Here is a 72,089-nt window from a genome sequence, read left to right as displayed (position 1 = left end):
AATAAATAAAGTACTCATATCCAAAAAGAGGGATAGTGGTAATAAGGAATTAGGTGAAAGGAGGGTTAAGGTCTTTTCTTCCTCAACTCACTCTAGACATTATCACTGCTAATTCAACCTCTTATTTACATTTGACTCCCATGCCTGGACTTCTGAATTCTAAGCTCTTACATTCGAATTATCAACAACCCCCGGGACCTTTGCGGTAACTTGTGTGGTGTCCCTCTGCTGCCCTCACTGGGTAAACACTGATTTTTCCTCTGTGTCGGCGAGATTCATTCTTGGGGAATAAAGAAACTAATCCAGTGCTTTTGCAACAGTTCTGTAACTTTATTTATCAGCACATGATGGGTCTTCAAAAATGATATAAGAGGCTAGATTTTTTTCAATAGTCTTTGAAAGGAAGATATTTACAGGAAATGCCCATGGCCAAATGACCAAACACTGCTGTCCTAGTCTTGTGAATCAGTAACACGAAAGCTATGACCGCCATTAGAGTGGTGAAAACAACTTCATTGCAATGGCACTTTATGTTGCGATATGAAAAACAGATAAAATGTAGATGGATTCATATTTCTAGTACATTCTTATTTTTGGATCAAGTCTATATAGACATAAATGTCACAAGTCTTGCGATTCTAGCTCACTTCACTGGGCTATAGTTTCTACTAAATTTTTGACAAGAAATCCAATTTTGAATAAAATGGGTATCAGTTAAAATTCACTGTAGAAACAAATAGGAAAGTATCCTCACTTACCACAGTTTTCCTTACTTGTGTACTTATTAATGTTGAATACGTTGCACTAGAAACACAATCATAGAATATTTTAACCTAATCTCTGTCTTCGTAACAGTTAAAATATGGAACTCAGGTTTCTGTGTCAGAATTACTTTTTCAGCTATTTAATATGATATTTACCAGTATCTCCATAAACCCGCTTATTCTCTTTGAGAAAAAAAAAACCTCAGAGATTAAAATTTATAAATATTTTTTTCAAATATCTCATAGACTTTACTACCTTAGACTTCATTGCAATAAAGTCTGGAATACCACATTAGGCAGTGATTCAATTGTTGGGGAGTCAGCACTGTGTATGGGGCACTGTTCATTCCTATTTCAAAAATATATCTCTTTTGGTTTCTAATCCTAAAGAGCAGCAGACTGGCATCAATTCTTTCTAATCTTCAATTAAACATTTACTAAAGGCTGCAAAAGTTTCAGCCACACTCAACTTTAATAGGTTATCTACAGTAATACTTGACAATGGATTTATTTTTTCAACTCTAGCTTTAATAAAATTGCACTGTTTCCATGAAAGTATTTTGCATAAGATAAAAAAATCACTGAGCTTTTAAAAAGCAATGGAGTTAAATATATTCTTCATAAGTCATCAAAATTTTATTGTAGTGCTCATCTACAGATACTCAGAAACAGTAGGGAAAATAACCTAATCATAGTTGCCATGGTGAAGTATATAAAGTTGTAATGTAAGAGAAATTGGTGGCAATGGAAGCATATGAGAGAAAAGTGCAGCAATTTTTTTCCAGCTATGTAAGAGTGAGGGGGATGTATGTCCAGGATAAGCAAATAGTGAAAATATCTGGGTTGAAAGATGAGCAGAGGAAGAAGATAATTAGGTGATAAAATCTCTACAGAAGACTTGATGATGAAGACCCAGTGTTCAAAAAGTGTGCTAGTGTACTAAGAACTCATACCGAAAGGGAGAGACAGTACCTACAAGGGACAAGGAAGTTACACTGAGATTAAAGCAGGTTAAAAGCAAATGCAGACGCTATGAACCGGAAGAGAATTCAAGAAGACTCTAGCAACTCACGATAAACGTTTTCTTGTGGACTATTGCTCAGATGCTGTAAGCTAAAAGGGAGAGTGAAGATGGGTTTTGGGCATTTCATCGCTGTTAGTTTCAGTCTTAAACTCTGCTTTTGAAACAGCTTTGTCACAGCTTCTCAAGAAAAGTTGCATGTTCTAATAACTTTTGAAAACTATAGCATGCCAATAAATAAATGATTTGTATTTTGTTTTGGTCTTTCCTCTCCTCTCTCTTTTTCCTTACTTCTCCTCTTATATTCTGTCTTCTTTTTTCTCTCCTGCCCTCTCCTCCTCTCCTCTTCTCCTTCTTTCTTTTTCTTTCACATCCCTTCATGTCTCCTTTCTTTCTGCGTTCAACCAGTACAGAACACCTGCATGTACATACTGCTTCAGGTATTAGTATTCCAGCTGGCATCACACCCCTCCCTAACCTGCATTTACAATACATCTTGCATAATTTCACCAGGTTGAATCTCCTAGGACAAAATTCTGACCTCCTAAATTCATTTCCTAAAATGCATGATAAAATAGCTTTTCATTACCTGTTGAAATATTTCCAAGTTTTGGGGCTTGCAGGAGCCTTAATAATTTACACTCAATTGGTATTTCAGACTATCATGCCTACTTTCTTGCATTTACTAAATTTTAATGACATAAATATTTTATTATTCTTCAACCTTGCCTTATGCCGGTGCTCCTAAAATGTTTCTTCAACGTTCTGCTAATGTCAGAATTGAGCAAGTACATATTCCAATTGTCCTGAAGAGAATGAGAAACTTACCTGAAGACTTGTGTTGTTTACATTGTGGTTCCACGTATACCCATTTTGAATGTAAGAAATTGTATTTATTGGTATTGAGGGAAGGCAAATATATCAATGGTTTTCATTGGTAGGAAAAGATGTGAGATTGTGAGAGATTTTCTTTTGTTAAATCTATCAACTTTTGAAGAATTAAACCATTAAACAGAGTTGACTTTCTGTGATCTATACAATATACAGCTTGTTTATGTTTTTTATTTTTTGTCATAATATTTTGAGAATCATAATTCATTTAAATCTGTGATTATTTCTATCTTAGTTTTCACTGTTTCACAAGCTGATTCAGGATTACCACAGGTACACAATGTTCAGAAGGCTGTCAAAAATTTGGTATCATGGAAAATAATCATGCTAATAATGGGAGGAATCTCAGTGTGAACCATCTTAGTGGAAGGTACAAACTCTTTTTACATGGCAGAATGATGAAATTTCTAACCATTTATCTCTCTTATTCTTTTAGGAAAATATCCATCAAATTGTATTTAATTACAAGAATATGACTATTGGATGTCTCTTTTTAAACACCAGTGCTATATAACTTTATAGCTTTCACCCTATGTAATAAAAGCAAGTGTCTTAAATGACCACTAAAATCCATAATCTATTTTTTTCTGGTAACTCTTGATCTTTGTTTTAATAACTTCAATGATGGCCCATATAGTAAAAATATTAAACATTTTGTTGATTCATAATGTCTTATGTAAAATCTAATTAATTAAGTTGAGTTTCTGAGCTGCACAGTCATATCCCATCTGTAAATAAATTCATATTATGTTCTGATTACTCATTTCATTATAACAGCTGCCCAACATTTCACAACTCAAATAAAAATTTCCTATTATCTGTCCTAGTTCTGTGGTTTGACTAGGCTCAGATACGCAGTTTCCATTTAAGATCCTCATGTAGTTTTAATCAGATATTGGCTTTGAACATCTAGATTCTAGACTCTCCACTGAACTTGTATATCCCCGAGATGGCAAACTTGGATGGCTGAGAGTTGACGCTGACTATTGACTGAGACCCAAGTTATGTTTGGCAAATGCAATGCCTAATAATGACATTTCCTTGTGACTTGAGTTTCTCCACATACGATGCCTGAGTTCTGAAAGAGTATCCCCAAATCAGTATTCCAGAACACCCAGGTGAAAACATAGCCTTGAAAGTAAAACAATGTTATTTCTGCTGTATTCTTACGCTAATAATTTGTGGGCTCACTCAGATGCAGTGGTATTCTGGTATTACCAGAATTTTCTTGTTTAAGGAATAACAGAATCATATTGCAGAATAACACGTATAATAGAAGATTTTATTGAAGTCCTCTTTGTGAAATTCAGTTTGAAGCAGTGTTCCCTCTGATTATAACAACTCATGTCTTTCCTACATGCAAAATACTTTCACTCCATACTTTAAAATATACTAGCAGTCATTAGTTCAAATCCAGGCATCAACTAAAAGTCCAGGTGTAAATGAGGCTCTTTAGGATCAAATCTACCAGTATACAACTCCTCTTATCTAAAAACCTTAGAGCTAAGAGACAAATTATCTACTTTTCCTATACTCAACATGCAATGATGAGGCAGGCCTGTATTTTAAATTAGGATATCTGGGCTGTACATTGAAGTCACTGTCCATGACTGTCCCAAAACTCAGCCAGTTACATGCACCAGTTCCTTGATTAGGGCCAAGTTCTTCTCTTTTGCAGTGGTTTTCTATGGTATTGGTTTTACCTTCTTATGGTTGGTTCTGACTCCGTTATTTTTTCTTTTTAATTAGAAATGACCTATAGTATATTTGCCAGCCTTCTTCCTATGTATAGAAGGTTGGAGTCTAGATGCCTCATATTATTTTAGTCACCTTTGTCACTTTGTCATTTTTATTACAAAGTGATGGTGTTCCCCCAATGCAAATCTTTTAAAACAATGCAATTTTTATGTTTGTAGATAATATTGAGAATTACTCCATTGGACAAGAGGCACACTTTCAAACTACTTTGAGACAGGCCCTTTCTAATGTGGACTCAGAGACAAAGTGATATGGGGCAGATTTAGAATTCTTAAAAGATTTTTGGTTTATTAGAGGAAGTCTAAGAGGCATGCTCTTATGAAACTTAGCTACCTTTTTTTTCACTCAAGATCAGCAAACTATGGCTCATGGGTCAAATTTGGCCTATGACCTGTATTTTTTGTTTGTTTTTTTATAAATAAAATCTTATTGGAACACAGCCATATCCATTTATACAGATGTTGTCTACAGTTCCTTTCTCTCTATAAAGTCAGAATAAATGTTGCTGCATAGATTGTATGACCGACAGACTCTAAAATATTTGGTATTTGGTGTTTATTAAAATGTTTGCTGACTAAAGTTGAGATGGCTTACAAAGCACTGCTTAAGTCTTATCGATGTCTTAACAGAAGAGTTCACAGTCACTTCTGTGACCAGAATATTATCCTGATATTATGTTTTGCAGGCAGCAGGATGGATTTTATTTGTGTCTTAATTATTTCACATTTTAAAATATTTTGTTGGATTAAAAGACTTATAGTGAAACATTATTTTCTAGTCTAAAAAATCTTGACTTCTTTATTTTTTGGTTAAATTCAAATTAAAGTCAAATATTTCAAACTTTACCTTGTCTCTGTATAGTCCTTCCTATCATACACAGCTAAAACTCTGCTTGAAAATCTCCTTGGTCAATGTAAAATATCTAACGTAAACTTTCTATTTTCCATGTGCCTACAGGCCATAGTTCTCCTAAACTTCTGCTACACATGTCATGTTTATTCCAGTTCCTTACAAGAATTTCCTCATTGTCTATCCCATTCCCACTAATGATCTTCTTAAGGACTTCTGGACAGTGTCAAAGGCTTTGTCACAAAGATGACGCCCTACCTCATGAATTTATGAATTCATCTAGAACAAGTATCTGTTTTTACAGTAAATTAAAAAAATTCTTTCTGCCGGTATTTTTAAATCTCTTCTTGAGACAATTTCAAAAATCCTTACTTATCAAAAATATTGATTTCACAGAGCTTTTTAAATACATGTTGAAATATATGTGACATTTTGTACCTTTTCTCTCTTGTCATTTTTATTGTTTGTTCTAAAATTATTTCTTAGATACCCATACCAGCATTATATCAACTCTTTAAATTGATTTTTCAAATTTGATTTATGGAAGAGATTTTTCAACTCTTTCAGCTTTCAACTTTATTAATTCCCTTTTCCTATGCATAGTGGCTGACTTATAGGTTTTTTCCTAGTGTCCTAATTTAAATTCTGAATTCATTTATGATTTTGGTTTTTTTTTTTTTACTAAAATGTAACTGTTTTCATTTTATCCTACTACTTCATTTAGCTTCATAAGAGTGCATTTTAAGTGTTGCTCAATAATATTTTTAAGTGAATTATGGCTTATTTTTTTCTAGAAGAATAAATAGCAAGGTTTATGCCAGTGTATCTCTCCATGATAATGAAATACCTGATGTATTTTGATGCATTTTTAAAATCTGTACTTTACTATCTGATTGGAGTTGCTAAGGCAGATTCACTGGGCACAGAGTGGAGAGTGGTTTGACCTTACTGTCATTCCATCAGCGAGAGTCTGCGAGACCATGCTGTTTCTGTCAATTAGCATGATTTAAAGTTATTATAATTTTTCTGTCATTAAAATTATTTTAAAAAAGTAAACAATGAAAATAGCAATTATTAAAATTTAAAGATTGCGTGTTTTCATTACTCATTATAGGAGAACTCCTAGCTAAGAATAAGATATTTGTGAGCTAAGAATAATTTCAAAAGGAATTTTAATGAAGTAACTTTTAAAAAAGTTACCTGTTAGCCTTTTTACCCCATGAGAATTTGTACCTCTAGTTTTACAGTTTGAAAAACCTGTACAAACTCTGCCTCCATTAGAAGTGTCAGTACGGTTTATATTTATGAGAGCACAATTTTCAATAACACACATAATTTGTGTTCATCGTGCTTCTTTGAGGATAAATGTTGTGCTGGTCCCCTGGTTGGGCAGAGTTCTACTGCGCCATGGGTATGTGTGATAAAGCTCTTCAAGAGCACGAAACGTTATTTTCAAAATTGCTATCTTCTATTCTGACCTCTTGCTTGAAATGCACTGTCATGAATATGTATTGCCTATTTCATACGTGACTGCCGCTGTTCTCACACTTGTGCATACAACATGGAGTGGGGAAAAATACACACCAAACCGATAAAGCCCCTCTGCGTTCTGTGAAAGGATCCAGTCAGTAAGTGCGCGCAACTCTTAATATTTTGCCAGGAGCAAGCTATGAAAAAAAATAGAGTACGAAGTTATGCTTCCAGAAATGGCAGAAAATATCTTTATAACTTACTCTCCTTTCGAGATTAACCAGGAAAAACTTATTTTAAATAGGTTTTAAAGTAGCAAAAACTTATTTTAAAAGTATCTGTATGAAATGCCAAGGAAGTAAGTGTTGTGACGCCAGGACCCCAGGGAACAGGAGCCTTGTCAGTGACCCCACATTCAGAACAGCGCTTCTCATCAAGGCATTTATTTGATGAGTCAGATCAGAGAATGGGTGTCTAAATGAGTGCACAGAGCTTTCACCAAAATCATGGGGATGGCAGATAAAAAATGGGTTCATAACCCATTAAAGATAACGGGCCCTCATAGTCACCCCTGGCTCTCAGTTGGGACCACAAAACCCTGCACAAAATGATAAAAGTTACTGAGGAATTGGCCAATCCTGAAAGACACTGATGCCAATTTCACCTTTGTGCAACCTGTATATGGAGTAAGATGGACTGTTCATGGCCATCTGCTTTCTAGAAGAAAAAGTATGCCCTCTTTGGAGAAAATAATACCTTAGGATGATTTTACCTGTGTTATCTGAAAATCAAGCAAACAAACTCACATACACAAAGAGACAAGAATTGACTAAAAAACTTTTTCAATAACAAACAAATAGAGACAAATCCATAATATATCCAGTTATGGCAGGGCATTAAAATAAATATAATTAAATTACCAAGTAATTAAATTACACAGTTAGGAATTTCAGAAAATAATTTAATATAAACAAATAGTATAAACAAATTTAGTGAAGTATGCAGAAATGGAAGTCATGATAATTGAAAATAAAACCTATCTGCAAGATAAGGAAGTAGTCAATTAGAAGATAAGCAATAGAAAATACATACCCTGAAGTGCAGGGAGACAAAATGAGTAAAATACATATAAGAGCATGAAAGGTATTTGGACCAAAGTAGGAAGTTTTGATGTTTGCACTCAGGGCACGCAAGAGAGAATGAGAATGGGTTAAAAACTGCATCTGAAGACATAATGGCTGAGAGTTCTTCTGAGAGTTCTAGATGGAACTACAACCCGAAAAAAAGAGACCCAGAAAAAAAGACAAAAAATCTAGGCATATTTAGCAAATCAACAAACCAAAAGGCATAGAAAATTATGAAAACAGCTAAAGAATACAGACATATTATCTTCAAAAAATTGAAACTAAGGTACATAGCTAATTTGTTAAGAGAAAACATGCAAGCCAGAAACCAGGGAATGATATCATAAAATACTAAAAAAACCTCTACTATATTAAAATTCTACTCTTAAGGAAATATTTTTGGAAGAGGTAAAAAAAAGTCTCAGATTTTATGTTTAGAGATGCAAGAAAAAAAATGATGGAATTAGTAATAAATTACAACTTGCATAAAACAATGGAGTGATGTTTTGTGATATGTTAAATATATAGAATTGAATCAGGTGATAGCATAGATGATAGCATAGAGGATAGTAAAAATGTGAGAAGGAGTTAATTTGGATTTACAGTATACTAAGATCCTTCTTTATCTGAAAAATGAATACATATGTATAATAAAGATTGAACAGCAAAAAATCTAGTAGAGGAAAGAATGAAACTGAAGCAGTGAATCCTGAATAATTTTTTTAAATAGGAATGAAAAGAACAAAAGTATGTGTGAAATAAAACAAATGACAAGATTCAGTCTAAATTTCAACTTAGTATATAACAGAAGGAAAAATACGGTTAAATAATTTTTTTCAGAAAACAAAAAATTAAGTAGTGTACTACTTATAATACTCATATGAGAAATATAAGATAATTAAAGTTTGACAATAAAGAATGAGAGATAAAAATTACCATGCAAACACTAACAAAAAGTAAAATTGAGTTATATTAAATACCAGACAAATTAAACAAGTCAAGAACAATTAAATTAAATAAAAAGGGATATTTTAAAGTAATAAAATGTCAATTCATGAGGAATATGTGAGAATTTCTGTGAATCTGATAGAATAGTTTTAAATGTATACAGCAGACATCTCTAAAACTAAAAAGAGAAATAAATTTGAAATCAGTGGGAGACTTTTAACTACTCTAAGTAATCAATAGAACAGCATAAAATATGTAAATATATTGAGAATTTGTAAAGCATGAAAAACAAAACTGTTTAACTGCCATACATACGACAATTAACTCAGCAATTGCACAGCACACGTTCCCTTTTACGTGCCCGTGCAACAACGATAAAAATTATCCTTATGTCGGGCTATCAAGCAGGATTCAACACACTTCTAAGCACTGATAAAATGTAGAATATGTTCTGTGACCACAGTAAAACTAAACTAAAAAATAATACAGAAAAATAAGCACAAAGTTCCCATGTCCTTGGGAATTAACCAACCCACTTTTAAAATCATGAGTCAAAAAGAAAAATATCTTCACTATGAAAATAATAAATTTTTTTAAGCAAATGAAAAGCAAAACACTACATATCAAAACTGGAAGAATTTTATTGAAACAGTGCTTAGGAGAAACATAGAGCTCAAAAACCATGTTTATATATGAAGTGCTGAAAATTAAAGTTCTACGTAAATGTTTTAATGAGTTAGAAAACAAACTGCAAACTGTACTTAAAAGGTGGGAGTAAATAATAAAGATAACAATTACTATGATGATAAAAAACTGTATAATAGAAAAAGCGAAAACAAAAATTGATTTTGCTTTTGTTTGAAAAAAGTAACACAATTTTAAAATTGAAGGAAGACTGCTTAAAGAAAAACAAAAGAAAAACCTATGCCAGCAATGAACCATTACATTATAAAAGTCTTCTAGTATTTTCAAATATACCTTATTCTTGTGATACTAACTTTTCTAATCCCAATTAGCATTACATTTAGACTATTATGGAAATTTTGAAACAGGGTTACAAAGTCTTTGACACTCATCGCATTAAGAGGTACAGATTTTTGTCCTTTTCCCTAGAAAATGGCTGAACTTGTGAATACTTTGACCTTTAGACAAGGGCAGAAGTAATGCCACCTTATTTCCAAGGCCAGGTCATAAAAGTAGCTTTCTGTAGCTTTCTTGGCTGGGAACAGTCACACTTGGAATCCTAAGCCACCACGTGAGAAGTCCAACTAACATGAGTCTGCCATTATATAAGGAAGTGAAACCAAGGTGAAAAGGTCATTTGTACTTACTCTAGCTACTGTCCCAGCTGTGCCCAGCCTTCAAGTACTAAATTCATGTCAGGTGTTGGTGAAGAATCTTCCAAATGACTTTAACTCTCAACTTAGAGAGTCATCCTCAGCTGTATTCCCTGTCCTCTGTCCAAATTATGACCCACAGAGTTTGCGAGCTTAAAAAAATTGTTCCTTTATCCCTCCAGGTTTATGGATAGACAGAACACCTACCATCTGAAACAGGCCACTTAAATGTGCCTCGGTTTTCATGGTTACCCTCCTTAAATTATTTCTCCAAATGGAAACCAGATTCCAACTTTAAAATGACAAGTCATCACCTTTCCACCTTGATTAAAATCTTCTGTTGACTCTTCAAGGCTCTTAACAAAACAGGGTCCAATCTCCCTTGTGACTTTCCATGTGATGCCACCACTTGCTTAATTCAAATATTAAAACCCATTCAGGTCACCCTGTTACATGCTCTTCTTATACAATGCATATTTTTGTCATTATAAGTCCTATAATTATGATTTTGCATGTATCTGTGAGATTATGTAATTGATGATTTTCTTTCATTAAGCCCTAAAATCCTTGAAGGCAGGGGCTATGTCTAGTTTTGATTATCATTTTATCCCAAGCTGAAAAAAGCAAGGTTTAAGATGCTTGAGAGAGGGGCACTATAGAAACATATATAGATTAAAATTTAAAAATGGGGAGTTCTAAATAAATGTTTGTTTGCTTGATTACAGTACCACCTCTTTTATGAGATAAAAGACTTTATACTGACAATCTTGAGGGAATTTGTGGGAGAAGATTGGGTTAGGGCCAGATAAATCAATCAATGAGGAGTCTATAATGGCAGGATCCATAAATGAAAAGAAAGGGAAAATACAATTTGCCAAAAATTGTGCATGAGAGGTTTTAATATGAAATTCATTACTTCTGAGAAGGGAAGTTTTGACAGCTGTTTCAAATTAACAAAATTGCCAAACAAGAATCATTTCGGTACTGTCATTTATGTGCCTATCACAATTACAGCTACCTATAAAGTAGCATGTGTGGCATAATAAAATAAACTTGCAGAATGGTTGCGGTAGGCATGTCAATGGAAACACTATTTTTTTCTGTATCAATGGCTGTCTTGGTTTTGAAGGCTAGACTATGGAATCTATGAGACTGAAAGACATTTTAACACTAAACTTGATTCACTTTTTGTGAATATAGTATTGATTTTTATCAGGATACAGAAATTATGAATTTTATTTTATTTTTTAAAAAGATGTTATTGATTTATTTTTAGATCAGGGAAGGGAGGGAGAAAGAGAGGGAAACATCAATGTGTGGTTGCCTCTTGAGCACCCCCTACTGGGGACCTGGTCCACAATGCAGGCATGTGCCCTGACTGGGAACTGAACCAGTAACCCTTTGGTTTGCAGTTTGGCACTCAATCCACTGAGCCAAGCCATCCAGGACCTAGGAGGTTATAAATTTTAAACATGAGGGAATTTATTGTTAAGGAATGCCTCCTGATGACATTGAGAACTAATGCCAATATATGAATATTTAAGGTTGGTAGAAATGGCAATGGAACTAATAACATAACTTGACGTCACATAAATAGACATTGTATGTATGTTAGGTGTTTCTTGGGTGCAATCTATTTTGAAACAATAATGAAATAAAAGATAAAGAAAGTATGAAAATAATATAAAGCACTATATTATGAAACAGTATTTTTTTCAATAAAAAATGTTCACAGTGTGATAAAATGTCAGCCAGTCTCTCAAGAGATCAAAGTTCCTGTAGCATTAGTTCAGCCTGTGGTATTTGCCAGCGCTTAGCCGTCTTGGCAAATACACATAGGTAGGGTCTGGACCGTGATCATTTACACAGATGCAGGGGCTTCCCTTGGCATTTATTATGGATGTAGGTATTAAATCCCAGTTTTAAATTATTCTTTACTTTCTTTCTTTATTGTTTAAATTAAATGTATAGGGGTGACATTGATTAATAAGACCAGATAGGTTACAAGTGTACATTTCTATGATTTGTGATCTGTATATTGCATTATTGCAAAATAAGACAGGTTCTGATGAAACCACACTAAATTCATTGGAAAGACTGTGTGACAGCTGTGACAGACATCACCTGCCAATCACACCTGACACGCTTTATTGCCATTGAGCATGTCTGATGTCTTTGTTATTTTCCGGCCTATGATAATTTCCTCACTGCAATTATATCACCTAACTTATTTGACTGGCTTGCCAGATAAATAAAAGCGTGAACCTAATGGGCCAGCTGATTTCTTTTTCCTCATTTGAACAAAATGTAAAAACTCTTCTGTGGAATGAGCTGTTCTTGTGGGGATGGGAGGCTGGAAGGTAGTTCAGACCACATGGTTACTGAAGGTAAAGGAAAATGGGCCTTATTACCATGGCTGTTGAGTGATATAAGAAGACAAAAGAAACTGAGTGGGGCCCTGAATTTGAACACTATAGTGCCGGGGTGCTTTCTTTCATAAAGGGAAATAAGTATAATTTCTACATTTATTACATCTTCATCACAATGACATTAATATTACTGCTGGCATTATAATACTTCCAGTAATGGTAATACAGGCAGTGGCAGCAGTGGTAGTAGTAGTAATAACAGTAATTGAAGTGGTAACAGTACTAGTGCTAACAGTTTTTATAGGATCACTAGTTTCCTAGTAGTAGTGGTGGCGGTGGTGACACGGTGGAGGTGAAGGTTGGTATTATTATGCCAGGATTCCAGTTTCTAGCTGGGGGAAGATAAAACACACAAAAGGCTTCATTAAAGAGAGTTTAGTGAAGGACTATTTATAGATAGATCATAGACAGAATAAATGGAACTAGGAAGAGATAATGAAGAGACTAGTAACACTGGGAACATTCCTGACATTGGATCTGGGAAGGGGTTATGAAAAGTCAATGAGAGTTGTAGCTATAACCAATGAGCTACCTACAGAAACTGTGGCTACAGGTAACTGATAATAACTGATACCAGGCATTTCATGGAGGCAGTTCAGGTGTGGGGGTAACAAATGCATCCAGTGCCCTCTCCTCCTGACCCCTGATGTTCTGCAGTGACTCCTGTGGGCAGCAGCCAATACCAATCTGGAGACACGGGTGCTCTAGGGAGAGATCCCACAGAGAGCAATCTGCCAGGGCATGAGAGAGGGCAGAGACAGGTATAAATGAATGTGGAGGAGCAATACTGAATGACCGGCTTAATAATGAGAGCAACGACACAAACAAGAATGGTTGTATTTACTTTGTATTTACTATGTACCAGACACTGTTCAAAGTCATTCATGTGTGTTATCAGATCCTTAATAAAAATTAATACTCTTGATTTATGGACAGTAGCAATTTAATAACAGTGAGATGATCATACCCTCACTTTATGTACAGGGTGGATAGAGATTTCCTTGCATGGGAATTTAAACAACAATATCATCCTCTATAAGAATTCAAGATTAAAAATATGAAGTTCCTTATTTGAAAAAAACACTTTCTGTTGTATGAGTTAAGGATGATGCAAAAAGGAGACGGAATTGACCAATTTTTTACTTTGATAAGAGGCTGCATAAAAAATCAAGGGAAAAGCTTCTTAGAGACAAGTTTAGTCACAGCAGGTCTTACTGACTCAAGAACTCTTCTGTATGGGAGAAAAGAGCACATACTCCAAATTGTTTCTCCATCTGCCACCAGTGTGATTTAAAACACTGCTAATCTAAAAATAAAACAGACTATCAGAGGAGAAGGGCATAACTAGCAATATTAGATCACTGTACGCCATTTTCGTGGAAAACTAGGAACGCCAGTAGCACAGACTGCTTATTTGTTCAGAGCTGTGTGCATTAATGATAGCCGTAGTCCTGGGAAAGCCATGGCCGTCTGCTCTTTGCATTGAACCCAGGGATTTATTCATTCTCTACTTTCTTTATCCTATTTTTCCCTTTGGTTTGAGACGCTAGGAAAATGAAATCTAGTGATGTGCAAGGGTAAGCCTAAGTGGTACTCTTCAAATATGATTTGGTAGGTGAGAAACCAGGAACAAAAGTAGAACATTTAGCAGAATGAGCAGTGCACCAGAGGGCAGGTGACCCTAGACACCAGACGGAAACCAGTAACTAGCTGTGGGATTTGAGAATTACCTTTTATTCTCACCATGCTATAAGAATTTTACCTCCAGGCAGCCCCCACTCTCCGAATGACTTGTATTCCAAAAGTTCACTTTGTCAGTGTGCTTCCAAAAGCACAATGCATTTTCCCATAGCGACTCTCTTCTCAAGGAAGCTCGCAGTGTCTTACTTATGGGTATTTCTTCTTGGAGCCACCTGATTGTACTGTGTGTGTTTTAGGAGTTTCCTGATGTTCTGTGTTACAGCTGGTGATGGCAAGTAAGTATCAAGCTAGCGAGAATGTAATCGACCTTAGCAATACACACCCATTTACAAGCAACTGTGCACACACAAAGAGTGGTTTATCTTTTACCAATTTGGGATCAACGCAGACTCAGAATTGTCATTAGCAAGTCGATGACACACTTAGGGACATTACCAAGTGCTTTGAATCAGCACAACATATAACCAAAATAACCTCCCTATAACTATGCAAGGTAATGTGAAAAAGAATAAAGATTATGCTTATGAGGATAACAACAGAGACACTTTTTACGAAAACATAATACATAAAAGTGGTCCTTTTTCTCCCTGAGAACTAAATGCAATGAGAGCTGTCTAAAGTATTTTTTCACAGTGATGTCAATAACCAGGTGATTTAGTTGATTTTTATAGACTCTCAGGAAGTCAGAAAATATAAAGCCGGCTTAGTATAAGCCATGGATCCTTTCTACTTCCTTTCCCATGAGACTCTCCGTCTGTGTACCAGCTTTGATCTGGAGTCACAAACAACGACTATCTGTTTATTCAAGAGATCAAATGTTACTTTTGGTGAAGACCCTGGGGAAACTCAGAACAGGGACATAAGCTCTGGGAGCATGTTGATTTTCAGTGTTGATCTGAATAATCCATGACATACTCAGTTTCTTCGAGTGTCAGAAGACACGCGTGAAGGTGATGAACTCGCAGGGCTTTGTTCTCTCAGCATAAATCCCCGGTTTCCCTCTGCAGCAGTCTTTTTATATCAACACCGAAAGTACTATAAATGGAAAAGCCTGAATTATACATCTTTCGCTACTAATCTGGTAAATGTTCCTAGAGTTTCTCTGGTTTCATTGTTTTAGATTTTTAAAAAACTCGATACATACTCCTTAGATAGCTGCTTATTCTTATATATTGTGCTTTGAGGTAATTTTCCTCCAAGAGTTCTTAATAGAATGCATATATTTTTAAATAGGCTTTATTTTTTAAATAGAAGTTTCAGGTTTATAGAACCATTGATCAGAAAGTTCAGAGTTCCCATAATCCTCCTCTCATCCTCACCCAAAGTTTCCCATTGTTAACATTTTGAATTTTATGTGATACCTTTATTGCAATTGATGAAGCAATATTGATACATTATTTTTAACTAAAGTCCATATTTTACATGAAGGTTAATTCTTTGTATTTCTAAGTTTTGACAAATTCATAATGTATGTATCCATTTTTACCCTATTATGGAGACTAGTTTCACTGCAGTAAAAATTCTCTGTACTCCACCTGTTCACCTCCCTCCTTCCTCTCCCTGAAGCTCCTGGCAACCACTGGTCTTTTTACTCTCTCTATAATGTTGCCATTTTCCAGACTGTCATATACCTGAAATCATACAGTACATAGCCTTTCAGACTGGCTCCCTTCACTTAGCCATGTGCATTAAATTTTCTATGGGTAGTTTTGTACTTGATAGCTCATTTCTTAAAAAACAAAGAACAAAAATCATGTTCATTGATTTGAGAGAGAGAGAGAGAGGTAGAGAGAGAAAGAGAGAAACGTGAGAGAGAAACATCTATTGGTTGCCTCCCATACGTGCCACCAATCAACAATGAATCTGCAGCCTAGGTATGTGACCTGACCCAAAATCAAAACTTTACCCTCTTGGTGTAGAGGATGATGCCCAACCAACTAGCCACAATGGTCAGGGCTCCTTCTTTCTTTTTTTACATTAAATGCATTGGGGTGATGTTGGTTAATAAGATTATATTAGGTTTCAAGTGTACCTTTCTATGATATATGATCTGCATATTGTACTGTGTGCCCACCAGACACAGTCGAATCATCTTCCATCATTTCTTTTTATTCTAAATAATACTGAATTGTACGGATACACCATAATTAGCTTAACCATTCATCTACATCTTGGTAGCTTCCAATTTGAGGTAATTATGAATAAATCTGCTACAAACAATCTGTGTGTAGGTTTTTCCATGGACATAAGTTTATATCCCATTTGGGTAAATATCTAGGACCACGGTCACTGGGCTGTATGGTAAGACTGTTTATCTTTATACAAGCTGCCAAACCCTTCTCATAAGTGTCTGTGCCACTTTGCATTCCCCCCAGTAATGCATAAAAGTTCCTATTGTTCTGCATCCTGGCTGACGTGGGGTGTTCCCAAGGTTATGGATTTTATCAAAAATATATTCCTCAAATTTTCCTCCCAGTCTGTAATTAGACTTTTTAATGTCTAAATAGTATCATTTGTAGGACAATTTTTTTTATTTTAGTAAAGTACATTTTAATTGTTTTGTTTCATGAATCACCACTGTGTACCTTAACAATCATAATCCAGCATGAGAGACCTAGATTTTCTCCTATTTTATCTTGTAGAAGTTTTATAGTTTTGTGTCTATATTAGGTCTGCAACTCATTCTGAGTTAAATTTTGTGACAGATGAACTGTCTGAGTCCAGACTGATTTTTTTTGCATGTGGGTGACCAGTTGTTGCGGCACCATTGGTCGAAAAGGTTATCATGCCTCTATCGAGTCGCCTTTTCACCTTTGCCAAAGATCAGTTGAATAAATGTGTATGAATCTATTTCTGGGATTTGTCTTATGACAGTGGAAGATATCACAGGCAGATTCTTTCATAAATTATTTTATTTTAGTGAAGTTGCCAACATTGAACACTTTATGAAAAACTAGTGTTTCCTGAGTGCAGTCTTTGCCATTATTTGAGACAGTAAAACGGGATCTGCATCAAAATCTCTACACTCATAGAGATATGCATAAAGTAAAATTGTGATAGAGGTAGAAAAAACTGAAAAAAAAAGTCATTGATATTTAGGTGGCTACATCTGAGAACCAGAAACGTGGAGGACTTCACAGAATCACATGTGAAAGTATGCTGTGGAACGTCGTAGAAACCAGTTTTCTTTACTTATAAACCCATTCTCTTCTCATGGCACAGCGGCGCCCTCAAATTTGTCTTGCTCTCCTGACCCAGATTCAATGTCATTCCCAGCTGCTGGAAAAGCTGCCTCTTCAAAAATAGATGTCATGCATTCTACAGAACTTCTGGGGTGACTTTGCATATCCCCAGGGACTGTTCAAGAAAGTCTATTATTTACATTTGCATATATAATTTAAAAATACAAGATTGTAAATTTAATATAGAGGAAGTCATAAGTAGACATTATGACTAACTGTACCCTCTTTATTTCTGTATATTCAAAATTATGAACGGTTACTTCTTTTAGTGGACCTGACAACCGTTCATGAGGACGCTGTCATATATTAAACTTGCCTTGCAGAGCTTTCATTTATTCTGTACCATTTGCTTACACTAAATTAATTCATAGGAGGAAGTGATGAGATAAAAAAGACTCAGAACATATACTTAAACCCAAAATATTGAAATCTCAGACTCTTTCAGTGAAAACCCAAGTACCTATTATCATGGTAAAGAAGTCCTGGTTTAATTCTAGAGAAGTCACACACTAGAACAGGCTGTGGATGTCAGTACTATTACTCCAGTAGGTCTGTTGTTAGGGAATTGTCCTTTACATGTCTGGCTGCACACCCATTGCATATACTGCCAGGTTTGGACGTGACTTCTCTATCTGCCTTTGCGGTGTTTTGTAATGCTCTGCTAATGGCATACACCGCTTTGTCTGCTCAGCTCTGTGTTTAAAGTTTTATTTGATCAGATTCTGGTAGAAAGGCTGGTGGGAAATCAAGTGTGTGTTTCCCAAAATAAAGTGTGTACATTTGTACTTGCATACTTAGTCATTTCTTTTTGTATGGCATTGACATAATTCAGAAAAAAAAAAGACAGTTGATAGTGTATTCGATTACACAGTTAGGCATAACAGGTTAGCACAATAAGTTGTAATCAAGACTGCTCAGAAAAGCAGTTTAGGTCTGATCTTGTCAAATTAACTGTGCACTGAATATATAACCCTCACTCAAAAGAGCTATTCTGAGGCAGTATTGAGCAGAAGACAACTTTTATTTGTTGTCATTATTTTCATTTACAGGCTAGATTGGTGGAAACAATTTGAACTGTCATGGAACTAATCTTTCAATAATCTATGTTTGTGAGAATATAAAGAGGGTGACTTTGTGGGTAATACTATCAAATAAGCTTGATTGTACTTGAACGCCAATAAAAATGTGAAAAAATAACTTAAAAAACTAGCAGAAATGTAGAAGCAATGTTTAAAATATAGATGTTTGTGTTTGGAGCAGGGAGGAGTACTAGAGGCATGCACGAAGAAGGGCAGGATGGTCCTTGAGAGGAAGGTGCCCAAGTCCTTTGCTTGTCAGGTGCTGCTGTATAAGTGACGGCTGTTCTAGCATTTGACCTCCTGATAGCTGTGCTCTCAGAAGTGGAGCTTGTCTCCTTTGTGCTTTGTGCGGGATTTTAAGGGCACACCTGATCCATGAACTGCATCTCCCAGTGACATAATCTGGTTACGATCACAGGTGGCTTTTGATATTTTTGCATCAGGTTGCATGTGCTGGTTTCAACTGGGCCCCTTTTTCTTTCTTTTATTTTTTTTTCTATTGCTACTCCTTAATAAAGATAGAAGATAGAAAAGAAAGTTTTTACAGGGTAGCATATTTATGAAATTGTATGAGTAGGTTTTTGGCATAAAGGCAAATAACAACGTGTTCAGAAACTTTTCTTTTCAAACTAAATTATTTTTGGTGATCACCTGTATTACCAAGAGTGTGGGGAACCAGGAATTCTTACACAGTATTAAAAGATGTCTAAAAATATTTCAAGTTTATTCAGGGCAATTTATCAATATTTATTGAAATTGAAAATATACAAATCCTTTGTGAAAACATTAAATTTACTTGCAAAATATATTTATTTGATGAATATATGTATAAGGATACTCATTAATACTGCTTATGATTAATACAAACAATAAGCAATTTGATACAATAAAGTTATCACATATGTATAGTTAAATAAATTATGGTACATTATTATTCTGGTATTTTCAAAAATAAATGAGCTAGATTGTAAGAGCTGTTAGGAATAATGTTTAAAATACATTATTCAGTGAAAAACAATTTAGTGTAAAAGTTTGGTCATTTTCATGTAATTCTGTAGCTTCTACTTAAGGCTGTGTTGATAATACTGGATTTGAGTTTTAATCATGTATTTTGACTTTCTCATATCTTTCCAAAATTATAATTTAATGCACTAAATTTAATCTGTTTAATTTACATAAATATGTAAATGATTGATTGATAGATAGATGATAAATCAATTAGTTGACAGATAGATATACCTTTAAAGACACCAACATAGCTGAAGATAACCTTGAGCAATGTATAATCTGTAAATTGTTCAATTCATCCCTGGATTATAGAGACAAGTTGTAGGAATTAGAAAATATAATTAGTTTGATCTATATCAAACCCTAGTATAAAGTATATGTCTTATTTCAACTGAGCACATTTAATGTCTGTTAATCAATGGCAAAATCTTCTAAAGACTTTTTTTCTTATTTACCTAGAAGGCTTTTGTTATTGTTAGGATTAATATTGTCAATGAATTTTTTGTAATAAATCAATGGTATTTTGAGAGAAGTAGATATAAAAAGAAAGGTAACTCACGTGGGTCCCAAACATATAACATACTTATAGATAATAAAATAATAATCACATTTAGCAATTTTATCTCAAATTATATTTATTAATAAAAGAGCTTCATCTGCCCTTATAAACAGGAAGATTCTTTAGGGCAGAACATATGTCTCTTTCCTTTGCAGATGTTACTTTGATTTGAGCACTACTGAATAATATCAATAAACATTTGGGGAAGAATATTTTGGTGATTGAAAATAATATCCTGTACAATTGAAGGATAAATATCGCTCAAAATAATCAACTATTAATTTGCATTTTAGAAATTCTTCATATATACGCCTGTTCATATATACAAGCCTATTGATTCAAATAATTAAATTGTGTTAATTGTGTTGCTTTCATTGTTGAAAGATTCTCAATTTCCCTTCATCACAGGTGACTTTCCAAATTTGAGTTTTGGGAGTCAGCTCAGACCTGTTGAATTTAAATATATTTCATTTTTATCGCTTTTCTGGAAAACATCTGTTGCCCTGTGTCTAACAGTATGGAAGCCACTGCACAGCCGAGGGGAGTCTCCCTGTGATTTCTGTCTCTATTTCCACGCGCACACCTGCAAACCTTATTCTCCTGGCAGTAAATGGCACTCTGCCCTCTTTGGCAAAGATGTATCTTCACTGTTTACACGGAGACTTTCATGGATTCTACCACAAATTTCCTCGGCTCCCTCCTACCAGAGAGACAGGACTGAATCACTGGCAAGTAGTAATGTAGCACGAATTGTGCTATTCTGTCTCAAAGTCAGCCTCTCAGCAGTAAGCAATTTTTTGAGAGCAATTGGACTATTTTAGAAGCTGCATAAACTATTTCAGGTGACAAGGGGACCATTTGGTGCACGGAAGTAGTAATTTGCTAGTGGCCTAAAAGAATTAATGACGCTTTCAAAGGCACAGGACAGACCTGAAAGGACTACATACCAAAACACTGTTTTGACATAAATAAAAGCATCAACTAGAAAAAAGACATATGGTTGTTCAGAGGATCGAAATAAAAAAATATTTCATTGGGTTAGGAAAGACTTGGGGAGGAGTGGAAACACAAAAAGAAAATTTATAAAAATGAGCTTTATTTACATATAAATTGTATATTCATATAATATAATACAATATAATATAAATAATACCATACATATTAAATTCTCCTAAAGTCATTGACATATGTGAGGAAATAAGAGCGTGACATAAATCATTTAAACTTAATATAAGGTTTTAATTAAATTTACTTTGTAAGTTTCAGAAATTATCATGGCAAACTTATTTTTAGTACTGTGCGCACATTGTAGCTATATGCAATACAGCTAAATCATGACAGATAGAATTATACATGTAACAAGGTGCTTTTCCTAACTAAATAAATTCATTTACCAGTAGTCAAGTTAATGATATTTAAAAGATGTCAAAACACATAAAAAGTGATATGCAGCACAGAAACACTACTTCTAATATCTAAAAAAGATTATGCCTATTTAAGTTAAAAGAGAATTTTTTGACGCAGTGATGCCTTGCAATATAGGTCTGCTCCTTCCTTCTTCTCCCAGATTAGTGTCTGAAAGTGGGATGTGCGTGGATAAAATCCACAGGCTCCTTTACCTTTGCAACCCAGCAGGAGATCGGAGAAAGGGAGAGTGAGGGCAAGGTATTTCACTAGTTTCTCCCTCCCTGGGATGTTGGCTTTTTTCTGAAAGTGCCCCTCTCCATTCAGGGAACACTCTGAACATATTATTTTGCATTTACAATCTTAATATGTAGAAACTTGGCTTCAGTTCTTTCTCTCTCACTTTATCACTTCTCCCACCTTCCATTTCATTATTTTTATAGTTCCTACTTCTTGGTGGAGATTCCCTTGATAGTCATTAACCATGGCAATACTTGGCCTTCTATTTAGTTTAGACGTAGTAGTAGCTACTTTAAAATACCTGTCTGCTAATTCCACATACAAAATTTTCTCACAGTTAATCTTCACTGATTATATTTTCCCTTAGTATGACTAATGTTATTATTTTTAAAAATTTATATGCCTTTTAAATTTGGATTTTATCTTCAATTTTGTAAACAATGTTATGAAGAGACTCTGGATGTTCTGTTGTTCCTCCAAAAAGTATTCATTGTTTCTTTTGTAGAAAATTATCTTGGCTAGACTCAAAGTACAATCTGTGCCCCTGAGACAAGGTGGGGGCTGGGCTGTCTCCTCAGACATTTTGGTCTTAGCCAGGCAGCTTATCATCTGCCCAGTGCTTGTTTGCTTTGGGGTTCCACTGGGATTTTTACTGGATTTATATACAAGGGTTCTCTGGCGCAGCAAAATGACCTTTATGAAATATCTTGTTTTAGTGTTCTGTTGCTGTTGTAACAGATTACCATATATTCCTGTGGCTTGAAAGAATGCCAACTTATTACCTTACAGTTGTGTAGCTCGGAAGTCCAACAAGGGTGTCACTGGGTAAAATTAAGATCTAGCAAGACCTTTCCATTTTCTAGAAGATTTTTCATTTTATTTATACATTTATTTTTACCACTTATAATTCATACTGTTTTAAATTACTTTGGTAAGTTTTGATCAATTTATTTAAACTAAAAATATGAAGTCATTCACCCATTTCTCCCACCCCATACCCTACTGATCTCTTTCACCCCTCTCTTCTTTTTTAGATTGCACATATGAGAGAGATCATAGTATCTGTCTTTCTTTGTCTGACTTATTTCACTTAACATAATGTCCTTTAAGTCCATCCATGTTGTCCCGAATGGCAAGATTTCCTTTTTAAGTGTGAATAATATTCCACAAGGCCTGTCCAGAAAAAGGCCACCCATTGTTAATATAAGGAGAATGGTTTGTGTAACATCGATGTAACCTGGCAGTCAAGGAGAGTGGGCTGGAATGTGCATGGGTGAACAAGGATGGCTTCACTGCACTAGTCAGTGGGGCGGTAGATGCCCTTGAGTGAGCATGTGTACTGTGTGGCTGTTGCATTCAAAATGACTGAGCAAGTAGAGCTACAAATCTGCATCAAATTTTGCATTAAGCTTGAACATGCCTCCTCAGAAACTATTCAGATGATGCAGAAGGCTTTCAGGGATGATGCAATGAGTGCAGCACAAATAAAAGTGTGGCACATATGTTTCAAAGAGGGTCGAGAATTGGCTGAAAGTGATCCATGTTCTGGAAGGCCCGCGACAAGCAGAACACCTGAGAACATGGAATGTGCATGTGCTGCGATCAGCAAATGAATGTGTTCAATTCCCTCTTCATTATCTTCATGTATTTTTTTAAAAATATCGATTTTACTTTAATACCTGCTTAATTGTTTTTGTCTGCTTATTCCACCATTTTGGTGTTTCTTTCTATTCTACAGGGTATTTTCACATTTTCTGTCTCAGAATGATAGGTAACACTGTTGTTCTTGTTGAATGTCCTTGAACTTTTTAGACTTTGTTTCATAGATGGTTGGCTCTTTTTTCCTGGTTGGCTGTTATGTTATTTCAATTCTGTGTGAACATTTTGAAGCTTATTTTAATATTTTATTAAGATTTTCTAAAGTAACATTTACTCTCTGAGTAATTTATTTCCATTTCTTAGACATGACCCTCCTTAGGTTTCTATTAAGCGTTGCATTTGATTACTGCAGACTCCCTGCTCTGGTGGGGACAGAAATAATCACCACTCTTTTTACTTCTGGGAATCATTCAGCTGTCAGCCAGGCAACCGCTGCCTCGCCTTGTAGAGTTAGGTCCTATATATTGATATCTTAGTATTGAACAAAGATTCAAGGGGTTGCAGGTTTTGAAGAGTTTCTCCTCACTACCTTCCTCTCTTCAGAAATCTCTCCCACCCCCTGTGGCTTTAGCTATGAACTCTAAACAGAGTCTCTTCAATTTAGTGAGACTGACACACTCTATTGATCTTCTTTCCTGCCCCTGAGGCAGGTACGAATGTGCCCCCGGCATGTAGCCTGGCCAACCCTTAGGGTTCACCTCGCTTTTCCTTTTCTCAGAGTCACAGCCCTGTGCTCTCTGCTGTCCCTCATCTGCAAACAGTCATTAAATATATTGTGTCCAATTCATCTAGATACGAAGACAAGGGGTCAAATTCAGTCCCTCACACTATCATTGACAAGACTGGAAGAAGAAAAGGTACAGAATATCTTTAGTCTACTAATGTAATGTAGAAATTTTAGTCTTTATCAACTTTATGAACATAATGAATGGTCATGATAAATTTTAGGAAATAAATAACGCTGCATGTTCTTAAGACCAAAAATGCATTTTAAAATTAGGATATCTATGAATCTGAATATTTTTACTACTCGATAAATATAATACCAGTGTAAATGTATGCTTGTGAAATTTATGCTTTATTTCTTGTATTCTAAACATGCAAGTCAGTCTCAGGCTATTTAGAAACATTCAGTGAAATGTACCCAAAAGTTTGATTTCTTCTATCAGGTAGTAATAGAAAATTACATACATTAACTGAAATTTTTCTTATTGTATAAACACAATCTAAATTATTTAAAGAATGCAGCAAAATGAAACAAAATGTATTTCCATAAAAGCTTCACTTGAGAATTCAACAATTACCACATTTCAGCTATTAAATAAAATATAGCACGCCATTCCCTTTAAAAAATTCTTGTGCCTATAAAAGAATTAACTGTGATGTTTAAAACAATATTGACCACATAAAAATTAATTTGCTCATTAACACACAAGTGTAATTACTTTTATCTTGTTCTAACAGAGCACGTTTTCAAATATTTAAGCTGAACTCTTGCCACTAAATGATAAGGATAGGTTAATTTAGATAGGTTAATTTTTTTCATTATTACATAATTGGGATAATTAAAGACCTGTTACTGAGGCTCTTTTAGATATCTATCATGGAGAAAAATGTTAAAACCATACATGTAAATTATGTTTAGATTATACAAAATGAGACTATACAAAAACTGTCAAATGTTTAAAGTGGACTATTTGATATGAATTTAAGTTAATATATAATTCTGATATTCATTTGATGATTAAGAAAGAATATTTTAGCACTTGTTTCATTAAGTTCTCTAGTCATTTTATTGTATTATAAATACAAGATACTACAGGGCCTTTCCCTTTATCTTCCTCTCACTCCTTCAGACTTTTATGGAGGGACTTATCACTTCCCCTCACACCTTGGCTTTCCTTGAACCGTGTCATCTTATGTCTTACACACTCCCCCATTTTCCAAAAAAGTATACCCTACTGCTCAATCGTAATTTCTCCTTATTGTAAAGATCTCCTATAAGAGGCATTTTACTGCAAACAATAACCTTCAACTCTCTTGTTTGAACAATAGATTTTTTAAATTAACATAAGAATCCATGGTCCATTAGTAGGCAGAAGGTAGAGCTGACTGACTCAGCACTTCCTTTTACTTACTACATTACCTGTTTACTTTTTTTCCACATTGATGAAATATGGCTGCAGCATTTACAAATATAAATAGACATGTAATGCCTTTCTCTTTCAGTGATCACTTTGGAGGAGACGGGAAACACCCAGAAACTCCCAACATTTGTGTCAAGAGAGTTTACAAGTCTATTGCTAATTCAGTCGTTGTCATCATGGCTTGAATGGTGGTTGTGCATCCTGTCAGTCAGACGCTATGAAAATATCCGTGGGCGCCACTCTGCCCATCGTTAAGTGAGGGGCATGGGGAATGAAAATGCGCAGAAGCACAAAGCTGAGGAGGATAAAATCCTGCAGGGGAGAACGCTGGAGAGAGAGCAAGAGAGAGCAGGGGAGAGGACGAGGGAGAGAGAGACACAGAGAGAAGGATTTGGAAAGCATTTTGGCTGGGTTGATTGGAGTACTTTTTGTAATTTGGAAGAAGAGAACGTTATTGAGCAGCTATGGTGTAAGAAAGCAGAAAAGTGGTATAGAGAATATATTGTCAGAAGTTTGGCTGTGATTTGTATTTGGCTGTGATTTATACGTAGACTAAATATTTCTTTGGTGCTCTAGAGAGACTTTTAAAATTACATTAAAATTCTGTTGAGCTGTTACATTGTTCAGTTGTGTCTCTACACAAAATGCCTTCAATTTGATTATTCCCCAATATTGTTTTAAAAATTATGATTAATAAAGAGAATAATGATAAATAAGTAATCATACCTACAAAAAATTTATACTTCAAATTAAGAGCCAGTTTTTAAATAGCTATTTTGATAAAATTTATACTCTCGAGCTTGTGAATTAGAATGATATAGAAGGAAGGCCGGAAAAAAACTTGAAGTTTTGTTCTGGATATGTCACTAATGTTTATGACTTAAAGTAAAAATAAAAATAAAATAATCGTATGCCTAGAAGTGGAATTTCTGGACCAGAGAGCATAGGCATGTGTTCGACTTCATCAGAAAGTGTGAAGTTTTTCTAAATAATTAAACAAATTACTTTTTCACCAGCTATATGTTTCAGTTGTTCCACATTCTCGCCAACACTTGGCATGTGAGGAGGTGTCGGGGTGGAGGGATTGAGAAAAGAGGAAAAAGGACAAAAATGATTGCTGAGGGTAGGGGGTATAAGCAAAATAAATGGTAATGGAAAAATAATACAAGAAAGACTAAATTAAAGATAAAATTTAACTATGGTAAATCCCTATAATATTATATTTTTGCATTTTTTCATTGCATTTCAGTGGTTTAAGGAAATGAAAAGCATTTTATGTACTCATAGGTCATTTGGATGCCATCATTTATGAGGGGCTCGTTCACATATTTGTTCACTTTTTAATTAGGTTACTGGGCTTCTCACCGAGTTCGCCTATGTGAAGACTGTGAAGGTGCTTTCCCAGTCTTGCTCCGAGAAGCTTTTTGCAATTTGACATTTACACTTCATCATTTCTGGAATGATTAGTTGATTTTTACATATGTTAATATTTGCAAAATGTTACTATGGACAAATATTTGCTTCTAAAAATTTGAAACACACACACAAACTTTCAGGACAGTATATAACATGACTAGAAAGAGCACATGTACAATTCTTCCTTGCTTGCAATTAATAATTTGATGTAGAATATTGAAAAATATAATGTGACTTCAACATGTTAACAAATTTTGATCATTAATTTTCACATAATCAACTCACTGACCTTCCTAATATTTTTGTAATTACATATGTGGGTGCATGTGTAACATGGTGTAGAATTAAAATCATTGCTCAGTGAATTTTATTTTTGTACCAACCAATAATCAATTAAACATTCTTGATGTTTAAGTTAGTTTTTAGAATATTATGCCATTATATAGAAACAAAGTTATATATAATAAGGTCTTTTATATAAAAATGACCTGAAATATTATCACACTTGTCATAGCCCCTTCTTGGAACCTCATGTTCTGTACCTGTGACTTGAGAATTTGCAGCGCTGGTTTCTGAACATCTGCAAATATGCAAGTTCCAGGACACCACAGGCCCCGAGCGTCCCTCTGGGAGAAGTCAAGAGTGATGAGGCCCTCGTTTGTCCCAAGGTCATATGTGCTCTGTACCATGAACTGCAGAATTAAGACAACTTGTAAAATGCTTATATATAGTTTCTTCTTTACTAGCAGTATTTTTAAAAAGAAAATAAAACAATTTAGGCATAAGGGGAAGTGAAACTTTAAATGTGTCCTATGAAAACATAGTGAGTTATAGTTTATACAGAAAAAAACAAACAATGTTGGTACTAATTTTGCATAATTCATTCATAATGGATTACTAAGGAAAGAATAAAAAAATCCGTAAACATACCTTGTCTTTTATGTTTATAATACTGTTTTATTTTTAGCACCAAGTTTCTGATTTTCATGTAGTCAAATGCTTAATCTTTCCATTTCGGGCTTCATTCTTTAACCGCTGAGGGTTATAAAAAATATTCTTCTATGTTTTTAATGTCAATATAGTTACACAGTAGACTTTATTTTTTGTATACTGATCGATTAATTTAGAAAGCTGTAAGTGTGTACTGAAATGTTCTTCAACTAAACATAAATTTAATAATTCCAAAGTAGTAAATATGGAGAAGCCACAAAACCTATTTCTAACAGTATTCAAAATTTATTCACACCCTTGCAATGAGAGTGCTGATGAAATATAAATGTTTTCTTCATTTCTAAGACAACCTTGTTGATGGATTGCAGAACACCTTGTATATTTTGCAGAAAGAATTTTTTCTAACAGTGCTGGAATGGATTTGATGAGTGTACAGGCTCTTGAATAAAGAAGCCATCGCTGATTACATTAATGTGTGCTGTTTGGTTAAAAGACCGCTACAGTCAAGAGGATATAAACTGTACCAAACAGAATAATTCAGTGTCACATGGGGGAACAGAAAACAGCTCCACCAATTTTTAATCCATATAACTAAAAATTCACAAAAATATTGATAGTGAGCTGGAATAATATTGTTTGTATACAGTTAACATCGACAATTAAAAATTTCAGTTCCAAGTTCATCATAGTGATTACTTTTTTTGGTAAGCACCCATACAGTATGCATTTACTGTACCTTCTGGGTAGGGACCAGTGTTTGAAGATCTTAATGTGAGCAAGAAGATAGCCTATCATTTCTACACATTCAGTGAAAACAAGATGCCAAGAAAAGAACTCTTGCATATGTAGTTCCACTCAGATTCAAAGGATTCAAGTCTATTTATTTTTTTATCTGTGATATAAATGATAAATTCCACGAGAATCTATCAACTGTGACTTAACTGAATGATGAAAACTTTTGGGGGGATGGATTCCTGAATTACAGAGCTGAGTACCAAATAAATTTATTGGAAATTTGAGAATTGTTTCTGGTAGGGTGTTTCTGGATCTAAAATATGCTCACCTTTTCTCCGACACTCCCCCAGGTGGCCCCTCACTGCCATCCGTGACTCACTGCTGTGTCCGTGTGCTCCAGCCTCAGCTCCTCTCGTAGCACTGGTCATAGAAATGGTAAAAGCACTCAGTGACTGTTCATGGACTGTGACTGGGAAAGGCCGGCAGGAGTTAATGGAGTGGGGGAGAAGGCAGGATGTTTATTTTTTATTTTTTCTGATCACTGAAGTATATCATTTTTAACCACTTTCTATTCCAAGGGAAATTTTTTTTTTCCTGTGGTGGGAGAGGCTTTTGCATATGTTTTAAGGCTAAAGGGAAGAAAATAGGACACATGAGACCTCTTCCAACTTCTAGTAAGTGTGGCGAGTCAAATAACTGCAGTGGTAGATTGGGTAGATGTTTTCCTTGTATGTAGTTTGGTATTTTCAGCAGATGTTGTCTTTAATGTTGAGTGGATAACAGATTCCTTTAGGTAACCAGGGTATGTGGCTTATTAAATGAGATGAGTTGTGGGTGTCAGGAAAGGCCCACAGTCAGAATATCTATGCTTTCACACTTCTTATTATGCCTGTGGTCTTCAGGATGAATGATGCACCTCAAGGCTGTGTAGACAGACACTAATTGCTCTGATGCTGCCACCACAGATTAAGAAATTGTACAGATTAAGAAAATTTAAAGAGAATAAGTATAGAAACTAGCAGAATTTGGGCTAGCCAAATTCATCCAGTTTGCCTCAGGCCTCTTTAGAACATTTTTTGACAATTTAAAAAATTTGGTTTAGGCCAATTGACTGTTTTTGTATATGCGTTGCATTTGTTTTAAAAAGTATACAGCAGCATTTCATTTTATAATCAAATGTCATTGAGAGCTTTAAATGCTGCAATAGTAATGTAATGATCTGTGATGTCTTAGTTTAGCAGGTAGTTTCCTGGAATACAACTTCCTGACAGCAAGTGCTTCCAGGGATGAGCTTGATGTTGGCAAGTGTTAGTATGAGCGAGAGCTCTGATCTGACAGGTCCTGTCTTTGAGGAGCCAGGCCTGATAATAAACTATATCCCAAAAGAATGTGGGGCCTCAGCCAGTGTTAAGGAAGAAGAAGAACTCTGAGAGAGAAAAAAAGACCACCAAGGGAAGCCCTGCAAATTGGAATCAGCGTGGCCAGTATTTTCAGACTTTCTGTGCAAAGCCCTTGTGTGGGAACTCTTACAATAAAACAGAATGAGTTAATGGCAATGTCATTCAAGACATACTCTGCTTTATTTGAAGTCAGACGTATGTATTAGATAAAATAAAACATATTCCCGAAGCACAGAAAAGGAATGGCATGGTTAAATTCCAAAAGCAAAAGAGACAATATTTTAAAGAACTAGTCCATTGTAAGAGGATGGGGAAGAGAAGTGTCATGATGGGAGGATTAAGAGATTTGTAGGAGCAAGATCACAAGGAACCCTATAAACTATTTTAAGGTGGTTTTATTTTTTTCCTGAGGACCCTGGGGAGGAATGTAATATACTTGCTATGTAATATGCTCAGAGGAATGATATCCAATTATTTTACAGGTCTGGCCCCCAGTCGAAGGGAAGGAATTACATAGGGTAAACATGGAGTTCAGGGAGCCTACCGCAGGAAGAGTGTGGGCAAGTTTCCTGAGGGGCAGAGAGCAGAGTCAGAACGAAGGGAGCTAGGAAGAAGCCTGAGAACAACAATGAAGGGGCTTGACAGGAAAAGAAGTCTGCAAAATAGACTGTAGACTGAGAGCACAATGTAACACAGGTAGACGTGTGATTAGAACCTTTGGCCCTGCATTCTTAAAGCTATTAATCACTGTCCTCGCCATGACTTCCCGCTTCATTTCCTGCACGTTGCTTAGAATACTCATGCCTCGTCACTGAATCGCAGCCAAGGCATGCTGTGTTTACAAAGTGATAATTTCACTGGGTATAAATGATAACTTTTAGAATCTGAAACAGAGTTGTCATACCAAAGAGTTAACTTCTGCCTCTTTAGACCGTGAAAAGCTTGTGTTTTTTAGCAATTTATGTGAAAGGAGTTCCCCAAAGGAAGAGATGGTTGATTGCCTGCTAAAGGTATACATTGGAACAGGAGCAATACTCAAAAACCGAAATGTGTAAGAAAGGTATTGATCCCTGCCACCTGTGGGCCAGTTCCCACAGGTCGTATACATTGTTCTCTTACGTCGTGTGACCTTCTATTTTGTATGCTTGCGGGTGTATTTAATCTCAGCTCTTACACCAAGATCTGGGTGAGGGCCTTTCACTTTTTCATCTTTTTGTCTGTACCTAACACAATGTCGTAAAAATATTAAGTATTTATATACTTGTTGGACAAACAAATGAAGGGGAATGAGAGTCGTTTTACCTGATGATAATTTCACTAATATATTTTTTGTTTTAGATATTTCCTTTATAAATTAACATGATATTTATTTTTAATTTTGGATAAAATAACACAGACACAAAAGTGAAGTATTTTTTCTAGAATGTTGCCAATGACAGTATGTGGACTCTCTGAAGCGTAAGATGAATTTTGAGGGCATTTAGCAGGATGGGTTTCGGAGAAAAGACTGACCTGAAAATTGTTCATGTAAGCCAGAGTCTCCTCGGTGCCACTTCACCTGGGAAAAAAAGGTCCATTTAAACTGACAGAAATGGATGCATTGACCCAAATTAGTAAAATAAGGCCAACTTTAAACCAGGTTAAAAAAGGTATTTTTTTTAAATATAGAAAGGGCATTTTACAAATGACAAGGAAGAACAAAAAGAAGTGTAAGCGACAGGAACCCAAATACAGACAGAAATATATCTAAGGGTTCACAAGAAGTCAGGAACAAAAATTTTATTATATATTTCTAGAAAATACTAAATATCAAGCACAATACAGTGGAACAGTACAAGCAGACATTTTGTAAAAGATCTATATATATATCTCAAATTCACAGAAACTATTATATTTGTAACTAAATAACCAAATGGGTATACAAACCTAAGAAAAATAAAATATATTTACTGTTTAAGAAATCCTAAAAAGTTAACTGAATTCATTCAAGCATAATGTCAAAATATATATCATTACTGATTATGTGATAATATTTTAAAATTGTATAATATTCTATTTAAAATAATAATATAACAGATAAAAATGATTAGTGTTACCCATCCTGCTTCATAGGTACTTGCCTTACATGTATTCAAATTTGTGAAGATTTTAAAAATATTAAATATAACTAGGTTATGACTCAAATAGCACATTGAACAGATTCTGAAATTATTAGTCAATTTTTTTCTGGGTAAGATCTCTGAATCTTTTGAGATTGTACATGTAAACTAATTTGACAGTTTACATTTTCCTATATCAATATGAAAATACATCTAAAATTATTAAATCTCATGTAACTATTGCCTTGAAATTATCTATTTATTCTGTTTAGCACCAGATTTCTTTCTTTTTGTTTCTTCCTATTATTACCACCCTGATGTTGCAAAAGTATACATTAAAATGCCTACTTTAGTTTCATCGGTTGTCTTGTCTTTGAATGATTACATACTGGTTAAAGTCAGTTGTTCTCCACGTTTAGAATTGTGTGGGAACCAAAGAAAGGTCATAGTTTGTAATTTTTCCTTAAAATGTAATTTTTTAAATTTCTGAACAGTAGTATTTAAAATAAAAGCCACAAATTATGTTGTAGGTATGTGTTTGAATCCCTGTGGGTAAAGGTGTATAATCTTTTTTCATTGAAAAAGCAACTATGGTGATATTCATTCAATTTTTAAAAGAGTTGGCATTCTTGCCCTGGCTGGGTGTCTCGGTCGGTGGGAGCGTCATCTGGTACACCAAAAAGGGCTGGGTTCGTCTTTCGGTCAGGCGCATACTAGGCTGTGCCCGCTTGGAGCCCACCTGGGTGTCAGCCGATCGACGTTTCTCTCTCGCAGCCATGTCTCCTCTCCCTAAAGTCAGTAAGCACATCCTCAGGGGTTAAAAACATTTTTTAGTTATTTATCAGTGAGTGCACATATATACTTGAAGGAAGGATGTTTTTCAACTTTATTCACTGAATACAGGTTTGGGCAAAAATAGATATAGAGTTGTGAATATGCAAAATACAGATTTTATTCTTGTATTATTATTAATTATTCTATTATTTTCCATATGAACAACTGTAAACATACTTTTGTCTTACCCTGTATAGTTATCTATTGTCCTGTATTAGTGACAGTTACATAAACTTTTAGCTAAGTTACAAATGCTATAAATTTTCTTGAAGATTTGTGAAAATAGTAATTTGTTGCTCGTGATTCTGAGGGTCTGTAGCTTCCTCAGTAGTTGAACAAATTCTTTGACTTCAAAGATGAGTCCTAACTGCAAGTCATGTCCTGCTTCAATTGTGTTGCTGTAATAGATTCTATAATGTAACATCATCTACATAACCGAGGGGTTTGCATTTCATAATCGAACAAGTCCTACATAATGTATGCTGCATGTAGACACACAGTGAATGCATATATAATGTGTCTACGGACACTAATTATGTTTCTTCAGCAATGCCTCAGATTTAGTCAACTTTTAAAAACAGCTTGGAATATGCTTAGAAAATCCATAGCAAAATTTTCGTTTTAAGTCTATGAGTTATGTCATTTTGTTATGTACCACTATGTTATACTGCTGAGTATTGCCTTATAATTTAATTTCATTTATATATCCCTAAACCAATACAAATTTTCACTGAGTTTTAAGTAATTTAAAAAATGATTACATTTTATGTGTTCCAAAAATGTTTTTAAAAATAATCTTTTTTTTGTACATAACACATCAGAAATTCTAGTGATTACAAATGTATTTAGTTATTTAAAACATTAACGACACTTTATCTTTGATGTTTACTTTTGCATAATTATATAGATATATAATATAAATATATATCATGAATTTTATCTACAAAGACATTGGCAAGTCATAAAGTTTTATATCACTTTACTCATGCTTTCTGCACTGTTTATTATAAAACATAACACTTATTAATTCTATAGTTAACTTTTATTGGTAATATCTTACAAAATATGTTCTCAAATAGATATTTCTAAGTTATAAGGTTATAATTTGATGAAAAAATCCCTTGGATAAGAACTGCTCTTACATTATTTATTCTGTTTACATTGAAATGGCTGTGTATTAATAAAATTTTATGAATAGTAGAAAAAAACCTATAAATTCAGTGTAAAAATGATCCTGTCATATAACCTAAAATGTAATCATATAAAATGTAAATGTAAAAATTGTTTTGAAAAACTAATGCATTAGAATTTAAAAACATGTGAACTCTGAAGATAGGAGTTCCATGCATTTATCTGGGATCATAATTTAAATATCATTCAAAATTTGTTGTATAGTTTTATATGTAGTTTTATAGGCTATGTAGTTTTTTAACATTTGTTTACAAAGACTTTAGAAGGAAATCAGATGTGTAGTGCAGATTCTTTGACACAATATTCATAATTCCTCCATTCTGCCCTCTGTGACATTAACTTTTACAAGTTCTATAAACAATGAACATTGTTACTATTATTGCTTTGGGCCACATTATATTTTATGTCAATTAAAAATAAGAAATACAAGAACGTTTTACCTCATTTATTCCTTTTCCAACACTCACCCTTTCTTTATGTAATACAGTGTAATCTTTCAGCATTCTACCAGGTAATTCCATGTAAGATGTCAATTGTCCCAGAACATTCATACGGTCAGGACTTTAAAATAAGGAAGTTGCTCAGAGTAGAGAAGTTAGGTCCTCTGCACTCTGCACTTCATTATATGATTATTTGGATCTCCTTATTAAAGAGTTATTGCATTCATTATGCAAAGTGATTTTTTATGGCAAAGGTGCTACACAATTTGCATGTAGATATTGTTCAATTAATCCAACATTTAAAAGGTAAGTATATGACATGTTTTGTCCAATCTGCTACCAGCAACTTTAGTCTAATTATTCTGTAAGTGGACTTTGCTCACTTTCTCTCAATTAATTCCTTATTTTGCTCAGGAAGCCTCTTTATTTTTGAAGTTTTTATTGTATTATCCTCTACTGTTTCTCTTAAACTTTCCTACAAAATGTTTGCCATAAACAAGCCACTGCCTTCCCATCCAAACACTCTACGATTAGAAAAGCCTTCGTGGTCTCCAACCACTAAAGGCTGACAGCAACACTTTACTAGTTGCTTCGCCATTTAATTTTATCACGCAGATTATACAGTTCATGCAGCAGAAGTCATCATTAAGTATGATATTTTTCTCCTGCTCCATTCACTATTTCTTAAGGTGAAAGATAGAATTTGACAAATTCTAAGCTCTCCATTGATTTTGCAAAATTATCATTAGCCCTTTCAATATTTCAACACCTTTTCCTGTGATGTTCACACCAACTACTTCTATAGCAATGCTTAAAACTGTATGATATTTAACACATGGAAATAAAGAACAAACTAACGGTAACCAGAGGGGAGGAGAGAGAGGGATAACAGGAGGGAAGAAGGGGAAGAGTCATCAAGGAACATGTATAAATGACCCAGGGACAAAGACAATGGGGGGAGGATTGAATGTGGGAGGTGGGGGTGGGTAGTGCAGGGGAGAGTAATGAGGAAAAATGGAGACAACTGTAACTGAACAACAATAAAAATTTTTTTTAAAGGAAGTAAAAATATTGTACATTATCTAGCCAGCTCTTCCAGTTATACTCAATTATTAACATGCTTGGTTATAATTTTCCACTCTATTCTGAAAATATTTCTGAGACTTCAAAGAAGATGTTGTAGTTTTCAATTCCTTGACCTTGCAGGTCCTTGTAAACCTCAATTAGCTTTGGTCTCTTTGGACTTTGCAATATTGATAAACCTACCCCTACACCTCACCTTCATTTAAAAACACTCACTTCCATGATCATTAACCTTTAAATTATAACTACAATCCCGTAGTATATAATTCCCTCTCTCAACTTCTCTTTCTTTACCCTTCCCAACTTTCATATATTCTTAGCATCTATCTGATCTTAATTGCCTTTTTGAAGGTATTCACATTTGAGAAGGGCTTGTTTCAATCTTATCTTAGGTGACTGTGCACTAAAGGGAGTGCATTTAAAGCCTCTTTCACAGATCCGAAGGTAAATGTATTCTGTCACGGTATTGTCTCTTGTTGCCTTTCAGAAATCTGTTTATTAACACCAAAATGATGGCCAACATTCCAAATGTATTTACTTCTAATTTTTGTACTCTCTTAAATCCCACAAGTGCATCTGCCTTCCTAACCCTCTATCCATTTTTTTTGAATTTTGCTTTACAGAGAATGATAAGTTCATTTGGTAAAGTACTGTCAGACTACCTTGTCTTCCCCTTACCGATAGCTAGAACTTTCACCTCTTGTCTGTCCCATTGGCTTTTTCCTTGGGAAAGTAGTGGTTAAATTGTCTACCACAAAAACCATAGTCTTAATTCCTTGTTACTCCACCAATCAAATTGTTATTTTTGGATTATGATTTATTTCTTGCTTTTTTATTAGATCACCCATGTTTTCCTCTTCAAACAGAATACTCTTTTCTATGCCTAATTATGCAAATCACACTATCAAAATTCCTCACTAATGCCATTTCTTTCATGAACACTTCTGTGATCCTTACAACGGGAAAATTCCTCTTTATTCTCTGAACACAGCTTCTTTTTTTTTAGGTCATTATATTTTACATTTAAAAATTCATGTAATGCTTATAGATATAATTAGATTTCAAAGCCCAACTCTATGCCTATCACGCATCTTTTGTTAGCTGTTGCTGCCATTTCCCTTTGGCATGCTAAATATTCTTGTGAACACAGTGTGAATGAATGTTACTGCAGAACATTGTTTCTAGATTTCTTTTCACACATAGAAAAATCTGAAATATTTGCAGCTACATAGATAAAGTCATAGTTTGCAAATGCCACATGCAGTAAACACGGCTTCAAATTCCAAATGTGCAAGGAAATTAGTCAAGTAAAATTAAAAGTTTGGATGTTAATTGGTCTGAGATTAATCATTCATCTTGCAATTCTTAATAACTGCTCTTTTCATGAGTAACAGGGATCATCTGCTGATTGTGTTTCAATTAGTAAAAAAAAAGATACATGACTATAATTCTTTTTTTCAATGAAAATTTTTTAGTTTTAGTTCCAGGGATTTAGACAATAGACAAAAATTATTATTTTGTGTCAAAAATGGGCTTGACCACAATCTTTTTGTATGTAGAGGGAAGCCCCCTAAGGCTGTGGCACTTCCTCTGTTCTACTATTAACCGAAATGGCAGCCAGTGAAGGTGTCTATTACGTGTGAGATTTAGAGATAAGGGGTGTTCATTTTGTGTTGCGTGGAATTCTAAGATGCTGCCTCCCCAAGGACTCACGTGTTTATACAAATGTCTCCCTTTGAGTGTGGCATCTGTAAATAGATGGGGTTTTATTTCTTTGATTACATTAACTTGGCAAAGGTAAGGGGATTTTACAGATACAATTAAGGTAAACAGTTCTATGTCTGGGACCTGAGTATACTCCTGCCTGGCTGTTAATATGTGGGGTGGGGGAGTTTATCTAATGAACAGTTGGGGTATTTTTGAGATTTGCAGTTGATACGGTTACTCTAAGTTCATCTGTAGTCTTCAAATTCCCTAGTGAAACTGTATTTAACGTGTGGGGATGGATGATTCACCAAGGTTACTACATTTTTAATTTAATTCCTACCCTTCTCTCTTAGCTTTGAGCTTTCCTTTATATTGTACCTCTGATTAAGGCAGCATCTTAGACATTGGGTGTGGCCCTGGTCTGGGGTGGTGGTCTGTTTGGCCCTCACACCCTTCCCTGAATGTGTCAGAGTCCAGCACACACACCTGCTCTGTCCCCAGAGGCAGAATGTTTGTTTCCTGTGCCTTTTCTTCAGGTAAAATTGGTTTTCATCAGTGCCTTAAGGATGACAATGTCCTTACCCTCCCCCCCACCAAGAGTCTGAGGCTTTCAATTTGCCCATGTTTTAATAAGCTGTTAGTGTAAATTTTGTGAGCAATTGAAAAGGGTAACAAACCTACCACTCAGTAGGTGATCAAAGGGCTCCTAGTGATGAGGGTCACTGGGATTTCTCTGTCCTACTGTGATTCAGTTGTGATTTCAGCTTTTATGCTAAAGGGAACACTTTACATGTGCTTCACCCAATATTCTGGTTTTCCTCTTTCGCAGAATTCTAAGAAATGTCATCTCTTAAAATGCCTTCCTCCCTAATAGAGCTTATCGTTATTCTTAATCCAGATACGCCTTGGAAATCAGCAATGAGCTGTCCACAATTACCTGATTTTGATGAACTTTCTTTATAGAATTACCAGCCTTTATCCAAGCAACCCCTCAGGTTTAAAGGAAAGAACTGATACAATTTTCTTTGAAAATCTTTCGATCCTTACTTCAATCTTGAATGCATTCTCCTGAGGTTTTTGTTCTGTGGATTCTAGGACAATGGCAATGCTCTCAGGGGCATGCAGCCACTGCAAGGAGTCAAGTCCGATGCCACTGCTGTAGGATCTGTGCGGGGGCACAGTCCGCCACACATCGGGGATGAGTGGAATACCGCCTGAGAACTAGAACAGTAAAGGATTGAAAATAAAGGCATACTATTAATTGATTTTTCCCTTTGCCACAAATAAATAAAAGTAAAGAACAGACCTCCATTCTAATCCTGCATTAGCTCATCTCAGAAACATTTTTTTTGGAAACCGTCTAGTTGGCTGAGAAACATATTGTTGCCATATTTCACTAGTTGTTGGTAGTAAGATAGGCACTGGGTATTGTTTAGGATATGACAGTATCTGGGTTCAAGAGCACGGCTCCGGTGGTGGGCTTCCCTAATACTGGAGAAGCTCCTTGCACTCCTATTCAGTGGCCTTAGAGGCAGGCAGTCACGTGCGACAGCTACCTTGTCACTATGCACAGGGAAGACGAGGAAACTTTGGGCAAACCTGTCACACATCACAATATAGCTTCTGTTCTTGTCAGCCTTAAAAAAATGACTCATTTAAAAAACATTTGTATTTTCTCTGACTTTATTTCCACTTAAATAATAGTGTAATTCCACTTGTAACTTTCCTATAATGCATGCTTCTCAGACTTGGAGAGGTAGGGGAGCAATGAGGAATTTGGGGGTCAAGGTTGAGGCATAAATAATGATGTTTACATTTCCTTCATTTAAAATAATTTACTTTTTTGAATTGTTTTCTACATAGTAAATATGAGCTATTCTTTTATATTATCCTTTACCTATTTATAAAGAGTTCAAGAAGAACATTTTGAGAGAATAGTTTGTCTTACATGTCTGTAAATTGAATCCAAATGTTCCTTGATTCTTATTTATCTAGGGAATAAATTGGTTCAACAAAGTTATGCAGATGGCTTTATTTATATTATCATGTCTCCCAATACCTTATTATTTTTTTATGTCCAAGGTTATTGCCACCTTTATGGTTCAGTAAGTGACTGCAGCCTTATTGGGAATTTCAATAAGAACATCAAGGGAACATAGACTCACTTGAAACTATAGTTGCGTTCGTCTCAGAGTAATAGCCAATCCATCACAGAGGTTTGTCCTACCTGACCTAATATATGTCTTGTCTTGGGAATTCCAGATTGGCCTGGTAGTTTGTCTGAGTCACTTGCCATTCTAGGCAAAATGATGAGGACCATTAGAGTTATCTTCAAATCAGGATTTTTCCCATGACATAAAATTAATCTTTACTTAATTTTATAACCTTTCCCATGTTGTGATTTTAGAAATGAAAACTGTGACAGACAATATAAACATCTATCAAGAAAGGAAAATAAGTAAAATAAAGATTAAATGACTTAGTTGAATCCAAACTATATTTTAGTTATGGGTTATTGTTATATTACTGAATTTAATCAAATTATTATTACTTTTCAAGTGGACTTATGTGTATAGCTGGCTTCCGTAGAAAGTTTGAATAATTATCAAGGTTAAATAAATACATAAGTACTTTGAGATAAAAAAGAGTTTGAGTATAAATTATTTTGGGTGATCATACCCTCTGAAAACACAGTGTTTTGTTTTTTTTTTTTTCATGAACGAGTAGGCAGAATGCTATTAAAACTGCACAGTGTAAGTGAAGTGAACTTTGTTTTTCTTTCTGGTAACTGTTTTTAGTCAGATGATTTACTAATGAAAAAAAGATAAAAATAATAATAGATGTTTCAGTGACTACATCTTTGTGGTAGTTCCACTTACTATAATGTGGTTAAAATGATCAGAATATCACTTCATTTTGTGCCGTGCCAATTGAGTGTAATTTCCTTTAGACAAAACAACTACTATTAGAGAAGAACGCCCTGCTAGTTTCTGCTTCAGGACAACTGGGAGAGACTTCGACGCTATAGAAAGAAACTGCACTAGACGGGTATTTGTTGGCAGACAGGCAATTCAATGGATTTACTCAATGTGGTGAACAAATTGAGTTCAGTGAAAGCATGAGGGGACTCTGTTTCTTCTAACACAAGCACAGTCTAAGACTGACTCTAATGCCACGGACAGGAGCGTGTCAACCCACCCTAGCGGAGCAGGCACAGTCGAATGTGTGTGAGTTTGGGGACTGCGGGGGAGAAACTCAGATGCATCAGTCAATATTCTGGATAACTTTATTAAAATTCAACTATATTTGCTAAAACACTGTCTAAACAAATTTGAATGTTGTTATCTTGCCCATGCAGAAAACACTACTCCGATGAATGAAAAAATGCTTTAACCAAACACATTTGAGGACATTTAATAAATTCACAAGCACTATGAGATTAAAGAGTTAAAAGTAAATATATATAGTGTATATATATAGTGTATATATATAGTGTATATATATTTATATATATAGTATATATATGTATGTATATGTTTTCTTTTCTGAAGTGATGTTTCTCAGTGGTCAGGAGGTTTGTGATATTTTGGAACATTTTATAAATGACTAGAAATCATTAGTTCTAAAACTGGGGTCAAGGTGGTATTTAAATTATATGAGCTTTTATAAACTCATTGAAATATATTTTAACCAAAATTCCAAAGTTGTGCATTGATACTTTAATTTCCTTAACTTTAGAATATAATTTCACTAGAAATGTCCTTGTTGGTATAAACTTACAAGAGATATGCTTAATATTTCATTTTGACATATGAACAGCTCTCAATGTATGTGGAATATAGTTTATATCTTTGAGATTTCTTTTGAAAATTTAGGTTTTGTAAGTCAAAAGATGTTAAAAATAACTATAGAAATAGGATGCAGCTGAATGTTATATGTTCTCTCTTCATCATTCTCAAGGGTCACGTATATGACTGAGCACTGAATTTATGTTAAAATATTGGTCTAAGAAGAGTGTTGACATGAGATAATGTGATTTATGCTTCCCATCCATCACACCGACAGATTTTAGACAGATGTCATTGTTTGTCAAACAGGGTATAAAACAAGGCAAAACCCCATAATATTATAAAAACTATTTGCCTTTATCACCATCTCATCCATCTTTCATTCTTAAGAAAATTTTAGTGTTAGAAATAGTGACTGACTCAATATGAAATTTCAAAATATGTTTTTGTTAAAAAATTTTCCCCTGAAAACACAACACTTTTCATTCAGTTGGCATTCTAATTTCAGCCCACTAACTATATAAAATGCATTACATTTGAACAGAATGAACATAGTTTAATGAAATTTGCTTTAAATAAATAAAACAAAATAAATATCAAGGAAATGTCAATCACATAATTTTTTTTTCTTGACAAGTCTTAAAAAATACTGGTGGTGAAATAGTAACCCTTTGAATTTGCTGAAATACTCTATAATATGTTCAGCATGCATTTTTTGTGTGAGTTGAATGTGCAGTTTTGTCATACATACTAGTGTGCATTAATAAATCATTAAATGTACAGTGTCAGACCACTGGGGCCGGTGGAAGAACACTTGAAACCACCTTCTATGAACAGCAAATATACTCATATGTGCAAGATAGTGTAATGAAGATCATCCACGGGACACTTATTATAAGCCATTTTCTTTGTTTCAACATACTGGACTTTCCCCTTACGTTTGTCTGCTTTTCTACACTGTTTGTTACCCTCACATGTGTGGGCACATACACAAACCTTTGTCAATCTCCTGCTGAAGGTTTCAGATCGAATATTTAAAGTGGATAAACTTCATTATGCCAACTGGGTGTTCAGAAATTTAAATGATAAAACTCACAGGGGCAGAATATTCTCCTACTTTCTAGGAGGGCTGGCAGTCTTACGAAACTATCATTTACGACTTTTATGTAATGCTTACTATAAATAGTGCTTTATTGGTCTCTATGAATCTTAGAGAAAGTTTTAAGACTTGGACCCAGCATTCTATTACATTTGTTGAAAAAATATGTGAAAAGTATAATTAAATGAAGCTTTTAAATAATAATTCAAGCTACTGCATTATTAGATGGTTAATTTATAAGCTAATATTAAAATGTTACTTCCCAGTGCAGTCCATAGAAGGCTCAATCAGTTTTACCTAAGGCGATTATCAAAATGTAGATTTCTTAGAAACTGAATGAAATAACCCCAATTGGCTGTTTGAAAATCACTGATTCAAAGTGGAAGAAAAGAAAAATACTGCCCCCTGAAATAACTTAGTAGTGAGTGTTCTGTCAATGGGAAGATAGAGATCAGGTTCTAAAGTTTAATTCTAGAAGTTTTCATTTGCATGCTGAAGGGTTTCCTCAGGAATTTTAATTTTAAACTAACATTCCAGGTACTTTGCTGCAGAAGGGGATGGAACAATTCTTTGAGAAGTATTGAAAGAAAATATGGAAAAGAATGTTCAATAGGAAATGGTATGTGAATGACTAGCAGAAGGGAAAGCAGGCTATGTTTGGAGGGCAGAGGTGTGAGTAAACGCTTAATCAATGGGGACTTATTGTATGAATAAACTTAAAGTACTGGGAAAATAGAACTGTATTGAAAGATCAGACAGCAAATTATGGATACAGAATGTAGATCAGGACAGAATGGACATCGGCCAACATGGTGAGGTTGTCTTTCAGTTTTGCAAAAGATAAGCTGATCCTGACTCTGTAAGTTCACAGTTATGGGCCCATCAAAATGGTTTCTTCCGCAGATAATTTCCTCGAATCCAACTGGTGGCTTACCCATGGCTCCTGCTGCCTCAAAATATTGCTCCTTGGTGTTTGCTTTCTTTTTTAGTAATATTGTGTTTATTAAGAAAATATATAGCATATATTGAAAGCTTATTTTAGACCAAACACATCTACCAGCATGGTCTCATTTACTTACTACAGGAACCTTTTGACATTAATGTTACCATCATTCACATTTTGGAATTAGAAAACCGAAGCTTAATAAAGTTAACTAATGCACCAGAAATCACAACAGCGGTATTGCTAAAGTTAGGCTGTTGATTCCAAACTTAGTTCTTAATTTCAACCAGCTATTTCCCAACACAATGCATTATTTCTTTGTGTGACACACGAAGGATAGAATCTGTTTGGACACTCCTCAGAACAGAGTTGGGTGTGACAGAGATTTTTTCCACTGGACTATTTTTATTGGCCAGCGATGATCTATAGATGGTTTTCTCCAGTCCATTCAGTTGTAACCTGGGGAGTAAGTTCACGTGTTCAAGGCTTGGGATTGCATTTGTAAGGCTGACCTTCATAAAGCTGTTGATGTGACACATACTCAGAAGAAAATATCTGAGACTTTGATTAGAACTTTAGTGATTTAGATATTCGAGAAGACTATCTGTTACAAATAACACAACCAAACAGATAATTATCATGTACATTTTCACTGATTTCTTCTAACATTTTGACATTTGTTTAATACATTTTATATTACATGGTTGGAATTTACTGGACATACAATATTGTAGTATAATTTTAGTAAAGATCCAAGAGTGATCTTAAGTAAATCTTCCCAATACTTCTCGAAAAATATAAACATACTGTGTAAAATATTTTAAATAAGACAGCTCTACTGAGAACAGGAGGGCAAGATTTGTTATGTTTATAGGAACCCAATTTTGACTAGGTTTGCTTCATATCGATCCATTGTTCTTATATCTTCTGTCTATTCTGTGAGTATTTTTATCAGGTCCAGCTAGCACTTACTTATATTTTCAGATTATTCATTTTATGTTTGTTATTTTAAATATTAATTTATCTTTTTATTTATTATAGTTTGTTTTCTTTCCTAATTACTCCCTAAATTCAATGAGCTCATTTATTTTTTATCACCTTTGTCTTATAATCTTCCTGTTCTGTTTTGAATCTTCCGATCACTATTTTCAGGTGTTTCTCTTAAGTGTTCACTTTGCCTGTAATCTATTTTAGAACATAAAAAACTGCAAGTCTTTTGTGTTTCTTAATTTGATTTTCAAATTACACTCTTTGATTCCTTTTCAGTAGAGATATTTTTAAATTTTTAGTTGATTTTCTCAAAAGAAATGCAGTTGAATTTTTTCTGATCATTTCTTTGAAAGTGGCTTTTCAAATTACCTTCTAAATAATTGTGGTGTGTGTGTGTTCCTGTCTCTCTCTCTTTTTTCTACTCAGCTTCATTTGCAGAGTTCTTCCTGTGTTAGTACTTTTGGTTACAGGGGTTTGTATCTCTTTAACTGTGATCCCTGAATCAGCCATTTCTTCGTTATTAGACACTTGTGAGAAATGCCCATTCTTGGGCTGCACACTTTAACTATTTAATCAGAAACATTAAATAGTTAAATTTAACTATTTAATGTGTTGGGGATGTATAAATCTGTGTTTCAATAAGCAGTACAAGTGATTTTAATGCAGAGTAAAATTTGAGAACCATTGATAATGAACACTAAAATTGCATTGCAAATCTACTTCTCTCTTCTCTAATGCTGCCTGTGTTCTAAAGTGTTCAACATCTTTCCCGTTCTTTAACTTTTTATGCACCCAATCAATACCCCTATATTATATTCCATTCAAAATTGATAGCTATGTCTTTCAAGTCAACAAAACTTACTTTGGAGAAAATATATAGCTTGCTCCTTGTCTAAGGAGGAATGTGGCAACCTCCAAATAGCAATATTATCCAGGTTTAGATTCTCCCACAGAGTTTGTGTTGGGGGATTATAGCATTTATCTGGTTTTACATATGACTTTTTTTTCCCTTCTATTTCCTATTTCCTTCTAACTCCTAAAAGTCCTTAGAGAGAAAACACAATGAAAACAAAAGAAAACTAAAACCTAAACTTTAAATTCTTCCATTCACATCCGAAGGTACAAAGGAAAGAAAAACATCAAGCAATTTTTTTTTCCTAAATGTAAGGCATTCACAAACTTTTGTATGAACAAAACATTTGTAATAGATTGACTTATTGATAATATTTATTTGAGTAAAGAATAATAATTTAAAAGTATACTTAAAGTTAAAATTTGACTCTAATATGTAAGTATATATTTTGTGAACTAGATCATACTAACAGAACTTCTCCAATGAAACCATAAATAAAGTCATAGATGAACTTTGTTCACTAAAATTAAGTTGTAATGGGTCACTTTCTGTATGTGTACAGAAACAAGAATTGTTAAAAAGGTGTCATTCCAGGACTAAAATTTTAACTAAGACAAGAAATGAGTTTAATATCTAGCAGTACCATTCATGCAAAGACTGGTGAAGACTGTACAACTGGGTATTATTTTCAATATTTGTGTAATCAGCATTTGCCCACCCCAGTACATATAACAACCAGTTAATAGGGTCTAAAAAATTGATCAGAGGACTAATTTTCATGGTGATGTAGTAATTTGTATGTTAAAATACTCTGCATTATTTTGAATCAGATAAAGTAAAAATAAAACTTTCACAATACTATAAATACTCTTTACTAAATAATTATTGTCATAAACTTCTTAGCAGTTTATTCTTTTGAAGCTAACTTTTTTGTAACAGAAATTTTCAGTCTTTTAGCCATTGATTAATTTCAATAATTAGTAGCAACTTTGATAGTTAATCCTCAAAGCATCCATTTCATATTAATACTCTAATTCTTTTAAGCAGAAAATTAACAAATTTCATAATCCAAGGGAAGAATGATTCATAATTATTTGGTTAAAATATCTTTCCAGTGAAAAAATACCAATACTTTGCTCTTAAAAAAATGTTTTATTGGCCATTCTTTATTACTAGGTTACTGAATTTTATTTTGGTCTCTACATCCATAATCTCTCTCTTTCTCTCTCCCCCCACTCTCCCCTCTCCTTCCCTCCTCCCTTTCCTCTTGTATTTACTTTCATTAATATCGTTTGGCAAGTTACCTTTCACATATGACACTGCTCAAATCATAGGAAAAAAAAGCAACTACATTTGTGTAGAAAAAGTTCAGTTCTGCCAAAATGCCTTCTTCCCCCCAAATCTTTTATAGGCCCTCAGAATAATAAGCTGACTCATTGACGGTGGTATGTGCCATCCTTGTGCTGAGTACTTAACTATCCCACTTAATCCTAAATTTCTTTTTTAAATAATGCATTATTTTATCCATTTTATGGTGAAGAAATTCACAGTGATTAAGTCACATAACTCAATGTCTTAGAAATAGGAAACATATTTGGAATTTGTGAGGTTCTACGTAAAAAGCCTTCACAAAAATAAAGAGATAATTTTCAGAGAGAAAGTTGTGTACACTTCTCTAAAAACATGGAGAAACACCTCCAAGCCAGCCACTGTCCCCACTCTGGCCAAGAAGTTTTGGCCTGCATGGTTTGCCTTTGAAATGGTTTCTTAACGCACCCTCTAGTCGCTGAAAGAAGACGGATTCTTCCTTAAAGCTCTGTGACTTTCACAGTACACCTATCAGGGATCTACACTGTGAGACTGCCTTTGATAAAAATGAATTATACTGTAGTAGAAAGTCTGCATTAAATTATGAATGTCCTACACCATGCTAGTGATTTTGAATTTTTCTGAATACAACTTTTTTACACAATAGAATATACTCTCCACTTAAAATGCTAAACTTTTATTCATTTAAAATGTCTAGGGCTATGGTTGATTGAAATGACACTTAATTGAATATCAGCTAAAATAAGGCTTTTTTCTCTTTTTTACTTTACTAGTTAAAAGTTAAATTCAGCAGTAGAAAAGCCAGAGTAACAATAGCTCCATTTAAACCAGACAAATAATTATCTCTGCTCTGTGATCTGGACAAATAATTATCTCTGCTCTGTGAATATCATCAAATCTGAGTATTTCATGACATCATTATTGCTATTTTGCATTCCACTTAGGTCCATTCATTGAGTTACACTGTATTTTTAGCTCCTCTTATAGCTACGTGGGTTCACATCGCTTCAGTATTTAAATCACTGTGGAGCTATTAACCAAGGAAGTGGAAGTACAAAAGGCAAGAATACGGAATAGAAGAGGAAAAGGTTAATGCGATACAACGTAGGTACCGGAGTGTTGATGCACAGGCTATTTGGAAAAGATACAGAATATGCGGAAGATAGGCCATATTCAGACAATAGTGTCTGACATTGTTATGGAAAGTTTTGAATAGCTTAGTTCTAAATTGGGGGCAAAGATCTTTCTCATCTTCAGCAGATGATTCAGGAAGTAAAACAAGCTAATCTTTTGACTGGTTCTCTATATTAACTTCCTCTATGCTCCACTTGTCAGCTGGATACAGCGTATTTGTCACCGCATCAACTTATGATTAGACAGGGCCCCTGCTATTAACCTTATATATTTGGACACTGAAATGATAGATAGACAGACAGACATATAGGTGATAGAATAAATGTCTAATTGCTGGTTCATTTTTTGATATTAAAGTATTTAAGAAATAAAACTTTCACAGAAAGCAAAATAAGGCATCTCTATGTTTAAAAGGTAGTTTTAATGCAAATATAAAATAATTATCTTTGTTGATGTAAGTAGATATTTTGGGGTACACATCAGGGCCTGATGAGCCCCTCAGAATAAGGCTTTTGTCAACTCCCCTGAGTATACAAACATGCATATTTCATTTGAGGAACTAATTGAAGCTGCTCAGCAGAGTTAGAAGTTTGAGAGGCAAGTTCCACATGAAAACCAAACTGAAGTTTCAGGGACCGCAGTTGTTGCTAACATTTTCTGTCATCAATTTTGCAAAAACAATGTGACCGAAATCTTCCAGAAATCCACTGAGAATGATTCTTTGTTTTCAGTAAGTGTCAATATACATGAGTGTAATAAAGGGAGCATTTCCAGCATTTCTCCAGTCTTTGTAATTTATGCTAGCATTCTCTTTCATTCCCTTCAGACCTCCCAAAGGGGAGTTAGTGTAAGTGAGCTTTTGTAACTCTACAAGGTTCCACCTTTAATAGTTAATGGACGAGAAACTATAAAATTATACATTGTTACAATGATTATACTGTAGAGTTTGTTTACTTCAGAAAGCAGTACATTATCCATGCATGTGTAAAAGGGGTATTAAATGTAAATAAAGGAACCTAGTAAGAAGAGTGTTTAATATTAAAGGAATCTGGCATTTCTCAGTGAGAACGATTCATAACTATGGATCCGGTGAGGAAGGCATGGCTGAAGCTAGATAGATGTCTTGCTCTATTCAGAATGCTTTGACAAAAATACTATAGAATGGGTGGCCTAACAACAAACGTTTATTTCTCATAGTTCTGGAGACTGGGAAGTCCAAGATCAAGGTGCAGACAGTATCTGTGTCTGGTGAGAACCCACTCCTGGTTCACAGTTCACACTGTGTCCTCACATGGTAGATGGCAAGAGAGCTCTCCGGGGTCTCTTACAGGCTCGCGGATCCCATCGGCCAGGGTTTCACCCTTCTTACCTAATCAGCACCCAAAGGTCCCATCTCTAAATATGACCATACTGGAAGTTAAGACTTCAGAATATGAGGTTTGGGAAGATGTAGACATCAGTCCGTAACATTGGCTGCAGGCCATGCTTAGTGTACAAAGGTTTGGCGTAGTTGAAGAACGGTTGCAGCATTTTCAATACCAGGGCATTGTGAAAAATAGTATGTCAGGCAACTTAAAAAAGCTGTAAAGACAATTATTAGTATTTCCTGAATGTCTACTGTGTTAAACAATTTGCCAGTGCTATTTATTGTAATACTATTTGTAATCCTTGGGACTAGATATTATTTTCTTCATTTTTTAGGTGATAACTTGAAGCGTAGGGAGTTCTATTAACCAGTTCAGTTCAGGAAGCACATTGCTGGGAAGTGGGATCAGTATGCTCCCACCCGTTGTGGGGACTGCCTTCTTTTTACTCACTCTGAGGCCTCTTTAAATAATACATATATTGCATCTGGAAAAGGGGACTTGGGAGGAGGAATGCACACTGAGAGAAAATCAAAATGAATAATGGGGATTCGTTAATTTACTAAACAGTTACCGAGCATACGATGGCCACGAACACGGTGCCTGGCTGCAAGGGGCTTGCAGTCTCATCGGGAGACACAGACACATGCATTCAGTAGGAAAGCGTATCAGGTGCTCTCGTGACCAGGTCCCATTTTCATTTGTTTAAAAACTCATGCGAATGACCACTCGTTACACTTAGTTTTGCTGGAGACACGTTATTTTATTAAACATGAGGTCTATGACGTAAACACATCGGTGATCATTACTGACAGTGGAAACACTCCTCAGTTAACGTTGTTTACTGGACGGACCTCCGTGACTGTAACCTCATTGTTTCCCACAAGAGAGAAGCAAAGAATGAAAATGGAGGATGTGACATTTGTAAAAAAAAATGGGTAGCTCTTTGCATCCAATCTGCTCTTCAGAGGAAGAGACATTATTTCCTACTATTGATATAATGGGTATTGTTTGAAATTTCTTGAAATCTTAATGGTTTTTTGACTTTCAGGCATATGTTACATTTTCTTCTCCTCTGTTTGGAAATTGAAACACTTATGTTATTATATTATTTAATTATGGTGTATTATTTGCCTGATTGAATAAGAAAAGAATAGTCTTGATCAACTGAAAACCAATGTACCAAACTCATAATTCTTTTAATTTAAAGTAATTATACTACACAAAGTGTGAAGCCATTTATTATATTTGATTCATCACATCAATTTTCCTTGAAGTGGTTTCAGATATATTATTCCTTGCAAGAATCATTTTTTGTAGCATGTGACAAGATATAAAGAAAATAAACAATAATGCATGCACATTATTTACTCTGAGAAAATATCCTAAGTCATTTAAATAGAGGGAATTCTGATATACTTATACATGGAAAATAAAATATGAGATAAAGGGAAAATTGGAGAAGGAAGAAATATGAGTCCACTAGGAGCATGGCATATGGAGAAATTGGTAAATATCTTAATTTCTATCTTTCCAGCTAGTTCTATATACCTTGCAAATGCTAGTCCCAAAAAGTCACACTTAGAATGACTAACTTGTTTTTTTTAGTTATTACAATATTGTTTATTTAAGTGGCTTTAAAACACAATATTTTGACCCAGTATTTTAGGTATATACCTTAGTAGCATATATTCAAAGAACAAAAAGAACAAGAAATAACTTTGTTTTTGTTCAAGTACAGTTGTCTGCACGAACTTGGTTTTAAGAACTCTACTCTTTTTTAAAAATTAATTAATTAATTAATTTTTATTCAGTTAGCATAAAATAAGCCAGGCGGTGAGGGACAAATACCATATGATCTCACCTTTAACTGGAACATAATCAACAAAAGAACTCTACTCTTAAATGGGCTTAGTTGCAGCTCAGGAGGTAATTACTGAGTTGGAGAATTACAAAGCTTTTCTTATCTCAGGGAATATGCATTGTCTCATTCTGAAAGGAACATGTGAATAAAGCAATGAAAATGTTTCTCTGGTAAGAACTTACATTTAAAAGGCATTTGTCTAGATTCATTAAACATTTTAATAGATATCTTAATGTGTGACATGAACTAAGTAATGTAAATAACACAACTGTACAACAGGTCCTTGCATAGCCTCATTTTGTTATAATGCAGATGAAATGCCCTAAGAATACGATTCTTCTTTATATCAATCAGCCTATGGTAAAACTGGTTTTGTTATATGCTATTTAGCCATGTTGCTAAAAGCCTATTGATTACATGAAGTAAGGCTTACTGTGTTAACAAATACTAGCTAATACTAAATACTTTGTATCATTAAAGTTAAAGGGGAAAAGTATAGAGCCAAATTTTCCTGGCCCTCCTGTGAGTGATTTCACTGTCATCCCTGGAAAATCAGCTCTACATAACACACTGCCTAGGAGCATGGTGTCTGCGGTACTGTCACCTGCTTTTGTCCTAATAGTCATCTGCTGTGCTCCCTTAGACAAATTCTTGGTTTCTGCCATATAAAATGGCATAATAATGGTATTTGCCTCCTTGAGTTTGGGGGAGGGCATTTATGAGTTTGAACAGCATCACTGACATCGTAAGCACCCAAGAAGCAATAGCTATCAGCCATTTGCTTATAACACTAAAAATAGAAATCTGAGCCATCTAACTCTATAGGCAAAGAACAAAATAACCTGCATTTTCATAGCCCACTGTAAGACAGTGAAGTTTGAGTAAAGCTTGAAACCTATTCTGACATTATGTGCATTAGGTAAAGTGCGTTCGCTTCATTTACTGTTTAGAGATTCAGGACACATGAGCTCAGGTCCAGTCTCTCTTGGTGTAGAGTTGAGACAGTAATGTTTCCCTAGCCTCACACCAAAAAATCTCCAAGAAATCTTACACATGTACAAAATCAGGTGATCCGACCAGAGGTACCATATATATATATATATATATATATATATATATATATAATGATATAAAATGGTTTTGGCAGCAAGGCAAGTGGGTTTTCCTAAGTTCAGAGAAGATTTATCCCCATAAGTAAGACTTTTCTTGTCCTTTCTAGAGTCAAGATAAAATGAAACTTCACAAGGTAACCCATCTCAGGACAAATATACAAGAGAACGAAATGTAAAAAATATGTATTATTTTGAATATATTCTTCTGCTTATTAAGAGTATTTTATATTTGATTTAAATTGAAAATGTATTAGTGGAACAATTATACTTTTACTATAAAAATAGGGATGGTTCAAGCATTGGAATGACCACAGTATATAATCGGACAAATACATTTTAGGAAAAATAAGTAGCAAACATCTTAAGACCCTGACCAGTCTAGGAAGTGAGTGACTGTCATCCACTCACATGTTGGCCCATTCATGTGAGTCATTCTTCACATTTTTTCAAATAGTAATATTTCTTTTTTAAGTTAGAAACTGTTGTGAAAGAACAATGAAAGATTTCCTTCAACTGTGTAATTGATTGAAATGCAAAGTATGTTTTGAATAGTCTTCAGTAGAGAACTATATAATTGTATTATTCTCAGCTTTAAAAACTTCAGTCTGATGATTTTTGATTATATGAAATAATCAGTATGATCTTCTCCATCTGACAGATCATTCAACACTCATTAAATTTTGCTTTGGAATTCACTCAGAGACACATATGCAGTGAATAAATACTATGAAGCATTTTCTTTTAAAAATAGTTAGTAAGTCAAAAGATTTTTTATATAATCTTACATTTTTCTGTTTCCTTCATTTGATTAAATAAAATAATCATTTTATACAGGGTCTAAAAATCTCTGTAGGATGACTAGTGTTGCTACCCTTCTTCAAACATTTGTTTTATCTAACACAGAATGGAAAGAACTATAAAACACATGCACACACACAGTAAAATGAATTAGCAGTGTATCTTATCCCAGAAGAGATTATAAGAAATAGTCTTATGTATTTTGTTCTATTACTTTGTTTCTTATTTGGATTAATAGTAAATGCCCAATTAATTTATACATATGATGAGCTACTGTTTTTCTCCAAATATTTGCAATTGAATCAATATTATTTATTGAATCATGGATCCTTTCTTAAATAATTTGAATTGTTATGCTTTTGATATATAACTCAGTTGTTATTTATGTAGGAATCCATTTCTGGTTGTTTCATGAAAGTCCATTCTCAAACCTGTATTTCAGTCTGTGGGTTACTTGAGTTTTCCATGGTAGATACCCATGAATTCAGTTCTTTACTCATCATTCTTCTGTGCCAAGTTTTTAAAAAATTTTTTATTGTTGTTCAATTACAGTTTTTCCTATTTTCCCCCATTGCTCTCCTCTGCCCTGCCCACACTCCTTCTCCCACATTCAGTCGTCTCCCCTGTTGTCCTTGCACATGGGTCCTTTATATACATGTTCCTTGACCTGACCCTTCCCCTTCTTTCCCTTGTTACCCACCCTCCCCTCTGGTTACTGTCAGATTGTTCTCTGTTTCCATGTCTCTGGTTCTATTTTGTTTGCTTGTTTGTTTGATTGATTAGGTTCCACTTATAGGTGAGATCATATGTTATTTGTCTCTCACCACCTTGCTTATTTCAGTTAGCATAATGCTCTCCAGAGCCATCCATGATACCCCAAAAGGTAGGACTTCCTTCTTTCTTTCTGCTGTGTAATACTCCATTGTGTGAAGGTACTACAGTTTTTTAATCCACTCATTTACTAATGGGCATTTAGGCCATTTCCAGCACTTGACTATTATAAATAATATTGCCAAGAACATTGGGGTGCATAGGTTCTTTTCAATTGGTGTTTCAGGATTCTTAGGGTACAATCCTAGTAGTGGAATCATCAGGTCAAAAGGCAGTTCCATTTTTAGTTTTTTGAGGAAATTCCATACTGTTTTCCACAGTGACTACAGCAGTCTGCATTCCAGAGGGGAGTGGAGAGGGGGATAAAGGGGGAAAGAAGGGGGCAGGTTGTCAAGGAACATGTATAAAGGACCCATGGACAAAGCCAAATGGGGGTAGGATTAAGGGTGGGAGGTGGGGGTGGGTAGGACAGGGGAAAGTGGTGGCAGGAAAATGGAGACAACTGTATTTGAAAAGCAATAAAAAAAAAAAAACAGCCAGCATATAAATGTTACTTACTATCTTTGGATGAATGTTAGAACTTTGAATCTCTAGGGTTAAGAGCATAAGTGAACAAAAGCAGAATCATCGAACTCTGTCAAATAATAATTATTCATTATTTGTTATCTTATTGCATTAGCTTCTTGAAAAGCTCCAGGAAGTGACTATATGTTTCTTACATATCAAAAATCATTCTTTGTTTCACTTGATTATTTGCACATAAAATAATCAGTAGAAATACCCAAATTGGGCAATACATCAATGTATATTAACATCTCTAGACACTTGCTACTTGGATTTCTTGGAGAAATGTAGTCACTGCTTGCAAAGAGTGCCCAACTGGACTATTCTAACAGAATCCTTCAGAAAAGCTGGATTTCTGTTGCCTGCTGAAGTGGGTCCCTTTCTTCAGGACATTCAGGAATCTCTTTTGTCAAATATGGGAACAGAAACCAAACAGTATATATACTTTAACTTCATTCTTCAGGCTTCGGATATACAGAAGGCACATGCTACATACAAGTTTTAATTGTATATGATATCCATCTGCAAATTTCCAGCAAGCCTGGTTCTGGCTTCCAGTTCATTGCCTTTAAGATGCACATTGCTTTTGCTTGTCTTACCTTGGAAATCTCCTTGTATTTTATAATCCATAACATGTTGGATTTAAAAAATACTATATATCTTGAACTTTTTCTCCTTTGTTTTTATTTTATTACAAACTCCAATACTGTAATTTTATTTCATTTGATATTTCCTAAAGAAGATCACATGTGACAAAATAGGTTTTATGTCCTAGACAGCAGACCTGATATTAAAATTCTTTTCAGTTTAGTTAGGACACCTCATCCCTTTGGTTCTACAGAGTTCTTAAATGGGAGAAAAATGATCTGGTCACCCCAGAGGTCACCGAGTAGCTGTTACCATCTCTCCACTTTGGTGTAATGGTTCTCGTTCTCTACTACAGGGTAGCTTGGTAATTCCCTGGTGAGTATATGACAAGGTATGGTTAACTGTACTAAGAATATTTTCCTAGATGGCAAGAACTTTTGTCTTATAGTTTCCAGTCGCAGACATTCTGATTTTGAGCATCTTATAATGCAAATTTCATTTTTCTTTCAGAATGTCTACTCGAATATCTAACTTTTAGAAGAAAATTTGATGCTACTTCTAACTAAAAATAAAAATTATGTTAAAATATATCAACTTCTAGATATTCAAATATGGGAGATCTTGCGTGTGAGGAGAGGGTCTGGCAGGACATCAGGCAGGATGTGTCTTCTCCCCTTTTGTCAATTATTTCCTCAGGATTATTGCTTTTAATGATTTTTTTCCCCTAACTTGCATTTGTTGTAAACAGCAGTCAATTGTTATGTGCTATGAGTGGCTGGTAAGAATGTATTTATTTTCTACTAGGTGTGAGGGGCCACTGGCTCCATGAATTTGTGGTATTAATTGGGAAAATGAGTAATGCAATTACAACCTAACCCCTTATTGATCTATATCTTCCAGAAACCTTTGGCTCCTGGTCAGGTGACTTTTTACAACTTTCTATATATATGGAGCATGGTCCTATTATGTATTTACAGGAGAAAGACTAATCGAGAGAAGTTGATCATTGCACACCATTGTGGTGGACAGGGGGCGTCACATAATCATTTGCTTTGCTTCCGTATGCCCTATCTTACAACTTTGGTAGTAGCTGTTATTCAAGTTTGCTCCAATGTTGGCCGTACTTTGGGTTCCAAAGACAAGATTATTGTAATTGTTGCAGTTGTAGAGATGTCACTATTTGATTAGGTTATTCTTGACCAGTCAAAGATGACTCATTGCTCCGACTCTCTCTTTGGAATGGCCTATTTAATACATGTGCGTGGCTGGTGGTTGTGAGACACCTAGATCTCCATCCACTTGTCCTATGAGGCCCAGACTTCTTTTGTATTATGAAGACATCTCCAGACCAAACTTAGCCTCTGCCATGTCACAGCCATTATCCCATGATACACCTGGTTCAGTGAGCCTTGGGCCAGGTGTTAGCTAAAATGGTATTGATTTTTTGCCCATTATCTCTACTAGAATGAAAATTATGTCCAGGTGATGTGGCCTAGAGAGATTATTACCTTAATTGAAAGTGTCCTTCAAGAAAAAATTGCTTATGATTGCGACACCAAGAATTGACGTTTCACTCAGGTTTTTCATCGTAGAGTTTCCCCCAAATGCTTCAGGGTTCAAGAACCCTATTGCCTAAATGTGATTTTACTTCTAGATACCTACAAATTGTTCCAGACTCCAAACACAGATTGATTCAGGAGGAGGTGCTAAACATGAGGAAGGAATGTTGCCTGTACAACAAAGTGTCTGTTTTTGCAAAGAACACGAATAGTTTTGAAGAGAATAATTCCCATGTCCTTTATAACAAGCAGCTGGCTTTAGCCCGAGGTATTCGATTTCCATTTCATACTTCATTCTGGGCCCATTTGGTGGCAGTCTCTTGGGATAAGTGAATCTCCTGATCAATGTCATGGCATCTCTATGAATAAATTATTGTGTTAAAGCCTATTGAAGAATTCTGGAAACTACAGTTTACCAAAGAGGCAGCACTCTCAGCACTATATCCTATAGACAGATGACCTATAGATAGATAGATAGATAGATAGATAGATAGATAGATAGATATAGATCTTCCACTCATTCTTCATTTTGAAAAATTAAAACAGTATGATAATATTACAGTACGATGCCATTGGAATTGGTTCTCTGTTCTCCCAAGAATGTTGCCAATATCAGAGAGGATACATAACCATTTTCCTTGGGAATCTCACTGTAATATTGGCAGACTTTTATATACTATCCTGTATTTCCTGTGGACAGTTTATGTATGTTGATATAATGATAAAGAATATTTCAACTAAATATTATTTACTGTTCATAGTCATTTTAAAACTTGCTCCTCCACCTCAAGCAGTGAGATATTCACAGGGATAGTTCAAAGAACACTTCTACAGATGATCTCAGTCACTTACGTAATGAACCAGCTATGCCAGCCCCTGTTAACTGCTCATTCACCCTTAATAACTTCGTAAAGGTCACACATGGATCAAAACCACATTTGGGCAGCTGGCGAAAGCACAAGACACTACTGTGTCTGTGTTCACAGGTCAAAGCGAAGTGGCCAGATGAGATGCCCCGAGGCGTGGAGTGCCTTCTGTTGTCCTTGCTGATGCTAGAATCTAACTCAGTCAAGAAACTAATTTACCAGATGTAGGACCTCAGGATAGATTGTGGGTCTAATTACCGCCACAATCAAAGATGATGCTAATGGTTCTTCAAGTGGGACCGGCTCCAGCACTCCATTCTACTGAAAGGTGAATTGTGTTTGCTGACCCATTTTGAAAAGTAAATTCTTAGGTTTTTCAACGTTACTTTTAGTGTTTAATAGTATCTTTCTATCACTTTGGCCTCCATTTGACTTCTGTGGAAGTAGCCAATATAATCTAAAAGAGTGAATAAAAAGTATCCCTTATAGGGTGGGGTATTAAGATAGGGTCCCATGAGGCAACCACAAAAATGCCAAGCGCAATGATGCTTGATATTAAGGAATATTCAGTGGTTCATAATTTTTTTGGCAATTCATGTGGCAGGTAAAGTGTGTAAATTGGTTTGCTCTTTGGCTTCTTGACTCTGATTCTGGTGAGAACACTGAAGCAAATCAACTTTCATTACTTTATGAATAAATTGATGTTGACAAATATTATGTTGTTGTTTTAGGAATATAATTTTATATTTTTTGTAGCAATCTTGGTCCTCTGGTTGGCTGTAAAGGAATAAATAGTAATCCATATCCCTGCCATATAATATATATAAATATATGTTATATGTAATATAGCATGTAAATATAATGTAAATATAAATGACATATATAATATATTTCTATATAAACTAGTCCACTCAGTGAGTGATATATAGGAATAGAAAGCATTGTCTGCTCCATGTTTGTGTATGGGGAAATAGACACTCACCCTAACCCAAAACATACCATATCCTAAACTCAATGACGTGTTAAGCCTGACTGCTACAACATCCTGCAGCTTCTCCAACAGCAACCAAAGGCATGAGTGCTAAATTGAGAGGTCAACATAGAAAAACCTATAGAGTTGATCTATTGTAAATAAAATCACTTGCATTTGAAGATTTTTCAAAACTAGGTGGACATGTGTATACATTGGAAGCGCCCTTTCAAGACCCTGGGAATGTGAGGATCGCACAAGCTGATGCTTTTTCAGGCTCACGGTAAATCCTCTGTTAGCTAATCCTGCATCAGCACGGACCTGAATTACAGAAGACTGTAAAAGGTTGCAATGAAAAACGTCTCTCTTTGTTCTGTTGTGTTTTTCAATATAAATTGGTCAGAATGTCCTTTTAGAACAAAGCAGTAAATGATCCATGATCTGGATTTTGGGATACTAGCCCAAATATATTGACAGTAAAAGAAAAGAACACTTCTAATTTTCAATGAAAGATACTAGTGGCTGACCTCCAGAGAATAGATTTTCTGCGATTGATTAATGGATTAACTGTCTGTGATCCTCTTGGTGGTTTAGATGATATCATTTCATTTCCAAGTTTTTGTTCTGTAACTTTGTTTTTATGTGTATTTTAATTGTACTGACCAAGATAATTCAGAGATATGAAACATCAAAAATTTTAATAAGCACGGACTTCCCACTTGGACAGAGTAGGTGTACCAAGGACAGACTTTTGTGTAAAAGCGAATGTTTCATTTTTCAGAGGGAATATTTGACCCTATACTGTTATATTCCAACTGTTAATAAAACTTCTTATTATACTTTTAAAAGATTATTCATCTAAATTATATATTTCATTGCATCATGAAGGAAATAGCCCACCCTCATACTTAAGACAGGAGAAGGTGAGCATACAGAAACTAAATTCATTCAAGCTAAAATTTTTTGATTAAACCTTAAAATTTGCACATTTCTGTGAGTGTCATGAAATAAATTATTTTATCATTTTGAAATATAACCCTGCATTGATAAAAACAAATCGAGCATTCTAAATCGCTAACCAGCATTGTAATTTCGTACTAGTATATGCCATATACATAATTTAGATTTTAAAAACAGTCTTGCTATGATTTTAAAAAAATGTCTTCACTGTTGGTTTGAGGGCAATGTCTTGGATTTTTCTTACCTAAGAAGATGTCATTGAGGCTCCATGAGCGAGGTTTTGGGATTTGGTCACCAAAACAAATATTGCTTCAGACCTGCTAGTTGCTTCGACAAAACACTGTCATTTCTCAGTCATCTATCGAGAGCACCACTCAATGTCAGTTTGCTGGGATTTACAATGCATTTCACATCCTTGCGATATTTAATTTATATGATTTTATTGATAGGCTTTTTCCTCAGTTATATCAACATTTCTATACGGGTACTATACACTCACTAAATAGGGGACCCGGAAATATTCAAACACACACATTTTAGAGGATTCTGTTTAACCTAGGCCATTCAAGAAGTGATATAAAGAAAAAAACCTGTTAAAACTGAGAAGGTGAAACTATCTTCAAGGAGGTTTAAATATATTTTGTATTGCATAATTTTGAAGGTTATACTTGTTTGAAATTTTTAATCCATCATTATTTTAGCTAGGAGGAAGATATTTTCATTGTGGAAGTTCTGATTTCAGTAAAAGCAAAAGAGCTTTTATCACACTAATCTTACCTCAAGTAACCATTATAAACTCCTGACAAGTTACTACGAACATATTGAAAGCTTTATGGAGGCTTTCATTAGAATGAACAGGAGATTACGAGCAGGCAGAATGGAATTAGACCCTTGAAAGAAGGCTTCACACTGGGGGAGATTTATGTTTATAAAGCTTTTGCTCTGAGAAGAGCTCCTTACTGTTTCTATAGTACAAGATGGCTAGAAATCAAGCAGCAATTTGCAGGTTTTTGGCATAAACAGTTAGAAGATGGTGTTTGGGGCACTGATATAAAAATACAAATGAGGAGAGATAATCCAGAAATGAGGGAACTGCAAAGGAACAACTTCCACAACCTCATGTAAACTCTCAAAACTGTGGATGATCCAAGATTTGTACACAGGGGAGCAATTCTTCAAAGAATGAAGGGGGCAAAGAGCCACTACAAAGTTGACAGAACTGACCAGAAACTTCAGGTCCTGCTCATGTCAGTGGATTGTGGGGTTCATGTTCCTCCAAGTTAGAAAATGTGTCAAACCCTTACTATAAATATTAACATATGCTGGGCCATAAAACACTCTCAATACATTAAAAAAGATTGGAGTAAGGAACACATTTTCTGTGTAAAATATAATTAAAATAGAAATAGATTAGTTTTGTCAAAATAACCAAATACTTGGAAAATAAGGAAAAGCACAGGCATAAAAACACAAAGACAAAACAAAAATATATTAACACATGAAAATAAACAATCTTTACAGTTTCAAAGCAGTCCATAAAGAGTATGTTTTTAAATATAAGTATTAGAAAAGGGCATTTAAAAACTAATATTCTGACATTATACCTAAAGAAATTAGAAATGAAAAACAAGTAAACACAAATAAAATAAAAGACTATTTTTAAAAGACAAGAAAACAACTAAAGAAATATATAAATAATAAAGCCAAATGGGTATCTTTAAAATGATTTGAGAAGTAACAACTCTTATGTTAACAAATAAAATAGGTAACACAAGTGATCAAAAGCGGGAATTGGAGACGGGATGCCATCACGGAGTCTTCAGATATTGGCATTATAGTAAAAGAATATTATGTGTAGCTTAATGACAATAAATTCAACGACTTAGAAAATAGACTTATTTCTTGAAAGGTACAGCTTACCAAACTTGATGAAACAATTAGAATTTTGAACTGCTATACTATGCTGAAAGAAATTGAATGTACCATCAAAAACATTCCCACAAAAATATTTCAGGCAAAATTTATTTCCCTAGATGATTTTATCAAACATTTAGTGGAAATCATGCCAACCTAGCATAAACATTTTCAGAAAATAGAAAATAAAAAAAGTTCAAATTGTTTATGAGGCTAACATATATTTGAGACTTTGGGGTAGGCAACAAAAAAACAAAACAATATAAATTCGACATTATTCAAAAAAGACATTATCCCTTAAAGACAAGCAACATTAGAAATATGAAAACGTAATTCGTGGACTGAGAGGAAATCCCACAATGCATATGTCTGACCAAGGCTGCAGTCCAGAATCTGTCATGAATTCATATAACTTAGTTATAAGAAGGCAGAAAAAAATAAAACAAGGGCAAAATATTTGAATGGATAATTTAAAAAAGAGCTTTAAATGGACCACAAGAACTTGAAATGATGCTTAATAGCAAGTTGTTAAAAGTATCAAGTAAAACAGTCATTCTGGAACACAGTTTGGGAGCTTTTGCCACACATTTGCCATTTGATTCAGCAATTTTCATATCTATTTACCCAAGAGAAAGCAAATCATCTCCGCACAAAGGATTCCAGGTGAATGTAATAGTGGCTGAATCTATAATAGCTAAAATTGGGGGAAAACAAAATATATGTCCATCAATACACAAGTGGATAAATATTGTGGTATACCATTTAGCAATAAAAAGGAATAAACTACTGTTATATGCAAACTATGACTTGATTTCATAACATACTGACAAAAGAATAAGGCATAGAAACAGTACCCTCTGTGATTCTATTTCTATGAATTTTCTTGACAGTTGAATCTAGTTATGGAAGTAGCAATCAGAATAGTAAATAACTCTGTTGGGGTGTGGCTGGTTGAAAACAGAAAGAGTCTGAGAGAACTTTTCAGGATAAAGAACATGTAATATTTCTTAATTGGTATGACAACCCAAAACTCATCAAACTATACTGTATTAAGAATGTGCATTTTAATTTATGTGAAATTTTATATGATTATTTACAAGATGAAGTTCAACATAAAAGGAGAGAAAAACAAGAAGGGGGAATTCTAGATGAACATAAAGAGATGAAGTTAATTTATAACTGTAATGCTGATACTAAGAAAGAGGGACTAGTTACAGACCAATGTTACTTACTGTGAAGGTATGTAACATTTAATCATACTTTCTCACGCAAACATTCCACAGACATGAAGGCCAGTGTTTATACTGATAAACAATATTTGTATATATAGTTTTCTGCTCTCGAACTAAGAAAAGCTACTGCTATTAAGAGATGATTGTTAGTTTATCTGTGTTTTGAAATTTCCTCGTATGTGCAATGTGAGAGTAAATTTTTTGGGTTTAACATACTCATGTTGTAGTAGTTTGAAATTTTTGGAGCTATTAAGTGGTTAGCACATTTTTTAACAGTTTGCCCAAGTTTTTAAGGTGGAGTGTCCAGAAAAGTATTACATTTTGTCCAGTAGCTGCACTGTCAAAGGAAAAGTAACCCATTTGTCATAAAATGTAGCCACCTGTTCTTGAAAATAGAATCACTCCCCACAAAATCCAATGTCTGAGTTTCTGTGGGGCCTCCGTGAACGTGTTCTGAAAGCTCTCTAACAGTACGGTTATATGAATATGCGAAAAGGTATGTTTGATTGGAGGATAACATTGAACTTGGGGTACAAATAGTCAATAAATATTAGAGTGTATTTTTTTTATTTTTCCAGAGTTTTATGGGCAGTACTGTGTCCTAGGGTGGTTGAAATGCTGTGAGAAATTAAGACCCAAAATAACTTTTGAGATGAAACCCTGTAATACATCTTACCCATCTCTTCCTCTCACAGAGCCGAAGACAAGAGCCAGAGTATTTATTTTTGTTCACCAGAGTGGAAGCCATAAGCAGTGACAGCCCACACTCCGGCAGGTACTCACAACTGCAGAAAGGGGCTCTCAGTCAATAACAACCGAATCGCTGAGTGTGTGCCAGGACCATTGGAGGCAACCAACTGTTAGGTCCAAGGAAAATAGACATTGGAAATAAGGTCAACATATTTATTCAGAGATTTAAATTAGAGTGTCACTTCTACAAAGAAAAGAATTGTAATTAAGTAGAGAATTTATTGAAGATCTTGGAAATGAAAAACATAATTACTAAAATTAAAAAAAATTAATAGGTGGGTTAAGTAGTGGAATGCATATAGCTGAACAAAAATTAATGATGTGGAAAATTAGAGGGAGGAGTTTCCCGAGCATACTAGGATAAAATGGCAAGTAAAAAGGAAAGTGGAAGAAAAGTGAAGGATAGATACAGAGGTGCCAATCTCTCTCTGGCAGAGTTTCAGAGCAGAGAATAAAGATAAAAATAGTAATGCAATTATTGCAGTCGTGAAAGCTGCTAGTTTCCCAGTATGAAAAGGAGATAGAATGCTCTGATATCAAAACTTCATTGAGCAGCAATCAGGTTAATAAACAAACAATGAAAGAAACCAAAAAAAATTTACACATTGGAAAACATTGTGATAATTGTTTTTAAGGCCAAGAGAATATCCTAAAAGCTCGGAGAGTGCAGACATTAATTACCTACAGAGCCATAAGAATTAGATTGACTTCAGCATTACTTTCACCAGTATTCGGATTAAAAAAATGCACAGGTTATAAAAACTATGAAAGAAAAAGACATTTGTTTTTATAAATTCTATCCTCAGATAAAATGTTTTGTATCTCATAACTTGAATGATTAGTAAGATGCTAAATAAATACTTAGCAAATTTATCTCTACTTGACTATCTGTGACTGTGGAAAAATGTACTCCGTGGAAGATGAGTAGATGAATACAGAAGCAAGAAAATAAATACAAAGGCAATATTAAGCAGATAAATTAATGAAGTCAGCTTTATACAAACAGCATTTAGGAGAATACACATTTTTATACTAGTCTAGAAACAAAATGCAGAAAGGGTGAGTTAAGGAGCAGAAGGGGGTAAAGTTGTGATGAAGGGCTCGCCTTGTGAGGATGATGATGGAACGAAGAGTGTTTGGGGGTAAGAGAAACAACAAGGGGCAAAGGCTTAGACAAGGAAGCCGTTTCTTTTCCTCATGTGAAGGTCTGTGGTTAGACAGCTCGGCACCGCTGGGATGCTCTGAGCTACTGCTTTCCCACGAGGCCGACTTCCTCATCCCTTCCGCTCACTCCGTCTCCCAGCATTCACAATGTACCTCATGGCTTGAGGTATTGGTTCCAGTTCGAAAGTCCACCTATAGACCATGCAGCAAAACTTCTGAAAGGACAAAAAGGGGTGGAAACTTCCAGTCTCTTTGGCAAGACTAGGCAGAAGGCTCAGCAACACGGACTCGCATTGTAGGGTGTTTGCACAGCTCTTTGCCTGCCTGAAGGATTGAAAGGGCTTGTCACCATGGAAGAGAAGAATAGTTATTGCAGAATCAGAAGCGCTCTCTCTTGCCAAACAACATGAGGAAAAAGTAGGATGGAAAAAAAAAACTTGATTAATCCAATGGGAGAATGGAAGGCAGGGTCCAAAAGCAAGGAGAAACCGTAAGCAGAAAAGACGGACTATGAAAATAGTACCCACGGACACATCTAAGCTTTTAACTTACTCATTTTTCTTGCAGCACTTAGCATTCTTTATTTCCCCCTATTTATCCCATTTCATGAATGCTGGATTATTATTTTCAATCCTCCCCACTAAACTTGATCAATTTGAGATCAGTACTAATATTTTATTCTTCTTGCCCTCATTCCCTTATCATTACAGACAACCACTACGCATTTGTTTAATGATCATTAGACAAGGTAATTGTCCAAGAACGTAGGTTTGAGGACTGTGCTCCCTGATTACGGGAAAGTCTACAGAGGACTGGCTATGTCATCTAAGATTGCTTAGCATCCAAAGTGATTTTCTTAGAAGGACAAACACAAAAGAATTCATAGTCCAGTGGGTACACACGTTCTTTGATCTGGTTTTTAAAGTAGACACTCGCCAGTAGATAGGAACAAAAGCTCTTGCATTTTGTGTATTTTTTGTAACATACCCAAACCTTGGGAGTCTATGATTTTTCTCATTAGACATTGCTGATATAATTTAATTTTTTGAAAGGGAATTGCAGAGGCCAAATGTGAAATAAGTTTTGAATAAACACAATGAGTAGTGAATGAAATAGAAGTAATGAATGCTTAAATGGCTCCAAATAATTTTACACCTCTGTAATGCATGTAGGTGTGTGAATGTGTGTACATGTATGTGAATGTGTGTGTGCATGCTCCCATACACACACAATCCCAGCTCTGAAGAAAAAAAATACCTTCTAGATTTTTGTGAAGATACAAAGGCTTATCCATTTTTATTCTTGGCAGTGTAGTAATAGCGCATCCCTAATAAACATAGGTATATTCTTCAGTAATGCTGCTGAGGGTGTTGCAGGTGCTGTTTTGAACTAGAAAAGATTCCGAAGAGCTTTCAGGAACCCGTATGCGATCAGGGATATATAGAAACCCTGAGAGTACAGAGGCCAGGGTGGCCTAGGCGTAGTCATATGAGCAGAAAGTCCAAATAGTGATAGCACACAGGAACTAGAAGGAAAAGACAAGACTTACAGTTTGTTATGGAGCTTGTGAGTTTTTCACAATTGTGGCAGTTATTTAAAGAGTGAACATACCTGTTAAATGGGTGCATTTTGTGGTAAATTATTTCTCAGTAAAGTTTTAAAAAGCGAAATAAACATTTTACTGTGCCACCAGAGGGCCTTTCTTGGATTGCATAATAGATTCACAGAAAAACCAGAGATTCCTCACTAACTATACTCTTAAGGTGGTGATAAGGTGTTAATTAAGGATTGGGGCAGGGTACTGAGGTCGATGGCAGAAGGAGGAGTGAGCCAGCCCTTCCCCTACATGGTAATACAGGGAATTAAATATACCATTATCCAGGCCACTTTTCCTGTTTTGTGTAACAAAAATAGAAAATACTCTACTTAAACATGTACTTGTCATCTCAGTGAGGCTTATTTCTCTTTAAAAATAAATTGTTTTTAAATGCAGACAGTTGCTTCTTTATAACCATTTTTTCTTCTTTCTTCCTGGTCCTTTCCTACCATCCATTCCTGCGTGTCCCAATCTTCCGTTCCATTCCATACAAATTTACTTTTTAACATGTACACAAATATATTTAAAAATATTTATTATTATAATAATGATTATGATGAGTGCATAATATGCTCATATTTTCCTGGCTGTGCTTGCAGAAGTCCTAGAACCAAAGGTCATACTTAACATACAGATCTCAATGTCTGCTTATTGTCCTCCACTAACATCAATCACTATTCCTTGCAGAAATATCTAACTCCAGGACTGAAGGAGAAATAATATTGTGCCAGAAAGCAAGGAAATGTTCAAAGAAAAATTGAGACCTGCCAAAGCTTAGAAGAGTCCTTTTGAAAGGGGACACTTACCACGCTAACTAAATCTGGTACATTTTAAGCATCAAAATAAATAATGACAACAGTGGATTAAGTCCCATAAACTAAACTAGAAACCAATGATTCCATACTGAAATAAATAAATATTAATTGTCTAGGGCTACCATAACAAAGAACTATAGAACGTGTGGCTTAAATAACAGAAGTTTATTTTCTCATAATTCTGGAGGTTAGAAATTCAAGATCCAAGTTTCATAAGGGTTGTTTTCTTATAGAGCCTCTCTCCTCAGTTTGTAGATGGCAGTCTTCTCCCTGTGTCTTCACAGGTCTTCCCTCTGTGGAACGTCCCTGTACTAATCTCCTCCTTAAAGACACCAGCAACATTGGATTAGGACCCACCTATATGACCTCATTTTAACTGAATTATCTCTTTAAATACTCTATCTACAAATATCATCCCATTTGGAGATTTTGAGGCTTAAACTTCAGCATATGAATTCAACATATGGCCACACTTCAGGCCATAACAAATAAGAGGAAAGGCTGTTTAGCAGAATACCGATTTAAAACAGTGTATAAACAATGATAGATATAGAAATTTTAGTTGGCTCCTATCAAAGCACTTAATGATTTAGATGGTAGCTACTGATAGAGATTAAGGTTGTCCAGTGGAGGTTTGATAAGGAACAGGATATTGGTTTAATCTCAGAGTATTTCCCCACAATAATAACATTCAATTTCAAACAGAGAAACAGTGACATTTTAATGGAAAAACCTAGAGAACACCAACATGCCCAGGTGGTCAAGGTTAACAAAGCTATTGTTGGTATTTAGCCAGGAAGAAGGGAGCAAAGGGAATAAGATATTGATCTTAGTAAAATAGTGGAACATAAACCTGCTTGCTAGCCAGGAAGCTACAGCTTCATACCAGGGATTACAGCACTGCCCAGCCAAGGGGATTAACATTTCTCTCTTCTCCCTTTCAGTTCCTGGGTTGTTGGGGGAGCAGGGGTAGGTGCTAGATCATAGAGACCTGTCTAAGCAGGAGGTGGACCTATCCAAAACCCATGAAATTTTTGGAAGTTGACTGGTTCTTTCGAAAAAGCACCTGGCCCATCCTAAACCTAAATTTGTATAATCCCAGGGGAACTAAGAAGCTCTCTCTCTTGCCCACCTGCTGATGCACTTGCTTCATTTGTGTGCTCCTTCTCCCGGGAGCTCACGGACATGTGGCTCACAGCTGATGGTGTGAGCACCAAAAATACTAAGCCCCCTCTCTCTTGTCCTCCCAGTAACATGCTTGTCCCATGCACTAATGCATTCTCTCTTCATGGCCATGTGGCCTTAGCAGTCACATGGTTAGCGGCCACATGAACTCCACCATGGGAGCAGCCAGGAACATACTAAGTTACCTGGATGGGGACTGAGACTGCTGAGCAGCCATCTGTGGGCTCCAAAGGACCAAGGTTCAACATGAAGCAGAAACCCTGGACACTAAATTTGTGTTGGCCTGGCCTTATGGAGGACATTGTTGGGTTTTTCCATGGTGGGGTAGAGGGAGATGGGACATTAAAAACCCACAGGGCAGCTTATGTTTCCACATGAATAAACCAGGCCACACCACAGCCTCCCATGAATGGGTCCTGGAGTGTTTTCCTTTTGACCCCGTGGAAGAGCTTAACTCCCACAAAAAAACACCACCACCTCTGATGGCATAGGTCAGCTGTGCCCACTAAGAAGAACACAGCACCATTTTGGTTGCATCCTTGCAAATATAGACTCTGTTTGCTGAAGACTCTGGTCATGAGGAAACATTGGGTAGGTACGGTTTGAGAGACTTGGTACAGAAGGTAGGCATGCATTCCTTACAATAATGAGACATTAAAATGGGGAAAAACTGAGGAACATATTCATTTTAGAGGAAGATGAGAGACCAGACAATGAAATGCAACCTGTACTTCTGGAAGGAATTCTAAATCAGGGAAGAAAATACCTTGTTAGGATCAGTGGCAAAATATTAATGGGTTCTGTGAATTGGATATGAGAGTGCATCACCGTCGATTTGCTCAATCAGAAGGCTATTTTGGTGTTAAGAGAGTGCTTTTGCTGTGGGAGGACACTGAAGTATCAATAGTCTTCTCTCAGATGATTCAGAAAAATACCAACAGATGACATTGAACATGTGTGTATTGTGTGTGTGTATATGAAATGTTATAAAATGTTAAAAGTTGGGGTAGATCAGTAAACAAAGATATGGGAAATTTATTGTATTATATTTACAAATTTTTGTATAGTTTTATAGATTTAACAACAAAACTTCTAGTTAGTGTACATTTCTTACTAATTTTTCCCACAAATTGATGAATTAATTAAAGGAACTTTTGTTTTCATGTGTAGTTTTCTTAACTTAGAGCAATTCAGTAACTTCAATATTCTGTCCAGCTTCCTCTTAAACTAATTGGACCAAAGTTAAACACACTTTGTAAATTATTAAAATTTAGTAATAATTACATCATCCAAGATGATGAGTTGTCAGTAGATCTTGGATATTGTATAAGGTTAATACATTTTGAATTTTGTCTTATATATGGTATAAGAAAGTGGTCTAGTTTCATTGTTTTTTGCATGTATTCCAGTTTTCTCAACACCATTTATTGTATAAGGCTGTCTTTACCCCATTGGGTATTCTTGCCCACTTTGTCAAGTATTAATTGACCATAGAAGTATGGGTTTTTTTCTGGGCTATTTTGTTCCATATATATATATATATATATATATATATATATATATATATATATATATTTACACCAGTGTCATGCTGTTTTGATTACTATAGCTGTATAGTCTAGTTTGAGATCAGGTAGCATGGTATTTTCAACTTTGTTCTTCTTTCTCAAGGTTGCTTTTGTACTGCTTTTATGTTTTAAATTCCCCAATGAAGAGTAAGCCTCCAAAAAGCAGAACCCCAGGCCTGTGTGTGCTCTCCCTCCCACTCCCCTCTTGACCTTGTGTGTTCTTTGGTGTGTTTTGTGTGCTCCAGAGCCTATGAATAGTAAACTCTTTTTTTTTCTTCAAAGTAGTCAGTTAAAATGCTCATATGTTCACAATTTTTACAGTAAATCTTTATTTTCAAAACCAATATCACATGTAGTATTGTTAAGTAAGTTACTAAGTTGAATCAATACCATCACTGTTATGCTATATTGATACATTTTTAAATTAGTAAAGTTGATATATTTTGTTTTAATAAAATTTATTTCAGAAACAATTGATAATTTCTTCATTTTTTGGTTTTCTTTTTAAAAATTTTATTGTATTTTTCCATTACCATTTAGTCCCCTTATACCCCCTTCCCCCTGCAATCACCACACTGTTGTCCGTGTCCAAGAGCCATTTTTCTTTTTTTCATAATTTCTTAATATTGTTTGAAGACTATTAGTCTCCTAGGTCTTCCATAACAAATTACCATAAAATCTGTGGTTTATATCAAAATATATTATCTTACAGTTCTGGAGGTTACAAGGCTGAAACCAAGATGTTGGAATGGCCACGCTCACTCTTCAAGTTCTAGGGGAGAATCCTTTCTTATTACTCCCTGGCTTCCTGTGGTTTCTGACAGTTCCAGGCATCTCTTGGTGTGTAGACACATCACTCCAGTTTGTGGCTCTGCTCTCACATAGCCTTATACCTGTGCGCCTCTCTTTGTCTTCACATGGTTTTCGTATGAGGGCACCAGTGATGTCCTAATCTGGTATGAGCTCATACAAACTAATTATATCTGTCAGATTCTGTTTGCAAATGAAGGTCACATTTGAGGTTCCAAGTGAGCAGGGATTTTTGGAGGACACTTCACCCCAGTAAAGGGACTTTCCGTTGAAATTCAGGACTATGTTTATTCTTTTCATTGGTTTGGCTTATTTTTATAAAATTTAGACAGTATATTTTTTCATTAAAAATGGTAACAGTGAATGGCTTTATTTTTAAAAAATTAACATTAATATCTTGATCGATTCTCAAATACTCATTTTTTAAATTGTTAATACTATTATAGATGTCCCTATTTTCCCCCTTTTTGCCCACTTCCACCCAACATCCCCCAACCTGCCCCTGGCCTTCACCACACTGTTGTCTGTATCCATGGGCCGTGCTTATATGTTCTTTGGTTAATCCTTTCCCCTTCTTTCATTCAGTCCCCCCCTCCCCACACCCCCTACCCCTCTGACATCTGTCAGTCTGTTCCTTGTAGCCACGTTCTATTTGTTCATCAGTGTACTTTGCTTTTTAGATCACACCTGTAAGCGAGACAGTACAGTATTTGTCTTTCTCTGACTGGCTTATTTCGCTTAGCATAATAATCTCCAGGTTCATCCATGTTGTCACAAAAGTAACTTGTTCAGAAAACAGTGCTAGGCTCATCAATCAATGGTGCTGGGAAAATTAGAAAGCCGCATGCAAAAGAATAAAACTAGATTACAGTTTGCCCCATGTATAAAAATTAACTCCAAGTGTATCAAAGACCTAAATACAAGATATGAAACAATAAATTACATAAAAGAAAACACAGGTATAAAACTTAGGGATCTTGGTCATAGAGAACATTTTATGAATTTGACCTGAAAGGCAAGGAAGTAAAGGCAAAAATATATGACTAGGACTATGTCCAATTAAAAAGCTTCTGCACAGCAAAATTCTATTACTGTTTTGTAATAACTTGTAAAGAAATATTTTTGCAATAATAATGCCTATGTTTTGTTATACAATTGTGAGGTGTTTTCAAATTTCTATGCATTTTTAAAGTCCTTGACCCCAATGTTCTGTATATAATGATGGATTAATATTACTAGATTCCTAACTATGGAATTATATTCCATAATTACTTGATCTGATTATCTTTGGCTGAGGTGATAACACACAGCCATATAAAATAGTATAGATTGTTATTTTTCATCAAGGTTCTGATACCTTCTTTGTATATGACAATACACAATACCTGAATCAAAATTTTATCATTAATTGTAAAATAATAAGATCACTTCTCTTATTGTGATTCATTATTTTAGCTGCTTATTTCATTTTTCTGACCTCAGTTCTCAGACATATTTATCTTGAAGGATTATGTGTATTCTTGTTTTTTAAAAATAGATACTGTGTTATAAATGGATAATTTAATATTATTTTATAACACTATATTATTAATTTGTTTATCTGACAGGATGCACTTAGAAAACAAGGGAAGTTTTTAAAAAATGTTCTTCCAAGCACAGCTATGCCTTTAGGCAGGCTAGAGTAGACTGGGTCCTTCGGCCTGTGCTGTACCTGACATCTGCCGTCGAAGCTCAGAACTAACCAGTGGGAAGACAGACAAATTGTTTAGATGTTTATTTCCCTTCCTGGTTGACTTAAACAAATCACAGTGTGTAAAACAACACCAACACTGTTTATTTTTCATTAAATACAAAATAAATGGGTATTATTTACTTAAATTGACTGGTGAATATTGCAAGAAAAAAACAGCTGATTAGTAAAAGCGTTGTTTTGTAAAAATTTCCTCTAACATAATG

Source organism: Desmodus rotundus, chromosome 1 (assembly GCF_022682495.2).
Source record: "Desmodus rotundus isolate HL8 chromosome 1, HLdesRot8A.1, whole genome shotgun sequence".
NCBI lineage: Eukaryota > Metazoa > Chordata > Mammalia > Chiroptera > Phyllostomidae > Desmodus > Desmodus rotundus.
The sequence above is the reverse complement of the archived record's forward strand: the minus strand, read 5'-3'. Positions refer to the sequence as shown.